Source organism: Ceratotherium simum, chromosome Y (assembly GCF_057802395.1).
Source record: "Ceratotherium simum simum isolate JZ-2026a chromosome Y, ASM5780239v1, whole genome shotgun sequence".
Lineage (NCBI taxonomy): Eukaryota > Metazoa > Chordata > Mammalia > Perissodactyla > Rhinocerotidae > Ceratotherium > Ceratotherium simum.
This window is the reverse complement of record NC_141941.1, coordinates 11,598,859-11,670,947: the sequence shown is the minus strand read 5'-3', so window position 1 is coordinate 11,670,947 and position 72,089 is coordinate 11,598,859. Positions and strand designations below refer to the sequence as shown.

The 72,089-nt window shown below is 40.7% G+C and overlaps 1 protein-coding gene and 1 pseudogene across 1 annotated transcript; one reads left to right on the top strand and one right to left on the bottom strand.

Moving 5' to 3' along the window:
- Window positions 1-13,531: 13,531 nt before the first annotated feature.
- Window positions 13,532-43,638, top strand: LOC147911659 (small ribosomal subunit protein eS4, Y-like; annotated as a pseudogene).
- A 7,038-nt stretch (window positions 43,639-50,676) lies between these two features.
- LOC147911658 (heat shock transcription factor, Y-linked-like) lies at window positions 50,677-55,852 on the bottom strand. Its single transcript, XM_087427827.1, is given in 4 exon segments — window positions 50,677-50,879; window positions 54,145-54,217; window positions 54,219-54,857; window positions 55,337-55,852. Coding segments are annotated over 4 exon segments (1,431 nt in total).
- Between the last annotated feature and the right edge of the window lie 16,237 nt (window positions 55,853-72,089).

Here is a 72,089-nt window from a genome sequence, read left to right as displayed (position 1 = left end):
GAGAAGGGTTGGTGCTAATTCTTCTTGAAATATTTGGTGAGATTTTCCAGTGAAGCCTCTGGTCCCTGGCTTTTCCTTGTTGGGAGGTTTTTGATTACTGACCCAATCTCTTTACCTGTTGTTAGGTCTATTTACTATCTCTAAGTCGTGGGTCTAAGATTTCCTAAGGATTTCTTCCTCCATCTGTTTTGGTAGTTTGTGTGTTTCTAGGAATCTATCCATTTCATCTAGCTTATGTAAGTTGTTGGAGTATAACTGCTCATGGTATTCTCTTATAATCCGTTTTATGTCTGCAAGGTTGACAGAAATGTCTCCTTCTCCACCTCCCCCACTCCCCGGTTATTTCTGATTTTAGTAAGTTGACTCTTCTCTCTTTTTTCCTGAGTCAGTCTGGCTAAAAGTTTGTCCATTTTCTTAATGTTTTGAAAGAAGCAACTTTTGCTTCACTGATTCTACGGTTTTCCTATTCTCTCTTTTGTTCATCTCCACTCTGATCTTTACTAAGTTCCTTCCTTCTGATAATGTTGACTTTAGCTCACTCTTCTTTAACTTGTTCCACAGGTGTAAAGTTAGGTTATTGATTTGAGATCCTACTTCTTTTTTAACGAGGTAATTTACACCCGTACATTTCTTTTTTTTTTTTTTTAAAGATTTTATTTATTTAATTTTTTCCCCCCAAAGCCCCAGTAGATAGTTGTATGTCATAGCTGCACATCCTTCTAGTTGCTGTATGTGGGACTCGGCCTCAGGATGGACGGAGAAGTGGTGCCTCTATGCGCACCCGGGATCCGAACCCGGGCCACCAGCATCGCAGTGCGTGCACTTAACCACCAAGCCACAGGGCCGGCCCCCACCCGTACATTTCTGTGTGAGCATTCCATCAGCTTTAGTAGGTTTTGTTTCATCCTTTGGGTTTTGACAAGTGCGTTTTCTTTTCCATTCATCTGAAAGCCTTTTTCTAATTTCCCTTGTGATTTCTTCTTTGATCCATTGGTTGCTTAAGACCGTTGTTTAGCTTCCTCCTATTTGTGAATTCCCCAGTTTTCCTTTTCTTACTGATTCGTAGTTTCATGCCATTGTAGTCATATAATCTGCTCTCTACGATTTCAAACCTTAAAACTTTATTGAGTCTTTTCTGGGGTCTTACATATGGTCTATCACGAGAACGTTCTGTGTGTACTGGAGTAGAATTTGTATCCTACTGCTGTTGGGTAGAGTGTTATATGTGTGTGTGTGTGTGCGTGTGTGTGTATGTATATGGTATATGTATATGTGACACATCTGTTAGGTCTAGGTGGTGTGTTGTGTTGCTCAAGTCCTCTATTTTCTTATCAATCTTCTGTCTAGCAGTTCTATCCATTATTGAAAGTGGAATATTGAAGTCCCCACCTATCATTTTAGAACTGCGTCCTTCAATTCTGTCACTATTTGCATCATATATTCGGGGAGTCTATTTCGGGTGCGTATATATTTATCATTGTCAACTCTTCTTAATGGCTGACCCTTTTGTCAATATATCATGTCCTTTTTTTCTCTTGAAACCATTTTTGACCAAATTCTATTTTCCCTGCTATTAGTAAAATAACTCAGCTCACTTTTGGTTTCTATTTGCATAGAACATCTTTTTCCACTCTTTTGAGCTTCAACCTATTTGTATCTTTCCATCTGAAGTGACTCTCTTGATGACTAGATTCAGCACGTGATTGGATCCCGTTTTTTTCTTTTTCTGTCTCTTTTTTAATCTCATTCTGTTATTATCTACTTTTCAATCAGAGATTTTAGTCATGTAAATTTAGTCATTACCAATAAGGGATGACTTTTCTTCAGCCATTTCATTATCTGTTTTCTCTCTGTCTTACAGCTTTCTGGTTTCTCAATTCCTCCATTACTACTTTCTTGTGTGATTCAATGATGTTTTTTCCTAGTATGCCTTTTTGATCCCCATTTGTTTATTTTTCTGCATATTTAAATTTTTTCCCTTGGTAGTTATCTTGGAGATTATAATCAACATCTCAATGTTACAACAATTAATACCAATTTAGCTTAAGTCCGTACAAGCACTCTGCTCTCTTGTAGCTCTGTACTCCCCTTTAAGTTGTGACTGACAGAAATGACATGCTTATACATTATATGCCCACTAACATACATTTATAATAACTGTTTTATGCATTTATCTTTTGTGTCCTGCAGAAATTAAAAGGAGAATTATAAAACAAAAATGCAATACTACTGGCATTTATGTTTAACCCCTGTAGCAACATTTACCAGGATTCTCTATTTCTTTGTATACACTCAATTGCTGTCTAATGTTCTTTCACGTCAGCTGGGAGTATTCTCTCTCAACCTTTCCTGTAGGTCAGGTCTAGTATTGATGGGTTCCTTCAGTTTTTGTTATCTGGGGTTGTCTTAATTGTCTTCATTCTTGAAAGTAGTTTGCTGTACATAGAGTTCTTGGTGGGCACTGTTTTTTCTTTTTTTCTTTTGCGATGACTTTAAGTGGTATTTAAATGACCTTAAACAAGTTATTCCACTGCCTACTGGTCTCCGTGGTTTCTGATGACAAATACACTGTAACCTTATTGGCAATTCCTTGTCTGTGATGTATCGCTTTCCTCTGGTTCTTTTCAAATGTTCACTTTGGCTTTGGCTTCTGGAAATTTGAATATAAAGAGTGTCAGTGTGTGGATTTCTCTGAGTTTATCCTGCATGAAGATTGCACATCCTGCTTCTCAGATATGCACAATTATGCATTTCATCATACTCAGGGAGCTTTCAGCCTTTGTTTTTAAAAATATTCTGTCTGCTCCTTTCTCTCTTGCCCCTCCTTATGGGACTTCCAATATGCATATAGCGGTACACTTGATGGTGTCCCGCAGTTCTCTCAGGATCCCTACGTTTTTCTTCGTTCTTTTCTCTTTCTGTTCCTCAGACTGTGTAAATGTCAAACAACCTGTCCTCAAGCTTCCTGACCCTTTGTTCTGCCTGCTCGAGCCTTCTGATGAACAACTCTAGTGAATTTTTCATTCCAATTATTGCACTTTTGAATGTCAGAATTTATAGCAGATTTGTTTTTATAGTTCCCATGTCATTCTTCTTCTCTCTTTGCTGAGATGTCTTTATGCTGATTTTGTTGAGTTCTTTTTCTGTGGTCTCCCATACTTCTTTGAGTATATGTAAGACAGTTGATTTAAAGTCTTTGTGTAGTAAGTCCAATGCGAGGAATTCTTGATAGAGTGTTTCTATTAGTGTTTCCTTCCTTCCTTCCTGCCTTTCTCCATGTGAATGGACCATACATTCTTCTTCCTTTGCATACTTTGTAATGTTTTGTTTGCAAGTGGACATTTTGAATATTATAAGGTGGCACCAGTGGGAAAAAGATTCTTTCCGCCATTCCACCCTACCCACAGAGGTTTTGTTGTATAAGCCTGTTGTGGGTTGTTGCTGTTTGCTTGTCTAGTGACTTTTATAAACTATTTTTTATAAAGTCTGTATGAATTGTGGTTCATGATCACTGAGGTCTGCATTCTATTCACTTATCAGCTACTGTTTCAGCTAAGTTTCCTTAAATACCTGGAGAAAACAAATCTAAAAAGGGGGAATATAACAATGAATAGAAAGATTCTCTCAGTCTTGGCAGATTGGCTCTGCATTTGGCCAATCCTTCAACCCTTGGCCAGGACATTTACATTTCTGCCTTCATCTTTGCCTTCTCTTCTTGTCTGTAGGAGACTTACAGCCAGCCAGAAGCCAAAGCTTAGGGTTCTCTTAGTTCTTTTCTGAGCATGTGTTCACCCATGGGCATCCACATGGCTTTCTCAATTCCCCAGCTTTAAAAGACTCCCTCCAGACCCTAACATCTCTTTTTCCAATGTCTTACTTCCCAGGTTTTCGATCTGTGTATTACTTGCCCAACTGTCATTTCTTGTGCCCAAATGCTGGCTCCAATACTTTTGTCTTTAAATGCTTTCAGCAACCACCTCCCCACCCCAGGAAGCTGCCCAGCCATATGCATGCTTCTGAGTCAGGTGGGGGAAAAAAAGAACCCTTGCCCCAGTTCTTCAGTGAGCGGCCACAGTGGTCACCATCCCCCATCAAAATTCTATGAGAAGAAGGTTCATACTGCTTCCTCAGGCACTAGCAACCTGCACCAGGACTGCAGATTATTTTTATCATGGCCGTGGGAGATCTAGGGGGTGGGAGATGGTGAGATGGCAACCCAAAATGCTACAGAATAGGAGTGATATCAGCGAGATGGTGGAACAGGAAGTCCCTGCCCTCGTTCCCCAACAGAAACACCAACATAACAATGACATATGGACCCAAATACCTTAGTGAGATGTCCAGAATTCAGTTAAAAGTATCAGTACCCAAGACGTGCATGAACCTGAGATAGCCCCATTGAAACATGTGAGAAGAGAAATTCCACTTTACCTCTCCCCCAAGCCAGCAGAGCTCAGCACTGAGAAAGACGACCTCAGCACACAGCTTCTCTCTCAGGGAGAAAGGGAGAGTGGAGCATGCTTCCAATGTCCCAGCCTTTCAGAGTGCCACCCAAGGGGCCAGAATCTGTCTCACTCCACACAGAGTGCTGACACATACGTTGTAGGGTATTGTTCATACACCTGGGGGCAGTGAAAAGCAAAGAACAAGGGGTAGGTGACTTGCTGTGGCCTGCAAGACTCATTGGGTGAAGGTGTACGACTTGAGGCTTCTTCCCCCGGGAAGAACAGACAGGAGTGAAATGTACCTCCAATGCCCCAGCCCATGATACAGCAGACAGACACCAAGAAGAGCAAGAGATTATAGGCTCCTGGAAAAAAGAAGCCCGTAAATCTCTCTAGTTAAGACTCTACTTACACAAGTCCAGAGAAGACATATCTACACAAAATGTTGGAGAGGCTCCCAGAATCTCTAGCTGGGCTGATTGATGAAGGTCTTTCCCCTGTCGAAGCCCGTCCGAGAGATGGCCATTTCTTCAAACGCACAGACACCAAAACAAATCTACAAAGATCCCAAAGAATCAGGGAAACATGTCACATTCAAAGGAACAAAGGAAATCTCCAGTAACCCACCCTAAAGGAATGGAGATTCATTAATCACCTGAGAAGGGACTCAAAATAATAACCTTAATGAAAGTCAGTGAATTACAGGAGAACACATACAGAGAACTAAACAAAATCAGAAAAATGATATGTGAACAAAATGAGAATATCAACAAAGAGATAGAAACTATTAAAAAAATAACCAAACAGAAATTCTGGGACTGACGAATCCAATAACTGAACTATAAAATTCACTAGAGAGTTTCAACAGCAGATTTGGTCAAGCAGATGGAAGAATTAGCAAACTCGACAAGAGGTCTTTTGAAATGATCCAGTCAGATGAGCAAAAGAAATAAAGAAAGCCTAGAGTCGTGTGGATGCAACACGAGCAGGTGAATCAATGTGCACATCATGAAAGTTCCAGAATGAGAGAGACACAAAGAGAGACAGCCAGAGGTAGAAATCTCACTTAAAAAAATAATTACTGAAATCTCCCCAAATCTGGGAAGGCAAATGGACATCCAGATCCCTGGAGCCCAAAGAAGTCTACACCCAGACACATTATATTCTAATTTTCAAAAGTCAACAACAAAGAGAATTTTGAGAGCAGCAAGAGGAAAGGAACTCGTCACATCCAAAGGAGCCCCCATAAGACTATCAGTGGATTTCTCAGCAGAAACCTTGCAGGTCAGAAGGAAGTGGGACAATACAGTCAAAGTGCTGAAAGGAACAAAAATGCCAACTAAGAATACATTACCTAGAAAAACTATCCTTCAGAAATGAAGGAGAAATAAAGACTTTCCCAGACAAACAAAAGCTGAGATACTCATAATCACTAGACCCAACCTACAAGAAATGCTAAAGAGAGTTCTTTAAGTTGAAATGAAAGCAAGACAAACAGCAACACAGCAGCGTAAGAAAATATAAAACTCACTGATAAAAGTAAATACAGAGATAAAAACAGAATACTGTAACATGGTAATGGTGGTGTGTGAATCACTTTTAATTTTAGTGCAAAAGTTAAAAGTATTAAGACTAGTTATAACTAGAAAAGTTTGCTAATGGATACACAATATAAACAGATGTAAGTTGTGACACTGATATCATTGAGTGTGGTTGGTGGAGAAGTAGTGGTGCTGAGTTTTTGTATCAGATTGAAGGTAAGTCGTTATCAGCTTAAAATAGACTGTTATAACTATAAGATGTTGTACGTAAGCCTCCTGGAAACCCAAAGAAAATACCGTAGAAGATGCACAGAATAGGAAAGAGAAAGAATTCAAAGCATATCATTATTTTAAAAATCAATGAATCACTAAGGAAGACAGCAAGAGAGAGTAGAAGAGGGGCCAAAGGACAACAAGACAGCCGACAGTGAACAAATGGCAACAGTGAGTCCTTACTTACTTTAAACATAAATGGGTTAAACTTTCCAATCAAAAGACACAGAGTGGCTAAATGGGTTTTAAAACAGCAAAGAAACATAAAACAAAAAGCAAGATCACTATAGGCTGTCTGCATATAAAGATATAAAGGCATAAATAGATTGAAAGGGCAAGGATGGAAAAAGATTTTCCATGCAAACCGTAGCCAAAAAATCAGGGGTGGCTCTAGTAATATGAGACAAAACAGATTTTAAGTCAAAAATGGTCAAAAGCAACAAAGGAGGACATTATATATTCATAAAATGTCCAATACAGCAAGACGGTGGAACAAATTAAGAACACTTAGGCACCTAATGACAGACCATCAAAATATATGAAGCAAACACCGACAGAACTGAAGGGAGAAGCAGACATTTCTATGATAACGGTTGGAGACTTCAATACACTAACTCTTTGAAATAAAGATAAATCAACCTAGATGAAAGAAAGGTATTTGTTTCTCTCCTGATCCTGATATCTCCTTTGTCCTTTCCCGACTCCTGCTTCCAGTTCAAACTACTTTGCTACTTTTCTTGTCGTTGCACCAGACAGAAGATAAGTAAAGAAACAGGGTATTTGACCTTCTCCCTCTGACTTATTTCACTTTGCATTATACCCTCAATGTCCATCCATGTTGTCACAAATGGCTGGATTTCGTCGTTTCTTATGGCTGAGTAGTATTCCATTGTGTATATATACCACAGCTTCTTTATCCATTCGTCCCTTGATGGGCACTTAGGTTGCTTCCAAGTCTTAGCTATCGTGAATAAGGCTGCAATGAACACAGGGGTGCATGTACCTTTACAAATTGGTGTTTTCAAGTTCTTTGGATAAATACCCAGCAGTGGAATAGCTGGATCATATGGTAGTTCTATCGTTGATTTTTTGAGGAATCTCCATACTGTTTTCCATAGTGGCTGCACCAGTTTGCACTCCCACCAGCAGTGTATGAGAGTTCCCTTCTCTCCACATCCTCTCCAACACATGTTGTTTCCTGTCTTGTTAATTATAGCCATTCTGACGGGTGTGAGGTGATAACTCATTGTAGTTTTGATTTGCATTTCCCTGATAGTTAGTGATTTTGAACATCTTTGAAGGTCAAATACCGTATGATTTCCTTCATTAAGTAGTAGATAATAACAACAATAAACAAACACATAGGGACAGAGATTGGATTGGTGGTTACCAGAGGGGAAGGGGGGAGGGAGGAGGGTGAAAGGGATAATTCGGTACATGTGTGTGGTGATGGGTTGTAATTAGTATTTTGGTGGTGAACATGATGTAGTCCATGCAGAAATAGAAGTACAATGATGTACACCTGAAATTTTTACAATGTTATAAACCAACGTTACCGCAATAAACAAAAAATTAAAAAAAAAAAAAAAAAAAAGAAACGGGAATTCACCAACACGATAAACCAGCTAGATCTAACAGACACTTACAGAACACCGTACCCAACAACAACAGCATACATGTTCTTCTCAAGTGCACATCGGACATTTTCTGGCATAGACCATAAATTAAAGTCCACAAATTCAGTCTCAATAGATTTAAACAGATATATGTCCTACAAAATATTGTCTACAAACACAACCGGATGAAGTTAGAAATCAATGACAGAAAGAAAACCGGAGCTTTCACAAACTTGTGGAAATTAAACAACACACTCTTAAGCAACCAATGGATCATGGAAGACACCACAAGGGAAGTTAGAAAATACTTAGAGATGAATGAAAGCAAAACCACAACACACCAGAACTCATGGGATGCGTCGAAAGCGGTGTGAAGGGGCATGTTTATAGCTGTAAATGCTTGCATTAAAAAACAAGAGAAATTGCAAAGCAGCCACCGAGCCTTACAACTTAAGGAGTTCCATTTGTTTCTATCCCCAATTAGGCGTGAGGTTTTAAAGTTGGAGCACGTGCCTTATTTATTTTTGGAAGACAGAGAATTCTATTACTCGTTGGTAAATGCCTGCCACTTTTAGCTCTATTTTGACCTCCAAAGAACTTAATTTATGTTTCAAACTGTATTCAAGTAATATCTTTAAGAAAATCAATAATGGGTGATGGTTGTATAGTTCAAATCATACTTGAGTCAGCAGTACATTAATAATTACCTTCCCGGGAGGAAGCATCATCATACTGGTTTCTCACAGTAGGGGAAGTAGGAGTCTGGGTGTTCAGTTTAGAAGATATTAAGGTGGCTATGGGAGTAGGTAAATATTCATTGCTATTGCTGACATTTTGTGACTTCATAAAAGTACTAAAATTTTGTTTCTCATCTAGAGCATAGGTAATTACGAAAAAACCTACAGTCATTAGCTGGTGGCAGAGCTAGAGTCCTCATCAAAAATCCCAAGGGCAGAGATGTGGAAGATGGTGATGTATGTTCTTGTCAGAAGGAACTCGAACACAAACTCTTGAAGATAAAGATAAATCAAACCTAGATGAAAGGAAGATGTTTGTTTTTCTCCTGCTCCTAATATCTCCTTCATCCTTTCCTGACTCTTGCTTTCAGTTCAAGCTACTTGCTACTCTTCTTGTCATTGCAACCATCCCTCAGTCTTTCTGTGTAGCACAGCAAAGAAGAATTTGCTGTAAGATCAGATTCAATCTGAATCACATTTTATAAGAATGAAACTCCAAGGTCCTTCAAATTCCATAGCCTCACCCTCTGTTTTGGAGCATCTGTGTCTATTTAATGACATTCTAACAACATTACTTCAGCATTGAGAAAGAAAAAGTCTAAAACTGTAGAGCAGAAACACCCATAACAGAAAGAAAGAACCAAAACAAACAAACACACAAACAAAAATCGGGAGGGGCTCAGTATATCACTGCGAGTATTTAGATCTAGAAGGGCTTCACGAATCTAAGTCAGACTTTCTTCTCTCACCTATGTGGGCCATTTTTTCTGAACTTAGTATTTGACTGAGCGTTCGTCATTTGAAAAAATTAACATTTCAGTTCAAGAAGTAATTTGTACCTAAAGGGATACACAATAATCTATCCCTTTTTGAGGAAGATTTTAACGTGGACCAGAGGTGCAAATGGCCATTTTCGAAACAGTTAGCCGTAAGGCAAAGGCATAATGTGGTTCCGCGCCTAAGCGTACATTCTGCGAGCGGCAAATGGAGGATAAAAAGCTATGTGTTGCTATGACTGAAAAAGCCCTCATTGTTCAGCTGTTTATTCAGTAGATGTTGACTGTGTTCCTACTACATTTTTGGTAAAATACCAGAGGCTTCTCAGAACTTCATGCAGAAATTAAAAGGATCTAGTTGTTGCTCACCTTCCTGTTACATCCTGTGACTCACCGATTCGAAAGCGCTTCACACAATTCATCCTTCCTTCAAGGTCTTGTTCTTTGCTCACTTGTCTTTCCTCCCCTCTGACACTTTTGCCAGAAATTCTTCTCTATTCAACCTCTAAATGCTGTCTTGTCCTGAGGCTCTACCCTGTCTGTCTCCCTCTCCCCCTAGGTGACATCAGCTAATCCCCACAGCTTGAAATGCTCTAAGTGCACCAAAAATTCACAACTACATGGGATGGCTCTTAAAATACTCCTCCTTTTCCAGGTACACCACGTCTTTGCCTAAGGCTGTGTTTTGTTCATGTGCTTCAACCAAGCAGTGAAGTGCAGCAGCCTGAACGAATGCTGCAGCGTATGTGAGAATCCAGCAGTCTTCTCTCAAACCAGGTGTTAAAGAGATTCTCGGAAATGTGAAACCGTGCCGCTCCTCTCACTGAACTTTTGTTGGAAAACACCTACTTTTTATTCAAAGGGGTTAAGTGTGTATGGGGTTTAGTATTGTTATTTTCAAATGAGTAACTAAATAAATATTTTTAACTGTCTCAGTTTTAATTCCCAATATGGTGAGTTTCACAAGGTATAATCTTCCAAAACAAAAGCTCTTCAGGGCCCTCCAAAATTCTTTTGAGTGTAAAGGGTCCAGAGATGAAAATGTTTGAGGGCTGTAGGCCTATGGATAAGAAATCTCAAAGACTGACACAGTAGTATGGCAGTGTTATTTAAGCTAACCTTGGTTACTGTAAGTTTGAATCTGTTTTAGATGTATCATCAGCTAAAGCAAACAATGTTACTGGAACCAAAATTTTCAGCATAAGATGAAAAGATACAAAGTACTCTATGGAAATTAAGGGGGGGGATGGCGGTTGTGGTAGTGAAGTCCTTAGTTTTTTCAGAGATGGGGGTCGGTTCTAAATGGAAGAGCCGCGCAGGGGCAGGAGAAGCGTGGGAAGTGTGACTTGGCTGGGTTGAGTCTGCAGCCTGTGGTTTTCTTGTTTGTTTGTTTGTTAACAAGCCTCCTTGTTTTTCGTAGCATTTGTAACATTAAGCAATCAGACCCATCCATCTCGTTCTTTTATGTTTTCTGCATTCTGTGAACATGTAGAAGGGCTCTTGCAACCCCAGTCTTGAAGAATATAAAAATATTCTTTTGTTGGCTTCCAGAACCTTTATACAACATTGAGGTCCTTACCTCAAGTTGAGTGAATAAATGCCGAATTCTCTCAGCCAAGCTCACAAATGGCACGTGCTGTTGGCACTCGTTTTGGGAAGGTGTTACCGAGGCTTTGTCCACCTCCAACGTGACATTTCACAAAGGCAAGAGTGTGGACTTGGGAGTACAAGAGGTCTGGCTTCAAGTAGCTCAGATAGGTACTTCTTGTGGAACTTGGACTAATTAAATTAGAATTTAATTAGTGGGGGTGGTAATTCCCATTTGTTGTAGTCGTGTCAGGAGGATTGTACATGCAAGACCGCTAAATTCAAGCCCACTCACTGGTCTTGACACACGTCAGTAGAAGGTGGAATATGAAGAACAGATGCAGCAGAGTAAAGCAAACTGGGTTTTTGTATTTTAAGTGACACAGAAGGAAGTCAGTGCAGTCAGGGCCCGTGGCAGAGATCCTCAGAACAACCTCCAAGATGGAGAGCAGGGTGCAGCTTCTCGGGCCCCAAAGCCCAGCAGGAGATGCAAGATCTCAGCCTAGCCACCCCCTCTCCTCCAGCCTTATACAAACAGGGTCAACTTTAAGTCCTGTCTGGCTAGGTGCCAGGAACCACCCCACCTGGGCCAGGAGCTGCTCGTCCATCTCAGGCCCTCATAAATCAGAATGTATTTATGTGATTCGTTATATTCAGGCGTACCCCAAGTCCTCATCCACCACCCTCAGACTTTCCGGGTGCTACAGACTGGTGGTCAGTTTTCCAAAGGTGTCTGGGAGTGGGGGGTGGGGAGAGGAGTCCGTGTTACCACACCCTTAGGCTGCTTGCCATAGGGATCTTCCAGCACCATGAAATGATGTGAACTGTGAAAATGTGTGCCTGGCACAGACAAGTGTTCCTGCTTTTCAGGAGGAAGGTCTATCACAAAGAGGGGCCAATCCCTGACTCAGGAGTTTATTTTGCCGACGTGTGAGGTTATGTTTCCAAGTTCTTTGTTATGTTACCCGACATATCGATAAATTAGGAGTCAAAGATTTTTCTAAAAAATTGGTATGATTCATGCACGTTGCATAACTCAATTAAAGGCGATACCAGCAAACTGGGTGTCTATTTTTAACTTATTCCTACCAAATGTTCCAAGTTTTCCCTTGCTCAGAAGCTCTGGCAAACAGTTGGAAACACTTCTGTTCATAGATGTGTAAACAAACATTTTTTACAATGGAGTTTGATTCAAACTCAGATGGAGAGGATCCCATCCACATGTCTTTTTAAACTCACTGTCATGTGAGACTTTTATGGCTTTTCAGATTTCCCCCATGTCCATGTATGTATTTGACTAACAGTATTCTGAAAATGGTCCAGTCAGAAAACAATGTTTCAGTCAGAAAACGATACTCAGTACTGTCCAGTTTGGAAAGGAGTGATACGGAGCAATGGGCTTGCTCTGCTCACCACGATCTGAGCCAGTTAATCACGAGTTAGAGATCGAGAAACAAAGGTTAATTACATTAGCCAGCAAATCGGAAGACAGGCGACTAATGTCTCAAAAACCCATCTTCAAGGATTACAGAGTCTGGAGGCAGTTATGTAGGGAAAATGGGCAGTGAGGAGGGGGTCCAGGGATGTTGGTCTCCAGGCATGACGGGCTCCAGGCATCACATTGTTCCATTCTTCTGTCAGCTGTGATGGATACCTTGTAGGTGTGTTTCCCATCTATGGTCAGCCTGTTCCTGGAGAGAAACACATAGGACAAAGTTTTAATTTATCAAGCTATCAGGGAGCACATATGTAAGCAGAGGCCACAAGTCAGGAGAGCATGTGAATTCTTCAGAGTACGTGCAGAACAGCGAGTAGTCACAGAGAGGAGGGGCTGGGGCCATTTAGTGTAACAAGATGGCCTCACTTATGGTCACCTACAGGAGAATACTTTCTTTGGGAGAACTATAAAAAAGGGAAATGATGGGGTGAGGGGTGGAGCAGGAAAGTGGATATGGGGGTGTCTCACTCAGAGTTTGGGAGGAGCCAGCCCAATTAAAGTTAACAGTCCTGGGAGAGCCGCCCAGGACTAGAACTGAAACCAGCCAAGGGACCTGAGAATGCCAAAAAGGTTTAGCGTGGGCTCAGAAGCCAAGAAGAGAAGAACTGAATCCTACTGCAGTGCACACAGTGTGAAGACAAGAGTCTAGATTTATTCAACCCTGCTGTGCTAAAAGCTATGCACTGTTGGCACGGAAGGAATGCATTTTTCAGACCTGAGGTATGGCTTGGCGTACCATTGAGTTCACCCTTTTAAAGCGTTTACTTCAGTAGGTTTCAAGTGCGTTCACAAATCTATGCAACCATCTCCACTATCCAATCCAGAAGGGGGAGGTTTATTTTTTCAATCGATACGCAATTCACGTGCCATGAAGTTCACACTTTCAAGGGTACAGTTCAGAGGGTTTTAATGCATTCACAAAGCTGTGTGTAACCATCTGCAATCCAGAACCAAGAATGACTTGTTTTTGAAACAAATCATGACTGTGCAGTCACAAGTCAGAGTTACAATGGATCATGTAGGTTATTCCGCACAACCTATTTGGTAGAGAAGGCCACATGTCCTGCTCGCTCATGACCTTTACCAACTATTTCCAGGATGGGCGAAAGGTGGTTCTTAACAGGTAAACTGTGTTCGCTGAGCTCAGGAGATCCAAAGGGAGGAAGACACAAAGAACAGTCCTGAGGCATTTTTCCACGTCTGAGTTAGTAAGAGAAAACCAATAATCGTAGTAATGTCAGTTCTGGGCTTGGACCTCTAGAAAGTAAAAGAAAGGAATTTTTACTTCCTTGAGGAAGTGGAAGCCGGAACTGAAGTTCCCACTCATCTGATTTCCTCCCTCTCTGGGGACCACGGACTCTGTTGTCGTGGAAGTGGAGAGGTTCTTTGCCGTCACAGTGTTTGGCCACGGTGAGGCATCTCCTTTCAGCTCGAGGTTTATCTACCTCTGTCCTCAGAAGAAGGGCTGATCCAGCTTCCCCTGTCCGATGTCATACCTGGGTGGGAATGCTTCCTGTGTGCGGCCCGGTGGAACCCGATCTTGGCAGCGTGGGTAGGAGAAGGGTGGGGCCCTGGTCCGAGCTGGCACTCAGCTCCCCCCAAGCTGGAGGTTACCACGCAGGTACGCAGGCCTTGGGTCCCTGGTGGTTGAGACACAAGTCCATCCTTCACTATGCCTCCGGGCACTGCCTTTTAGTCAGGTTAGTTCATTTGGACCCATTGAAGAGGCGTTAGATTTGCTCAGGGAGCAAGGAGGAGGCTCTCGGCAGGCACTAAGGCATCTGGGGAGCTTTGCAAAGGTTGGTGAGTTGTGCAGGGTCTCCCTTGTGCTGGGTCTGGCAGGAGGTAATATTTTCTCAGAATTAGGTGGGGTTGTAATGGGACTGAAGAGTCTGATCACCCAGCTTCGTGGTCAATGTGAGAGAGGAATTCAGACACCGACACAGCGGCAACAGCAAGCAAGCAAAGATTTATTAGAGGAAAGGTCAGATACACTCCAAGTGAGGAGCGGGCAGTGCCGGAGAACGCACCTGCCCCATGTCTTGGGTTAGTTTTATTTTTATTTGGGTTGTGCAGAAGGGAATTAGCATTATCTGGTTACCCGCCAATAATGGTCTTTCCTCCACCCACACATCAGGAGGGGGAGTTCTTGATCTTCTGGGGGAATCTCCAGAACTGTCCCGGCAGTCATCTCCAATGGAAGGGGGGCTAACGCATATGGAATTTGTATGTAAATTAAAGAAAAGTCAATGTCCTCTAGAGGTGTATAGCAGAAGGCTTTGCATGTGCTGTCTGTGCACTCGTTATTTTTGTCATCGTGGTTGATGGCCTCAGACTCTGGTGGTGGCGCCAGGTGGGTCTCAGTTCCCCTTTATCTGCATCTTGTAGGATGCCAGCAAGACTCTTCACTGATGCAGCAAGGTCTCCAGCCATGATTGCCTTCTCACGTCTGGATGCCAGTAAGATGCTCCACTGATGCAGCAAGGTCTCCAGCTATGATCCCCCACTCGCGTCTACCTCGCTACCTGTCTCAGAGTGATCCTTTCTCCTCGGAAGCAGGTGGTACCTTTCCTCGTTCCTACCAGCCGACGACTAGGGTGCATTCATTTTAAAGCCAGTGGAGTAGAATTCGTGTGAAAGAGTTTGCTGTCCTGCCCAGGCCCAGGCCCGGGGCCCAAAGAAGCACTGGAAGGAGACGCGTTACAGCACCAACGCATTGGGTGCTCAACAAACTGGTGGGTGTGTTTGCGAGTGCGATTTTATGTACTCCTTAGCCGTAAGTAAATGCCAGGGGCCTGCTGCTTGCTATCGTAGGGGTGGTGTTGCTTCATTCCTTGAGTGGGAATTCCTTTCATTTGGATGACAGCAGGTAGACTTGGCCAGAATTTCTTTTACTCTCGTTCACAAAGTACCCTCAGAAGAAAGTTCTCACTTTCTCACAAGGAAAGTGAAAACTTTCTCACAGTCCTCATCAGAAACTGTGGGTCAAACGGCCCGCTGCCTGAGCCGCCTCTGTTAGCCTCAACGTTGACCACTGCTGTGGGATCTGCCATTTCGCTGAGAATCAGGACATTCCAGAATTTAGTAGCTATGTGCTGAGAGCCTCATGCAAGCCAGGCATGTTCTACACCCTTGGGGTTATGTCCGTGAAGACAAGCACCGCCACCATCCCTCTCTTGCGAAAGCTTACATCCTGTTGGGAGGAGAGAGCAGTTTACCCTGGGTCCACAGGTAATAAAAGCTATCGGGGGAGAAGGTAGAGCAGTGGAAAGGGAGTCAGGAGTGGGGGGTTGGAGTGGTTGCAGGTTTAAAGATGGTGCAGTGGGAAAGCCTCTTTTTGGAAATCAGAAGCAGGTAAGGGAGCGAGACATCGCCGGTATTAATGTTTCCAAAGGATCTGTCTGGCTGCTGTGAAGGGGGAGTTCTTTTTGCAAATTGTATTACGCAACCTTTCCTTAGTGACTCACCTACTACATTCCTTAACGTTTGCCCTTCTCTGTAGATGGCAGAACTAAAAGCACTGGCATGTCACAAAGAAGGGCAGCATGTCACTTCTGGGGCCAGCAGGCATCAGGGATGTTGGGAGGGCCTTCTGGTGGTCTCCCTGCCTTTTGAGCTCCCCACTTTAGAGTGGGCTTGCTGGGCCCAGAGCCAAGAAGGCTAACAAATGTGGCGAGGGCCACATAAAAAAGGAGTGCGAATGACAGTCTATAAACTTACCATAAATAATTGAATGCAGTTTTAAATTAACTATCTTAAAAGTTAAAATAGCTGCTTTTCACTCTGAAGCCGTTACTGATGTAACAGTAGAGGCTACAGGAGCCCACAAAATGGGGAAGAAGTTGGGTAAGGAATCTCCCCAAGGTGGGAGCTGGGTTCCTTAAACTGAACCTTGAAGATGGGGTGCAATTTGAAGATGACGACAGTGTGCTCAGAGGTGTGGTACCTCTGAGGAACCCTACCCAGGTAATTAGACCAGAAGTTTCGCGGGTGGGACGGGCCCGAGAAGGAATAGGTGGGCAGTGCCTGGCTGGCGTGCTCCTTCTTTGCTGGGATGGTGAGACTGAGGGAGTGTGGTGAAGCCATAAGAAAGGCTTAGCTCTCTGAGAACAGAGCGGGAGCCAGTGGGCAGAGGAAGAAACTTTGTGAGAACCGAGGTGCTTGAAATGCCAAGGGTTTTAAGCAGGAATAAACGTGAGATGTTTGTAGGAGACAATATCTAGCCCTGAGGGTCCATGTGGAGGCACTTGATAACTAACTTGATGGATCATTTGGCCTCTTTGTGGCACCCTCTGAACTCCTGGGTAATAGAAATCTGTGTTCCTCGTCCTAGAATTTTCAGAGAGAGCTTGGAGAGCTTGTTGCCTGGAGTCCTGGATTTCTGACCGTCCCTATCAGTTTCTGCTTCAAGTGTTACCTCTGCAACTGCCACGTTCTACCTGACCTCTCTGGGCTGGCCACTGTTTCCTCAAGTGTTAAGAGTGAAGGAGGGAGGACTCTGTTTTGAAGAACACTTGTGACAAACCTTGTGCTGGGAACCTACTACTCAGCCTTTCCCCACGACAGTTGTGCGTTTGATGATGATAAGTCTTTAAAAAGGGGGGAGAAAAGTTAAAGACGGACTGAGTCAAAGAAGCTTCACAATGGTTTGTGTGGAAAAGCATTCCTATGTGAGCCTGAGCTTCACACGTTATTGAGGCTTAGTTCTCATGAGTGAGACACGTCTTTCAGTGGCCATGCGTGTGGTTTTAAACTCCAAGACGGTGCAGGACGGCCCCAGGCCTTGAGCAGCTGAGGATTTTATACATACCAGAAGCAAGTAGCCACAGGCCAGTATGACACAGGGGTTACGACAATGTAGGACTAGCTGCAGTGTGAACTTGACTGTACTTGAAGCGGCAAGCAATCAGGAAGGGAAGAAGGAAGCACAGTGGGTTGGGTTGCTCCAGCACAGTTCCATGGACAGTGGCAGGGCTTGTGTGGAACTCTGAAGACTGGAATCGTGAGCAGGTACTAGAATATTTCAGAGCTGACTGTGGATACAGCATCAGCCACAACCAAGATGTGGTGGCGTGTTCACGGTCTGAGGAGGTGGCAGTAGTGGCAGTGCTTGGGGTGGGGTAAAAAGGAGAGGTGCATTGTGAGGCTGGATTTGGGGGAGGGGAGCCCACAAAGTGAGATTTATTTCCATGGCTGAGGGCTCTGCACCCTCCTAATAAAACAAACCCCTCTAAATTCATCAACTAATTGCTCTCACATATTCCTCTTCCCCACAGCAAGTTAAGTTCAGCTTAACTTCTGCTGAACTAGGGCAGTTCATCTGCTAAATCTGGTTAAGGGGTGCGTCTTTACCCAGACCCATCAGACTGGCTGCTGCTTTTTTCATGTACAGGCACCTTGTCCATCTACAGGACCCCACAAGCTGAGGGACTGTCTCCCCCTCACAATCTTTCTCAGGAATAGACTCAAATACGCACTGACTGGAGATGAGGTAAAGAGGACGCGATGCAGCGCTTCATCAGAATCGACAGCGATGTTCAAACTGATACCCTGTTGGATTCACGGGTAAAGAGAGTTCTTTCTTTAAGTTGAAGAAAGAACAGGTTGAGAGAGAAAACGAGGCACGGGCATTACACGATCAGAGTTATGGCTGTGTTTTCCCACTTTGTTTGTCTGGTGGTGACATAACCATGCTCGTCAGATCTCCAAAGACACACTGGGGGTTGCTGGCAGGCGTGAGCAGAGGAGGGAGAGAAGGCTTGGATCCCTCTGGGAAGAAGCTGACCTGGGAGAGGTGGTAGGGAAGGGCACCTAAGAATTCTGCCCTAGTGTTTTTTCCACCCTTTCTTCCCATAGTGACAGGCTCAATACTTTTTAGCAGCTTTTTAGCCTGGTAGTATCAGGAAAGCTGGGAGTTCCTGCTTTATCAGGGGCATGGAGGCTAACTGGGCAACACAGTCTCAGACCAGGCCTCCCTCCGGGATCCAGCCACTTAGTTAGAAAAGACCTTTCTTTCTTCTCTTTGCTCTTTTTGTTGTTATTGTGTTCTGGCTCTTTCCTTCTCAAAACCCCAAAGCCGGAGGCAGGACTCTGGATGAGCGAGGGCACAGATGGAGTACGTGGGTCAAGCTGTGGTATGGGAAGTCTGACAAGCCTTGCCTGCTCACATGCGAGAGTTGTGCACTCATTTGTTCTCATGTGTGTGTACGCAGGAGTGTCCACGTGCGTGCGCCCACGTGGGCCTGACAGTGTGTGTGTCTCTCTTCTCCTCAGGATGTTGAGTACGTTAACCCACAGTGGTCTCAAACGCCCATTGTACAAGATCATAAGAAGTGGTAGAGCAACCGTAAATATAGTCACCTCCCTTTACAGCCTTAACCGGGACAGGTGCAGGGATTGATTGTTTCCATTCAAGCACACTCATCAGCGATCGGGGACTGCCACCCTAGTAAAATATTCTCCTGTTTGGTGTGGCATAGTGTGCCCCTGATGCCTAGGCAAAACCATCTTTGCGTTAATGGTGTCCCTTATACCCTATTTGTGATCAGACGTCACCAGCATCGAGAAGACAGGAGAGCATTTCCGCCTGGTCTGTGACAGCAGGGGCTGTTTTGCCGTTCACCCTATCACAGCAGAAGAGGCAAAGGTAAGTCATGTGGGTCAAGTTAAGTGGACTTGGTCGTTTTCCAGACAGATAAATCTATCACTAAGAGGAATGTGGGCCAGATTCCAGCGATATTTGCTACCTCTGGGCCCCAGGGTCAGATCTCCTTGTTCTGCTTTGTTGATCAGGTTAGTTAATCCAGTCATGTTGGGACCACCAAAACTGCTATAAGAAAATGAATTTTCACCCAAGGCTGCTTCTGGACAGAGTGCTAATTCAGTAACTTTCACTCCGAGAAGCGGAATGTTTCGGTGTAGGAAAAGGCTTGGAATCATGACATGACGGGTAAACACCCTGACTCTACCATTCATTAACTATGTGACCTTTGGCAAAACTATATAACCGTTCCTGAGCCTCTGTTTTCACAATGAGTGGTGACAATACACTCTCTCACCAGGTTACTCTAAGGATTCAGTGAGCATGTCAGTAACAGTGCTGCCTGGCACTTCCTGGATATGGAACAAACTCTGAATCTCAGACATCCTGCCTCCTGCCCTCCCCAAACTTAACAGCCAAAGTCATTGCCTTTCCAGGAAGCTGTCAAGGGAGTGTACTTTCTGTGTAGAGAACTGCATTCTTTCTTCTGGGTAGGGAGTGTTTTTGTGGAACCAGGATCACGCCTGGGTCACCCATTCGTCTTTTCCCTGGATTTAAGGTCTTGGGGTAGCTTATCCCTTCCTGTTTCTCACATAACCCAGTCAGCTTTACAGTGACCCGATGCCATCTAAACGTGGTCTGCATTCTGTGGGTGAATTTCAATATACTCAGTCAGAAATTGTTTTCCACTTTATGTATTTAAGTGACTTGTTTCCTCCTTCTCTGAAAGTTTATTTCTTTGGGGAGAACACACGTCGGGGTGCTTGTAGGCATTCCATATATCTTCTCTTCTGGGTAATCTCTTGACTGATTGATTGATTGAGGTTCCCCCCACCCCCACAGTCTGTTTAACTTTTTGGTAGCATCACTTGAAGCTGGATCCATTCAGATTTTGTGGATGGCTCCAGTGAGGGGCCACTTTCTTTCAGGTGGTAGGAACTAGGACTGGAGTCCTGTGGGGAGTTGAGTTGTCCAGGTTGGTGGGTCCTGTTGTGTCAACACTGGTGACTGGTGCTCTGCCTTTATAAAGAGTTCAGATCTCAAAAGACCACAAGGCTTGGCGGTCCTTGTGAATTTCTCAAGGGGGAGAGATGGAGAGGGAGAAGGAGACGTTTGGAGTATTGTGTTTACCCCCTGGTGCTACCAAGTTGGCCAGCATCACATAAAAGCTTGTGTCCCAAAGAGTGCAAGTAGTAGCAGAAGTGACAAATGGCGACTCCAGATTTGAGATCTTAACCTTGTGCCTGAGCTGAGAGATTTGGAGAGGTGACAGTTGACTTGTTTGTTTTCTGGTTGTTTCTTTGGGCTGATGGCTAGGGAGCATTCTCTGTTACTGCCCCTCCCAGCTGGGCTTAAGCCGAGGGTTTTAAGGGCACAGGACTGCAGAGTAGAGCCTTGCAGGCACCTGGGGCCTCAAGGATGGCAGGGGCATACCAGGGAGCATTCTCATACAGATTATCAGTCGCCAGGGTGGCATAGGTTGTGGAGGGACAGAACAAGCAAACAAACAAACAAACAACAACAAAAACAACAACAAAAAACTAGAAAGGGTTCGTTTGGGAGTCTCTTCAGGCAAACTAACCCTGATCATTTTAAGGCATCTTTTTCCTCTCAAAATTAATGGAAGACCAAGGAAGTAGAAGTCACTGGATTTGAGAATAGGTGGTTACATCTTTCTGTGGTTGCAGTAACTTCACGGGATTGGAGCAAAGGAGAAGTTGTGGAGGGGAACACAGCCATGATGAACCTGTTTGAGGCTAAGGGGAACCAAGGCAATGCCCATTCTTAAGCGTGGTGTGTAGGAATGGGCACGGATACCGAGCTGGGAGTTGGCCAAGAAGACAAGGTCTTTGAATGTGAGATGGGAAGAAAGAGAAAGTCGCTGAAGCAGGTGGGAGGAAATGTAGGACAGGGTGGTTGAGTATTTGGTGGTAGCGTAAGGAGACGGCAGTTTTAGATCTTGTTGAACTACATGGATGATTGAGAGAGCAGTGAGAGGACAATACCTTAACACTCTGGGTTCAGCTTGTGTGAGTGGAACGTCCAGGTGGATAGGCAGTTAAAAGGAAGTACCTGATGGTTGAAATAGGGGATAAAAACTCTGCTGAGAGGGGTTACACTAGAGGCTGTGTGTGAATAATAAGACTGTGTATGAATAAGTGAATCATCACAGACATGGGACGGCATTGTGTTCAGTGATGCTCTCAGAGATTTCATATTGTGTAGGGTTATCACCAGTGGACGCAGGCAGTGCAGGGTCTGTTTGCTGAGAACTACAACATGCTCGTTAAAGAAATCAAAAGGATGAAGTCACAGAGTATCTAACCAAGTGGAGAGGCAGATGTATTTGTGGATTACCATTCTTGAACACCAAGAAGACTCAGCATAGTAAAGGTGCCAGTTCTCTCCAGAGAACAAGACACAGCAGGGACTAGAAAGAGGCAACTAGATGAACGGGGAGGATCTTCTAAGGTAAGGGGCTATGTTTGCCCATCTCTTTTTTGAGAAACGGAGATGGTGTGAAAAGAGTGGATCAGGACCATGAGTATAGAGAGTCTATTTTGGTAGGCAAGCAGGAAAAGATAGGTGGAGGGGATAGGTAGTTGAGGTTAAGTTCCAGAAACAATGGAGCCCGGGTAGTTAGGTTTGCTTCTACGGGGGGCCGGGAAGGCAAGGTTTCTAATTTATTCAAGTAAGCATTGTACAAAGGGCAGCAGAAACTTGAGGAGAAGAGTTCCTGATCTGTGGAGTTTGAAAGGGGCAGGGTAGAGAGTTTTTGGTGGAGCCTCACGTTGGATATTCAGTTTGGACGATGAGAGAAGGGCCTCACGGGGCAGTCAAGGTGAAGGTCATTCAAGATAGGGAGAATGGTTATGATGTGTGCACAAAACGTGCTTCAGAAGAAGCCAGGATGGTACGTGGAAGGAGCCGTGGTAGTGTCATAAAGCTAGGAGATAAAAACGTGAGCAGGGAGGGTGTAAGAGTGGGTGGGCAAGGAACCGGGACTGAGCAGTATTTGGGACACGTGTCCCTCACTGGCCAGATGTTGAAGAGTGCTGATGAAGGGACGTGGGTCGGGGCTTGCTAGGCTGCCTAGCCTTGTACTTGGTATAAGATTTCAGTATGCTCTCCCAGGCTGTCCGTCCATCCGTCTGTGTGTCTCAAATGCCACAGACACTTGCAAAGGCTTTAGATGTTATCCTTTGGATGGGAAGATTGCTGTGGCGGTACTACTAGTTTGGGTCGGCAATGAGGGGGAAGGAAAGAAAGGTGACTGAGTGACCTGCCCAAGAGGCTGTAGGCTGTGGGATAGAACAGAGACATTGAAGGCAATAGAGTCAGCGAGGAGAAATGGCTTAGAGGCACGGCACTGGACTGGCTGAGAAGCCATGGGACTTGCAGGTGCGGCAGGCATGTTGCAGATGGCGATGTGACCACAAGTCAGACATCACTGCTGGCAAGATTTCTGAGCAGGCAGGTGGCAGAGTTGGGGTGCGTTTTGGTAGGATGATACTCAAGAGGAAGAGTGGAGTCTTTCTCCCAATTTGTTACCTCTGAGAGCAACATTCAAGCTGCCTTTTATTTTCCCTCACTCCTACCCCTCTCTTCAGTTTATCTCAAGATATTTTGTAAGCAGTTGGTTTGGGGTCTTCCAGCTCATGTATCTTCCCATTCATCCGTTATATCCCTGATCTTTCATGGCCTTGAGGCTGCCTGGACGCAGGACCTAATCCAATCCCCAATCTCTGATCTGGATCTTTGCCGCACCACACAGAGACTGAGCCCCACGGTGGGAACTGAGGATTGGGCATGGAGCAATCTCCTGTCCAGAGGGTTCTAAAGCCATGGTGGGGGAACAAGTGGGAGAGACACGGAAGATGTCACCTTTCTAAAATGTGGGGCAACCGAAAAGTAATTGGTTTTCTGAAGATGCTGAGGTTACTTCAGTTGTAGGAGGTTTGGTGTTTAGCCCGCCTGGCAGTCCTGCCTGTGAAAGAACCAGCCTCGCGCTCACTGAAGCTCAAGGTCTGGGTCCCAGCAAGTAGGGGCTCTCCTAAACAAGAGGACCTGAGATCTAAATACTGAGCTGTTTGGTCAGCTTAGAGTTTAGTGGGCAGTTAAAGTGATAGAGGTTGATATGAGGAATGCCTGCAGAAGTTGGCTTTTGCAGGACTACTCCTGATAAAGGTGTACTGTTAAAAAGTTTTTGCCTGTCTTGGACTTGGGTCTTCAAAGCACTGCACACCTGGTCAGCTGATTCTGCATAAAGGTTAGATTCAGAGGTATTGTCGTTAGTGTACCCAGAAGGCTTACAGGTGTTGCACTCATATGATGGATAGCTACAAAGTGTCTTCTGTGTTTCACAGCCAAGTAAGTAATCTGTGGCTGTTTCGAGGACCGAGATGCATTGTGGCACTTGGGTTAATTGTTCCAGAGCAGACCTTCTCATGGGATGGAGGGAGGCCACTTGGAACTGGAGCCACCCTTAGAGAGAGAGGGAGTTTCACGTGTGGTGCATAATGGTGACTTTTAGGCCATTAAGGCAAGCGACTTTGGGCCCAAGGATTCAAGTTTGATCCTGTGGTGGAGAAATGAAGAGATGGTAGTATTGCTGCCCATGCAGAAATGGTTGCTTAGTGAGAGGATCTGCAAAGTGTACAGGAGAAAGGAGGTTTTGTGTGTTTGTTTTAGTTTTGCTGTCACCCTTCTCCCAACCCTCAGCAGCACCTGCTAGCTGAAATGACTCCATTAGCCCTGTTTCCAAGTGAGCTGAGCGAGTACGCTATCCAAGTGATATACGGAAAGAGTGGAGAGTGGCAGGGAGCATCGAAGTGCGAACAGACGTCCCGTTAGTGAGCATCAGTAGAGTCTGGCTGGACCTGTCTCAGTCTGCGATATTTGGAGCTTATGAGTCAGGGTGGAAAGAGGGCAGGGTTAGCCTTCACTGGGGGCATGCTACAGTCACCCAAGTAGGATTAACTAGCTGATTCAGGACATCACATCCCCAAAATGTGCAAGGTGACTGGGTGATTGAATGCATTCAGAGGACAAAAAGATCTTGCATCGTGAAGTCAGAGGGGCAAACATAGAGAGGCCCAGATGTTATTCTGAGTAAGGGGCAGTCATTCTGAGAGGGATCTCAGTAACTGTGTGTTGACACATTTTAGGACTAGAGCCTGGAATTTCAGAGTTCTCCTTTCTGGCCATCCAGGACAGTGGGTTCCTTAAACTTAGCATGGAACAGAGCTGAAGGGACTGAGAATGCCCGCTAACAGTATGACACTGTTTGCCAAAACAGTACTGCATTAGTGGCCAGTGTATGGAAGCCCTGTGTTAGGCCTGTGAATGACTGGGTATGCAAAGATGAGGAGAAAGAAGAGGGAGAGGCACTCAAGAGTACCTGGGTGACGGCTGGCATTTTACGTTGCCGGGGGCTTGCTGATGATTCGATAAGAGTAAAGTGTAAGCTACCCTTCTCCTAAGTAGGGATGGGAGAGGGAAGTGGACAGATTGTTTTCAAGGCTTGCCGCACCGGTTGCTGAATCTAGGTCATGCGGTACCTTGTTTCCTGCGGTTTGTTCCCTGAGCCTCCAGGAGTACAGAAAAAGGATTTCCTTTCTCTGTCTCCTTACTCCTCAGTGGCTCGATGGCATTATATACCTGCGCTTGAACAAGCCTAAATTCTTGGCCTGCTTCTCTGGTGGCTTATAGACCATGTCTGTGCCGTGGTACTTTCCCACTTCTGAGTAGAGGGAAACGAGAAGGATGGGCCTTGATAATCCTATCACACGCTCATCCACACACATTGGCCCTGTCCTTGGACAGGTGAGTAAACCTGCCTACACTTGGTGTACCATTTATCTCCTTAAGGCATTTCTGCTTGGCTGCCTAGTGAACCTCAAAAACCTCTTTCAATACCCTGGTCACTCTGTGTCTGTGTCCATGTTCTTCCACCTCAGCAGACTTAAGTATTTTATCTACTGTAGCACCATACCCTGAGCATTTTCTGTCCCGGTACCTAATTCTGTCTGTTGAAATTGGTTGTGCATTGGGTCTTTCTCCCCTCACTGGGATTTGCATACCTGGTTTAAAGGAATGACCCAAATTGTATTCAGCATCTTAGTGACAGCACCCACCCCCCACCATCATTCCACAAAACACATCCCCAGGTTCCCTCAGGTGGCATGTCCATTCCCTGGGTGTGCACTTTGCTTTGCTCTCGTTCTGCCCCCATTCCTATGTTCATTTCTGCCCTCCCAAGACCCATCCAGACTCTTCTCCCAGGCCCTGAGCTCTCAAAGGACCTCTCTCCTGTGCCTCACCATGGCGGCCGGTAGAACAGAAGTTTTACTCGCTGTGGCTTTTGTGTGTGTGTGTGTGTGTGTGTGCGTGTGCGCGCGTGCGCGCATCTTTCTGATGCTTTGCCCATTAGCACCCCACAGAAGTCTGGACCCAGATGCGTTCCTGAAGTTGTTTATTTGGGGGTGGGCACGTGTTGGCAGGGCAGGAGGAAAGGCTGTGGTTTTCCTTTTCCTTCTGAAAGAAAAGCACTCAGTCAGCCCAGATTGCCCTTGGTGTGCCTCTGGCTTTCAAGATATTTCATTGGCACGTTTGCACGGTGTACAGGTGTTCCTCTAACTTTTACATTTGTGTAGGACCTCTGTGTTTTCTCTCAGGTTTTCCTGTGGTGGGTTGAGTAGGTAGCTCTGACCAGGGAAGCTAGGCAGGCTTCATTTCTGTGCTTAACTGGGTGTCCAGGAAAGTCGGATATGGTCATGATGTTTACTTGAATGATGGTCCATGGGAGCCTCAGGTCGGGTCTGGGGAAGGAGGGAGGGCAGAGTAAACAAAGTGAACACTCACTGAAGAGGATGGCCAGATGGGTGTGCCAACCACCGACTTTGACCTGGGGTGCAATGCCTCTCAACAGATCGACCAGGCAGGAGCCAGGCTTTGGCGTAACCAAGTGGGCTCGGATACGCCAGGTTGGCGAAGCCCAGATTTACCTTAATTGGCTAAGTTAGTAAGGCCTGAGTTCCACAAGTGTGGAACTGGGGCAGTCATTTTTGCCTTCTTGGGTTGTTGGGTTGTGTTCAGCGGGCTTACCTCTGTGTAGTGCCTTGCACAGTGTTGGATCCACAGCAGCAGAAGTAATGCTAGCTGACATTTAAACTGCCTTCCCAAGTCCTCTATGACCGTTTACCTCTTTCTGCCCTCTTATTGGCTCTTTTAGGTGGAGGAGGGTGTTGTAGTTATTCCCGTTTCGCAAATGACGCAAGACCCCACATCTCCTAGGCCAAGGGGACAGTACTTGAACCCAGTGCGTTCTTGTGCCGGAGAGAGCCCTAGCTCTGGTTACTTTGCTTAGCATGTCCTTTTATACCCATGTCCTGTGCAGATCAGAAGCAATGCTAAGCAGCAAGCTGTGAACCTCACTCACTGCTGAGAGCCTAAAGATGGAGGAGGGAGTAGAATATCCGTGGAGGAGATGTGGGAGCTGATAAAAAGAGAAGGCCCTGGAGTCCACCTGGAGTGCACCTTTAGGAGGTTTCCTGGTCATCTGGCTCTTTCTGCCTTTGTCCTTGTTACTTTCACATTTGCCCAAAATCGTGTCCTGACCTGAGACTCCAGAGGAGTTTCTGCTCGGTTCAAGGAGTGTGAAATTTATGGCAACTTTTAAATTTCTGCAAGCTTTTTATTCTAGCAAAGCTGGAAGGACAACCCGCTTTGTCACTCTTAACAGGTGACAGCCGGTGGGGAGCCTAAGTCACACAAGATGGGTATGTTCAACACAAATGGGTTATGTTTATTTGAGCTAACAGAGTGTACCATTTGAAGCTCCTAAAAATCCCTTTTGGAACACAGCAGGGCTTGGATAACCACTGGACTGATGATGCATGTACTCGATGTGAGGTGTTTTGAACAGCTCCAGGTAGATATTATTTGAGCTTGGCCAGAGTGTCACATGTGAACGAGGAGAAATAGGAAGTAGATAGTGGGGAATGCCGCTTAAAAGCAAGTTGAGAGAAAAGAGAGTTGTGTGCAGATGGCGTCTGGCTGGCCACAGACGGCTGTTTCACCTAACCTGGTCGTGCAGACATCATGTTGTTAGCAATGGTAGAGTTAAATTGGTTGCTGGGGCTCTTTGCCAGTGCCTTCTCAGAGTTGCAGGACAAGACCCGTCAGTTAGAAATAATATGTTCCTGAGAAGTGGATAATGGGCAGGTCGATCTGTGGCTCACTTAGGTGTGTCAAGCAGCAGGTTTGTAGCCTGTGCTGAAGGGCTAGAGGTTAGTTCAGATGCGTACCCTTCCAGCAGCTACCAGCAGGTTCTGAAACAAAGATTCGCTGTGGGCCAGGTTTCCCAAGTGGCTAAATTACTAATTCAGTATGGCGGATTATCAGCTCTGAGCCTGGGCAACAAAGGTTTTCCCAGCACCGCCCCTTCTCTGAGACAATGCTGAAAATAGGTGAGATGATACTTAGATGACCATTGTGGCTGCCTCTGTTTTTGTATTTTAAGTTGGTTTTCCTTGCTGTGTGTGATAGACCAAATTGTGCAAAGGGAGGAAGATAACTCTGGGTACCAAGGGGTTCCCGCTCCTGGTGATTCATGATGCTCATGCCGTCTGATACCCAGATCCTCTCACCAAGGTGAAGGACAGAGTAGAGATTCATTTAGGGACTGCCAAGATAACTGACTTCTTCAGATTTGACCCTGGTAAGGTTTTGTTTGTTTTCCTCCCTCCTTTCCTCCTCCTCTCTCTCTCTCTTCCTTCCTTTTCCCGTTGCTTTCTTCTATTCCACCCACACTCCCATCTTTGTTAGAGAGAACTGAAACACGACAGTTAGAGCGATAAGGCCTATTGCTTCGGGTGGAGATGTTCTCCTTGAGTCCAGCTATCATCCCAATCCCCACTTTTGGCTCTCTCTAATAGTAAAAGAGGTTGCCAGATGGTCTCTTGGACTTGCACTGGGTTCTTGACAGTAGAGTGTTGTGTCCTCCCTTCGGGCTGCATCTGTCAACCAAAGCAGTTTAGCTGTATAAATGAAAGCATTTACCTATATACACCACACTTTGCTGGAGGGGGTGATGGGCAGCAGGGCAGGACTTCCTGTTTCCAGTGTGATAAATTTTAAGTGTGTTCCTTGAGGCTTGATGGGCTGAAGGTGTCCAAATAACCTTAGCCTAGTGATGGAGAAAAGCTCTGTCTGCTGACTTATTGTTTCTCTTCCCCACGCCCCAGACTCCTCTGACAGAGGTTCACATCGAGTGTTTGCTGGTATCTGATGTGCTAAGGAAGTAAAATATTTTCCGCAACTTGCTTCAACAGAATTCCCCCAAATGGAGAAAAGCTGAAAAAAATAGGACAAGGACAACAAGCGATGGCAACTTAATTTCTGCCTCCTGCAGATGATAGTTAACATCTTGCTCTGTTGCTTTTGTGCCCTCTCTGCCTCTCTCATCCCTGTGTGTGTGTCCGCTCCCCCCAGCCCAACCCAGGACCAGCCAAGATTCTCACACATTGCAGTTTGTGGTAATTCCTTTGGGCCTCTTTTAACCCCAGCGGTCCCCTCACTGTTTTGAATTCAGTGCTGCACAGCCAGAGGTCGTTCAATTATTCTTTCACCACAAGGACCTTGCACCTGTGCTGCCTGAGCTCCTGGTTATTTGCTGTTGACTTCTAAATTGTAGACCAGAATACCACATTGGTGTCAAAATTTAAAAGTCTTCTTGTTACGTGAAAACCTTGAGAGGGGATGGTAAATTCTTTGGGTCATGCCTGTGACATGCTAACCCGTTGTTTGATTTGATCATGACAGCAAAAGAGATAACAAGCCTCCGAGTGGCAGTGCATGAAGTATTCTTGTCTTGAATGGAATCAAACGTGGACAAAAAGAGAGAGGAGAGCGTAGACTGCAAGAGACTCGAGAGACAAGCAATCAGATACAGTTACTTGCCTTTCAGAGAGGCATACAGGTTCAAATGATTTGAAGATCATTTGTTTCAAAATGATCCAGTGCTGGACTGCTTAGGTGAAGATGAATGAATGTTGGCCAGGGGTTGAAAAATGTTGAAGCTGGAGGCGGTGGGTACCTGAGGGCCCATTATGCTGTTATCTCAACTTTTGCAAACCTAGTCACACAAAATCCACTGAGTGAAGGCAACGTTTCGTTGTAGTTCTTTTTGACCCTGGAATTGTGTTCTGGGGATTATTTACCTGGCACTATTACATTATTAGCAGTTGAAGTGTTAGCTTGCAGTGCTCAGTACCACACCCTAATATCTGACAGCACTTGCAAATTTGGGATTCCCAAACTGCCCTTGGATTTGATAATCCTTTGGAGGCACTGGCAATACTCACTGAAAACTGTTACACTCACAGTTACAATTTATTACAGGGAAAGGATACAGATTAAGGTCAGCCAACGGAAGAGGTACAATAGAGCAAGGTCCAGGAAAGCTATACACACAGACCTGCCAGTTGTCTTCTCCCAGTGGAGTAACTGGTATTGCTCACTATTCCTGGCAGCGATGAGTGACAGTGCAAATGGAGTATTGCCAACCAGGGAGGCCCACACTAGTCTTAGCGTCCAGAGGTTTTATTGGGGATCAGTCACATAGATGTGGCTTGACCACCCTGGTGCCTGATCTTAGCCTCCAGTCCCTCCAGTGGTGGAGCAGATACCAAATGGCCCAAAGCCCAGACTGTATATTGCCAGGTTAGTCTGTTGGGTGTAGCCAGCGACCCCCAAGTAAACCAAGTCACTCTTATCATGTCTGGCTGCACATTCCGAGGACCAAGAGATCACTCTTAGTCCTCTATATGTTCTGTATATGATCCTCATCCTTAGGAGGAGGAGAAAGGCAAAGGCTAGATCTGTCTTTACTAGACACCATTTTCTCTATGCCTGGTTAAGTTTGTTAGTGGGTAGGTTTGTTTCTTTCTGTTTGTATGCAGTTTGAACTTGTGTTCCTTTCTTTTTCTTTTCTTTTTCTGTTCAACTGTATCTCTTGAATATGTAAGACCAATTTGATTGGATCAGAAGTGAAAAAAATACAATACAGAAGGATAATATTATCAGTGATAAGTCTCATCTGAGGAAGTCAATTCTTTTTTTTAATTTTTTGTTTATTTCAGTAACATTGGTTTATAACATTGTATAAATTTCAAGTGTGCATCATTATACTTCTATTTCTGTATAGATTACATCATGTTCACCACCCAAATACTAATTACAACCCATCCCCACGCACATGTGCCGAAGTATCCCTTTCGCCCTTCTCCTTCCCCGCTTCCCCTCTGGTAACTACCAATCCAATCTCTGTCTGTATGTGTTTGTTTATTGTTGTTATTATCTACTACTTACTGAAGGAAATCATATGGTATTCGACCTTCTCCCTCTGACTTGTTTCACTTGCATAATACCCTCAATGTCCACCGATGTTGTCACAAATGGCAGGACTTCATCGTTTCTTATGGCTGAGTAGTATTCCATTGTGTATACATACCACATCTTCTTTATCCATTCGTCCCTTAATGGGCACTTAGGTTCCTTCCAAGTCTTGGCTATTGTGAATAACGCTGCAATGAACACAGGGGTGCATGTATCTTTATGCATTGGTGTTTTCAAGTTCTTTGGATAAATACCCAGCGGTGGAATAGCTGGATCATATGGTAGTTCTATCCTTGATTTTGTGAGGAATCTCCATACTGTTTTCCATACTGGCTGCACCAGTTTGCACTCCCACCAGCAGTGTATCAGAGTTCCCTTCTCTCCACATCCTCTCCAACACATGTTGTTTCCTGTCTTGTTAATGATAGCCATTCTGACGGGCGTGAGGTGATATCTCATTGTAGTTTTGATTTGCATTTCCCTCATAGTTAATGATTTTGAATATCTTTTCATGTGTCTGTTGGCTATCTGTATATTTTCTTTGGAGAAACGTCTGTTCAGGTCTTTTGCCCATTTTTTAATTGGGTTGGTAGTTTTCTTGTTGTTGAGATGCATGAGTTCTTTATATATGTTGGAGATTAAGCCCTTATCAGATGTATGGTTTGCAAATATCTTCTCCCAATTGTTAGGTTGTCCTTTCGTTTTGTTGATGGTTTCCTTTGCTGTGCAGAAGCTTTTTAGTTTGATGTAGTCCCATTTGTTTATTTTTTCTATTGTTTCTCTTGCCCGGTCAGACATGGTGCTTGAAAATATGTTGCTAAGACCAATGTCGAAGAGCGTACTGCCTATGTTTTCTTCTAGAAGTTTCACAGTTTCAGGTCTTACATTCAAGCTTGTAATCCATTTGGAGTTCATTTTTGTGTATGGTGTAAGGTAAGGATCTCCATTCATTTTTTTGCGTGTGGCTATCCAGTTTTCCCAACACCATTTATTGAAGAGACTTTCTTTTCTCCATTGCATGTTCTTGGCTCCTTTGTCAAAGATTAGCTTTCCATAGATTTGTGGGTTTATTTCTGGGCTTTGGATTCTATTCTATTTATCTGTGTGTCTGTTTTTATGCCAGTACCATGCTGTTTTGGTTACTATAGCTTTGTAGTATATTTTGAAATCAGGGAGTGTGTTACCTCCAGCTCTATTCTTTTTTCTAAGGATTTCTTTAGCTATTCGGGGTCTTTGTTGTTCCATATAAATTTTACGATTCTTTGTTCCATATCTGTGAAAAATGTTGTTGGAACTTTGAGAGGGATTGCATTGACTCTATAGATGCCTTTAGGAAGTATGGACATCTTAACTATGTTAATTCTTCCAATCCAAGTGCACGGAATATCTTTCCATTTCTTTGTGTCTTCTTCAATTTCTTTCAGCAATGTTTTAGAGTTTTCCATGTTACAGCTCTTTCACCTCTTTGGTTAAGTTTATTCCTAGGTATTTTATTCTTTTTGTTGCAATTGTAAATGGGATGGTATTCTTAATTTCTCTTTCTGGTACTTCATTGTTAGTGTATAGAAATGCAACTGATTTTTGCATGTTGATTTTGTATCCTGCAACTTTACCATATTCATTTATTACTTCTAAAAGATATCTCATGGATTCTTTAGGGTTTTCTATATACAAAATCATGTCATCTGCAAATAGTGACAGTTTCACTTCTTCCTTTCCAATTTAGATCCCTTTTATTTCTTTCTCTTGCCTGATTGCTCTGGCTAGGACTTCCAGTACTATGTTAAATAGGAGTGGTGACAGTGGGCATCCTTGTCTAGTTTCTGTTCTTAGAGCAATAGCTTTCAGTTTCTCACCATTGAGGATGTGGGTTTGTCATATATGGTCTTTATTGTGTTGAGGTACTTTCCTTCTATCCCCATTTTATTCAGAGTTTTTATCATAAATGGATGCTGTATCTTGTCAAACGTTTTCTCTGCATCTATTGAGATGATCATGTGATTTTTATTCTTTATTTTATTAATGTGGTGTATCATGTTGATTGATTTGCAAATGTTAAACCATCCCTGCATACCTGGAATAAATCCCACTTGATCGTGGTGTATAATCTTTTTAACGTATCGTTGTATGTGATTTGCTAGTATTTTGTTGAGGATTTTTGCATCGATGTTCACCAGTGATATTGGCCTGTAATTTTCTTTTTTTGTGTTGTCCTTGTCTGGTTTTGGTATCAGGGTAATGTCGGCTTTGTAGAATGAGTTAGGGAGCTTCCCCTGCTCCTAAATTTTTTGGAAGAGTTTGAGAAGGATAGGTATTAAGTCTTCTTGGAATGTTTGGCAGAATTCAGCAGGTAAGCCGTCTGGTCCTGGACTTTTATTTTTGGGGAGGTTTTTGATTACTGTTTTGATCTCCTTACTGGTGATTGGTCTATTCAAATTCTCTACTTCTTCTTGATCCAGTTTTGGAAGGTTGTATGATTCTAAGAATTTATCCATTTCTTCCAGATTGTCAAATTGGTTGGCATATAGCTTTTCATAGTATTCTCTTATAATCTTTGTATTTCTGAGGTGTCTGTTGTAATTTCTCCTCTTTCCTTTCTGATTTTACTTATTTGAGCCTTCTCTCTTTTTTTCTTGGTGAGTCTAGCTAAAGGTTTGTCGATTTTGTTGATCTTTTCACAGAACTAGCTCTTGGTTTTGTTAATTTTTTCTATTGTTTTTTGGTCTCTCTTTCATTTATTTCTGCTCTGATTTTTATTATTTCCCTTCTTCTACTGATTCTGGGCTTTGTTTGTTCTTCTTTCTCCAGTTCCTTTTGGGGCACTGTTAGATTGTTTATTTGAGATTTTTCTTGTTTGTTGAGATAGGCCTGTATTGCTATAAACTTGCCTCTTAGAACCGCTTTTGCTGTATCCCATAAATTCTGGCATGTCATATTTTCATTTTCATTTGTCTCCAGGTATTTTTTGATTTCTTCTTTGATTTCTTCATTGACCCAGTCGTTGTTAGTAGCATTTTGTTTAATCTCCACGTATTTGTGCCTTTTCTGATTTTCTTCCTATGGTTGATTTCTAGTTTCATACCGTTGTGGTCAGAAAAGATGCTTGGTACTATTTCAATCTTCTTAAATTTAGGGAGACTTGTTTTGTGGCCTAATATGTGATCAGTCCTGGAGAATGTTCCATGTGCATTTGAAAAGAATGTGTATTCTTCAGTTTTTGTATGGCATGCTCTGTATATACCTACTAGGTCCATCTGTTCTAGTGTGTCGTTTAAGGCCAATGTTTCCTTACTGATCTTCTGTTTGCATGAACTATCCTTTGGTGTAAGTGGAGTGTTAAAGTCTCCTACTATTATTATGTTACTGTCTATTTCTGTTTTGATGACTGTTAATAACTGCTTTATATACTTAGGTGCACCTACATTGGGTGCATAGATATTTACAAGTGTCATATCCTCTTGTTGGATTGTTCCCTTGATCATTATGTAATGTCCTTCTTAGTCTCTTTGTACAGTTTTTGTTTTAAAGTCTATTTTGTCTTATATGAGTATTGCTACTCCAGCTTTCTTTTCATTGCCATTTGCATGGAGTATCATTTTCCATCCCTTCACTTTCGGTTTGTGAGCGTCTTTAGGTCTGAAGTGTGTCTCTTGTATGCAGCATATATATGGGTCTTGTGTTTTTATCCAGTCAGCCACCCTAGGCCTTTTAATTGGAGCATTTATTCCACTGACCTTTAAAGTAGCTATTGATAAGTATGTACTTACTGCCATTTTTTAGTAGTCCTTCTCTGTTCCTTTCTCCTTCTGTACAGAATTGATGGTCTCTTCAGTTTGACCTCTGTCTGAAAGCTGTACTCTTTAACTCCCCTCCTCCCTCCTTTTATGTTTTTGATATCACATCTAACCTCTTTTTTGTGCATTTGCATCCATTACCCTCTTATCATGGAAATAGATAATTTTTCCTATTTGTGGTCTTCTCTTTTCCCCTTAAATCAGTCCCTTTAACATTTCTTGTAACACTGGTTTCCTGGTGACAAACTCCTTTAATTTTTGCTTGTCTGGGAAATTTTTGAACTCTCCTTCCATTTTGAATGATAACCTTGCTGGGTAGAGTATTCTTAGCTGTAAGTTTTTTCCTTTTAGCACTTTAAATATATCGTGCCACTCTCTTCTAGCCTGTAAGGTTTCTGCTGAGAAGTCAGCTGATAGCCTTATGGGGTTTCCTTTGTATGTAACTTGTCTTTCTCTTGTGGCTTTTAGGATTTTCTCTTTATCTTTAATTCTGGACATTTTGATTATGATGTGTCTTGGTGTGGGCCTCTTTGGGTTTATCTTGTTTAGGGCTCTTTGTGCTTCCTGTACCAGGATGTCTGTTTCCTTCCTTAGGTTAGGGAAGTTTTCATCTATTATTCCTTGAAATAGATTCTCTGCCCCTTTGTCTTGCTCTCCTCCTTCCGGGACACCTATAACACAGATGTTAGTGCGCTTGATGTTGTCCCAGAGGTCTCTTAGACTGTCCTCACTCTTTTTAACTCCTTTCTCTTTTACCTGTTCACCTTGGGTAATTTCTTCTAGTTTTTCATCCAGCTCACAGATCCCTTCTTCTGTATCCTCTAGTCTGCTTTTGAGTCCCTCCAGTGAATTTTTCATTTCCAGTATTGTATTCTACATTTCTGATTGGCTCCTTTTTATATCTTCCATTTATTTGTTGACATTCTCACTGAGCTCATCTATTCTTCTCCCTACATCAGTGAATATCCTTAACACTCTTTGTTTGAACTCTCTGTCGGGTAGGTTGCTCATTTCTTTTTCACTTAGTTCCTTTTCTGGGGTTTTGTCCTGTTCCCTTACTTGGAATGTATTCCTTTGCCTCCTCATTTTGCCTCTTTCCCTGTGCTTGTGTCTACGTATTAGGTAGGTCAGCTACGTCTCCTGTTCTTGGATAGGTGACCTTATGTAAGTGATGGCTTAGGAGGCCTGCAGTGTGCTTGCCTCAGTTCTCAGTGTTCCAGGGCTGACCCCTATGTTAGCTACGTGTGTCCTTCTGTTGTGGCCTGTTTGCTCTCCGTGTATGCGCCCAGGGAGGCTGAGTTATGCTCCTGGCCAGCTGTTGTAATGCTCAGCTGCTTGTAGTTGTTGTGGGCCCTTCAGTCTCTTTATCAGGTGTGGGGAGCCCCAGCATAGTTGTCTGCAAGTTCTAATACCACATTTGTGTTGCAGTATTTCTTTTAAGTGAGTAGGCCCCCAGCATGGCAGGTTGTTAGGCTCAGGGCCTTACAATTGCTATAAGTCTCCAGGCTTTAGGTCTCTTGTCAGCTCTCTGAGGATTGCAGCTAGGTGGGGCTGGCCTCAGGCATGGGAGCACCCAATTGTTTCAGGCTTTGGAAGGTGAGGCAAACACCCTATGTGGGTCTTTGAGAAGCACAAGTCTTCTGAGGCTGACAAGCCCTGCCGCCCACAGGTCCACACACACAGTCAACACAGTCCTGCCCCATGTGCATGCCCCGACCACCCGAAGCAGACCCAGTCTCTCCACGGTGGGAGCTCCACACACTCCACCAGTGCCCTACATTCTCCACCCACTCCTTGTGCATGCCCTGCCCCACTGAAGTGGGCTCAGTTGCCAGGCTGCAGAGAATCCAGTCACCAATCTATATAGGCCCACAAGTTGCCTGAGGGCTTATTGTTGGGTGGAGCCAGTCTCTAGGGTGGGCTGCCTGCCCTGGCTGAGCTGGATTAAATCAGTGCTCTAGTGGGTGTGGCAGACCCTGGGCTATCAGGCCTTAGGGAGAACTCCAATGGCGTCTGTGTCAGCACGCCCACACCTGGCCACAACAATGGCCGCCGCCAATGTCCCAGTCCCTGGAGAGGGACTCACCGATATCACTCAGGGCTTATTAGGTGAGTCTCTTTTCACCAAGGCACTGTGCACCTTTCTTTCTGCTGATTTTAGGTTGCTTTCTGAAATGGGTGAGTTTGCGCATGGGCCCTTTAAGAACTAGTTTTAATTTCTTTGTGAACCAGCTCTTTTGGGGGTATTCCCCAATGTTTTAGTAGCAGGCAAAGTCAGATATTATGCCACTCGTCTCAATTGTCCTGGGTCCACAAAATGCCCCCAGCTGGGGCACTCCCCGGCTCAGGTCCCTGCTCCTCTGGGGAGGGCTGTGTACCTTTGGGCTGCTCCAGGGCAGCCGTGAGGTGCTGAGACTTGTGAAGGCGGCGTTTTTCCTCTTCAGAAGGGAGTTTCTGCGTCATCTACCTCAGTTAGGAATTTCCCTTGTTGCAGGAGTTCCTCTTATCCAGTTTTCAGTTCTGTCTCAGGGGTAATTTTTCCACGAGTAGTTGTAAATTGGCTGTGTCCGTGGGAGGAGGTGAGTTCAGAGTCTGCCTATGCTGCCTTCTTGACTTCCTCCTGAGGAAGTGAATTATTGATCCTGTTCTGCTATGCGTTCTTCCAAACTGGATTTTCAGTCATTTCTTTTGTGACAGTAGAAACTTTTGTGGCCTGATTGTATGCCTGTGTCTCAGCTACCAGATTTTTCCCTCTTCATCTTCTGCAAAACCTTGCTCTTGTGGGCAGGTACATACCCAGGAGTGGGCACAAAAGCACATATGCATAACTGCATGCAGAAACATAGCCTTCTCCACACACAAGCACACACACACACATGCACGCTCTTACCATTCTGCCTGCTTCACCTACAACACGTTCAAGATTCACACTTGCCCCACCAGAAGGTGGGCACAATGGAGACATTTTTGGTTACTAATCGAATATAGACTCCAGGAATGTGAGTGTGATGTTCTATATATGTCTGATTGCTCGCTTTTATATGCTGTCCTGTCCTGTTCTTTTGTTTTGCTGCTGCTTGTTTTAGCTGCTTGTGCTGTCAATTCCAGACCATCGTCTATTAAGTTCTCCCTCAAGGAACGCAGTTTGGGCCATTTCTCCTTTTACATTTGTCAGTTTTTGCAATTATGTATTTTGAGGCTATCAGAACATGCAAATTAAAAGTACAATATCTCCCTGGAAGTTCATCCTTTATAGCATCGTTTTGCTTAGTATTCACGTAGCTTATCAGTTTTTATTCAGTTCTTTGATATCTCCAGATCGTGGGTAAATCCCGACAACCAGATTTGTGTTCTGTTTTTCGATGCAGTTTACCTCTGGCTTTTTGTTTAGCCTATCTAAGTTTGATGTAATTTATTGACGTTTATCTCTTTTTTATGGTGCTTTCTCCTTGTCCAGCCTCTTCTTTGCACAGCGTTTTTCTCCCCTCTCTTGCAGATCTTCTCTTGGATTGGTTATCTTATAACATTCCAATTTTTTATTTCTTTTTCCTCAATGGTTTTAAATGTTAACCACTTCTGATTCTGTTATTTTACTGATAACTCTTGGAGTTAAGAGCATGCAGATTGAAGTTGCCAAAGTTCAAAATTAGTCAGCTTTTTTTATCCTCTTCTAGGGCAGAAGAAGGACTTGAGACTTGTCGCTCTCCCCGTTAACATTCTTGGGACTTGAAGGGTTTCCAGTCTTGTTCTGGAAAACTGTGTTCTCAAATATCATGTTGTGTCCCCATCTTTCCTCTCTCCTCTCTTTTTGGGGCTTGGATTTAACCTGTATTAAACCTTCTCATGGTACTCTGACTCATCCACTCGTCTCTGCTTTTCATCTTTCTGTCTTTTCCGTGGTGAGTTCTGAGCAGTTGCTTCTCAGCACCCTCCACTTTTCTAATTTTGTCTTCAACTGAGGGTAACACCATTTTGTTCAGTTCTTAATTTCAGTTACTGTATATTTCATTCCTAAAAGTTCTGCCTGATTGTTTTTCAGATCTGCCGCGTCACGTTGCCAAAACTGTTTTTTGTCCTTGCAGATACTATCAGGCTTGTTGCAAGTTCTGAAGTCTCTTTGAGCCTGACTGTTGCAAGTGGTGGTTCTTTATCATGGTGTCTTGGTTCCCTCCATGCTGGACACTGCAGGTGATGTACAGAAACACTGTGAGGGCTAAGACAATTCAGCCCTCCTTCTGACATGATGTGTATTTGCATCTGTCTGGTCTCTGGGATGTCGGTCAGGCTGAGACCTCCTTGACCAAGGTTTGAAATTCCTGTGCTGGCCAGGCAGTGTGAAAGTCATTAGGCTTTAAGTCATTAGGAACACAGGATTGTTTTTGGCTCACGTGCTTGGGGGGTATGGCTCTTTGCGGCCCAGCTAATTGTGTGCAGGGTCTCCTATGAGACCAAGCTTTCACCCTGAGACTTAGCCCTGGGCTTTTATTTCTATTCCCATGGCCCTGGGAGGGCATCAAAAAGAAAGCTGATTGGTCTCAGGACAAAAGGCAAAATCCATTTCCAGGCTCTTGAGTTCCTTTCGCTCCTTGTTTGGAGACTGGAAATTCCTTCTTCTCACTCCTTAGATCCTTTTAGAAGGGGTTTTAAGTATTTTTATGCAGTATTTGTGTTTGTTTTCAAAAGCAGGAAGGTTTGTCCAAAGTAACCTTTGCCCGCCAATACCATCAACTGGAGGTTCGAGGATGTTTTAGCTGACATATCCCTCCATACTTAATCTCTGTTGTCAAATAGAAGTACAATGATGTACACCTGAAATTTTTACAATGTTATAAACCAATGTTACTGCAATAAACAAAAAATTTAAAAAAAAAGGAGCAAAAAAAAAAAACAAAAATGGGCAGTCCCTTTCATTCTCACTGTGACTGCTATAGAAGAAAGGACTTTCTCTCTGGCCAGCAGCTGTACAGAGGTCCAAAGGGTGATGGGCACTCTAGTTTGTTGAGCAAAACTGTGTTGCAGGCCAACCTTTATACATGCAGACCACTGGCAGGGCCACTCTAGGACTTGTTGAGGTGGAAGCCCATATGGACACCTCTGTGTCTGTACAGAGTGGTCTTGAGGGCTGCCTTACAGTCAGGCACAAAGAATAGAGCTCACACATTCAAGAATTTTAAAAGCAGTGACTCTTATGCAAACTCTTAGCCCACATTTACTGACTCCTAGTGGGCACAATTCTGAATATCAGAGGCTTATTATTGGAACTTGACAAAACTTGTAAGAATTAATATTCTCATGAAGTGGTGCCATCAGTCTGTAGCCCCTCTTCACTTTCAGAAACAGTGGCAAACGAAGTGAAGGAACTGTTATCTAGAGTGTGAATTTTGTTCTGGGTAACTAAGCTCTGGTTATTATCCCACACATAGTAAATTCATGGTGTTCCCACATAAGGGCTCTAGAAAACAAACAGAAAACTTTGTGCACCTTTCAGTTGACATAGGCACTGTGAGGCATTTGTTCTACTCTTGCCAGCTAGATAAAGCCCTGCATTTTGTTACACGGCTTGAAAGGGACATGTCACACATGTTTTTTCTCAGGCCTTCCTTACCTCTGCACTCCAGGCATAGTGTAAGAAAGTGGTTCTATAATTGAGGGTGTTGGGTGCTGCTAGCTTACCTGTCTTCTCAGCGACTCCCACAGGACCTGAATGATAGGCCAGTGACACTCACCTAAGAAACACATTAAACCCTTTTAAAGGCCTTCATTACATGTTCTTAGCTTTTACATGAGGGTCTGTGGGAGTTCTCCTGACTTACCTGTACTATTTGGAACAAATGTAATAGCAAAATTTTCACAAAGTCACTTACGTATTTGTCAACAACTGGCACTTCTTTGTCTTTCAGTACACTTGCTAATGGCAAGGCAAAACCTTCAGTCCTTCTGCTTTCTGTGGCTTCTCACATACAACAACTCATATAGATTCAGCTGGTCATGGATTTCCATTACCCATCTGCATCTTGGATCAACCATTGTTTTGGTGTTAGAGTGTCAGACTGTAGACATCTGTTTTGGTCACTGTCAGGCCCAGCAGTTTTTACCTTCAAGATTGTCATATGTTTCTTCCGTCCTAGAGCCTCATTCTTAAGACGTTCAGATTGAGTTGAGGTGATTTTTCCTTCCTTTCAGTCTTCCAGAGTTTGATAAATGTATTATGATTTGCCCTTGCAAAGTGGTATATCATTTCCAATTTTTTTCTGGAGAGTCTCAGGTTGCTGATTGTTTTTTGGTATAAAAGAGGCTTCATTCTGACTTGAGGGTTGCTCTCCACTTGAAGAAGGGCACATACACGAGTTGGTGGTTGAATCTTTATTGGTGATGGTTTTGGGGGAAGTTTTTCTTCAAGCATGCTTATTCTGTGGTACCTAAAACCTTTGTATAGCCTGTCTCCTTGACAAGGTGGCCTGTGCCCTACACAGTAAATTTATATTATGTTACTGTATCCCACCCAGTCTTTCTGGATAGATTAGACTTTGACTTTCTGCATAGCCATTAAATTCTTGTTTCTGTTTTTGACTTAGCAGAAATGGGAATAAATCATGTCTTTCAATGTGATGCATATTTTCCTCCATATGCTATATGCTTTCTTAGCATAGAGAAAAACAGCAGTTGATTAGAAGAGGTTGTTTTTAAAGAACAAGAAAAATAAGCTGAGGTCGATTAAACCAGTGCGTATTAGGGTGTCTTCCACGTGCCCCTGACAGCCCTAGGAACTTTGAAAGATTCAGTCACTAAACAATCATAGGATTGCATTAGCCAGAGCCCCATTAAGGGCATTTCATTATTGTTTAATCTCTTCTTTATAACTTGAATTTCTCTTTATCCCTCTTTCCAGTTTCCCCAGCCCCAGTTCCACCTGCCTCCATTCTCTCTGTCCACCCACCACCGTACCCCACCATTTTTGTCTACCCCAAAATGATTATTTATTCAATCTTTAATGAATTGTGGTTGGACAAAGAATGCAAGGCAAGCTTGTACTTTAGAAATCTTTAATATCTCCCTTTAGATTGTGGCTGTAGTCTAACTCAAAAATAATATTTGTTTACACAGTGACAAGAGTTCGCGGAACTACGATTTTTAGAATGATGCCCCCCACATGTTTATTTATTCCTGGTGAACCCCTCTCTTTTAATTGGTTTTAAAGGTGTCACCTGTCTTGTTTTAAAATCATCTGTCTCCTTTTTATCTTCCTTTCCCTCTAGACAATGTGCATATGGTGATTGGTGGGGCCCTCCTCAGCTGTATTGGTGTGATCACCAACAGAGAAAGGCATCCCGGTTCTTTTGATGTAGTGTGTGTGAAGGATGCCAATGGTTACAGCTTCGTCACAAAGATTTCCAACATTTTTGTCAATAGCACAGTAAGATCTTTTTTTTTTTCCTTTTTTCTTTTTTTGGTGAGGAAGATTCAAGCTGAGCTAACATCTGTTGGCAATCTTCCTCTTTTTTTTTTTTCACTTGAGGAAGATTAGCCCTGAGCTGACATCCATGCCAGTCTTCCTCTGTTTTGTATGTGGGATGCCTCCACAGCATGGCTGACAAGTGGAGTATGTCCATGCCTGGGATACAAACCTGTGACCCGGGCTTCCAAAGCAGAGAGCACAAACTTGAATGACTCGGCCCTGGGGCCAGCCCCTCCAGTAAGATCTTTAATCTGTTTGTTCCTTTCTAAGAGGCCCACCGTAAAAAATAGAAAGACCATGCATTGACCTCTAGGTGTTGGTTTGTTGTTTTTCTGTGTCCTTCCCACATTAAGATGCAGAGTGCAACAAGCTCTGTCTTCGGAGATGCTGGCCAGAATGACAGATCTAGAGCACTGCCTGCTTTTTGAGGTGGTGTGTGTGAAGAACCAGCAGGGTCATGCAATAAATTAAGTTAATTCAGCCTTGCAACTTTCCCAGCACTACACCACTTTTGTTTGCTGGATTGAGTTGAGCCATAGGTTAAGGGTTCCAATCCTGGTAACACCTTGCCCTTTCCTTTACTTTTGTGATTCTGTCAGAAATCTGTGAGATTTCTGTGATTCTGCATCAGAGCCTCATGTCTCTGAGGCTCCATCATATACCTCAACAGTGAAAATGGGGTTGATGAGGATTGATGGTGAGATGATAAATGAGGTTGAGGACATTTAGAAAGCACATACTGCTTGTTACTTTCCTTCCTTCCCTCTCTCAAAACGAACTTGCTTTCATGTGTTTTGAGACATTTTCTGCGAGTGAGCACTTCTGTGGAGTCATGTGGTGTCCGCAGATGGGAGGATTACCTCAAGTGTCACTTGAATCTGAAACTGTGGATCCCTCTCCCTTCTCTGAACTGTTAACAGCCCTGGTGATTTGAGGAAGGCATGAGGGATAAAAACAAAAATAAAAGCTTTTTATCAAACTGTGTAACCTTGGGAGCTGCATCTTTCACTTGTGCGAACTGGCAGCTTTTAAGAGTACTTGGGGACGATACTGAGGTGGGAGGAAGAAGCGTCCCATTTTTGGCTTTGCCACTTGCCATCTCTACCAGCAGGCCATGATTTCTCTCCTGTTAATACTTTTGTTTGTATCTTCAGATGAAGGCTGAGGATTTGGGGAGTGAGTAAATGAACGCATGTGAAAGCCACGTAAAACTGATGACAAGGAGTTTACAGTTCTCCTCTTCAAAACTGTGAAGTTCCAAGGCTGGTGGCCTTGTCTTCTGCAACACTGTTAGTGCCTCTCAAAAAAATGGTGCTCACCATATGCTTGTTATTTATGCAAGGCCAACTATGTTCCAGAGGGATTTTTAGGAGCTTGTTGGCATATGATGTTGCTTCACACAGGGTAGAAACAGGAAGACCTGTACGCTCAGCAGCCTGGCAGTGAAAGGAGGCTGTGAGAGGCACGTGACTTCTCAAGTAATATGTATAGCGAAATTTTTGTTTGGTGGCTTCCATTAGCTGGTCTTGAGGTAAGAAGAGGTGAGAGGCTTTGGGCGGGGGGTGAAGAGTGTTTCCCTTCCTCCCTTCTTAACTCACTCCACCCTTTCCTCCTTCCTTTATTTACTTATTTTATCCCCTCCTCTGCTTCAGGGTAAGCAATGCTGGGTTTCCCTGCCCAGGGGAAATGGCGTCCCAGCTTAACACTGCTGAAGAAAGAGACACAAGGCTGACGGCTAAACAGAACAGTGGCTAACTGCAGTGGGGTCTGTTTTCTTTGCTCAAATGACCTCTGAATTCTGATTTCCTAATGTGCTTTCTTTCTTGTGGGTAATACTGGGGCTTACCTGACTTTGGATTTTGATCATGATGCAGGCACCGTCTTAAAGACTTTAGGAATACCACCTGTACTTCTTCTGACTCTCTAGACAATAAGCCTTTTCTTCTTCCTTTCCTCCTTCCCTCACACATGCACCCGTACCCTCTCCAAGGGAAGATCCCCTGCAATATCACAAAACTGAGCACAAAAAAAGCCACACATGACATGTGTGGCTGCCTAGAGAGCTAACAGTTGTTGAACCCCAGAGCCCCAAAAGAAAAAGACAAGCACTCATGGTTTAGGGAGTTAATAAGGTCATCATTTTTACTTGCTTCATCAGAGGCATTTTTAACTGAAACTTGCTTTCGTTTATTTACTTATTTCTCCGAGAATGTGAGACAGTGAAGATTTAAAATGACTACAGGAACAGTGCTGTGCTACTGTCTCGATCCATGCTTGATAGGGACCTGGGAGTCTCACAACCACCAGTGTGCTTGCACTATCAGTGGAAGCAAGCATCAGTGTGGTGAAAAGGGAAAATAGCATTTTAGTATTATTAAAATAATTATTTAAATTATTATTAAATAGGAAATGTCTCAGGGGTTAAGTAATGGCATTTTAGTAATATCCAGATGTTGATCTTCTTCCAGTAGCTGCTAATATCACAGAAAGAAAATCAACCAGACATCATGTACCTCTCAGGACACAATACCACTCATGAAGAAACTGTATATGTGTGTGTCTGTTATTACATATCTGGGTGTGTTCTGAATACTATCTATCAGGCAGATCTAATAATATACAAGAAAGAAGAGACAATTTAAAGGACAATATAGCATAGACAACACCACACAGCAACAAAAATGCATTTGAACAACATGGAAGAGTGTCGCCGAAGTGTTTTGAAGCAAAGGAAACTAAACTCAAAATTAATTCTATTTATATGATACTCAAGAATATGCAAACTAATCTGTGGTACTCAGAGGATAGAATAGAGTTGATCGTGCAGTGGGGTTGAGTAACAATATTGTGCAAGAAGACTTGGTATACTGGAAATGTTCTGGATCTTAACTTTTGGGAAGTGCCTCAGTTAGTGGCATGGCTAAAATATTCATCAATCTGTACACTTTTAAGTTTTATATTTTATTGAATACATTATGCCATCATTTAAAAAGTCAGGCTTTGGTGAAAGAAGAAATGGGGTTGCCTCGTGGGAGATGCCGTGGTGGAGGGTGGCTTATGACTAGTAACAGGCATGTGGAAATTATCTGAGCTCATATATTCCCAACTTCGTTGGAGTCCTGATTACACAGTGATGTATGCTTTTGTCACAACTGGAGCTGTGTTTTTGAAAGAAGATGCTAGTTGGTAACTTGCACAAAATTGTTGAAAGAAGCGGGCTAAATGCTACTATGGCTGGAGTAATGTCCATAACCATGACTCAGAACCAGTCTGAGATGTCTGTTTTTACTCTTGCTCCACAGAGTACAAGATGCTAGCATTTCACTTGCTGAAGTCATAATCAGTGGAACATTTTAGCTATTACAAGTGACAATGCCAAACAGCAGGTGCCCTGACGCCACCCATGTAGCACTTCCTACTCTCATGTTGAAGTCTCAAATATGTGTCTGAATGCCAGGAGTTATGTCACATGGCTTTGTCCTAACTGTAATGGAGGATTCCTAGTCTCTGATTCCTAGGTTGGTAACATCGTAGGGCAACATGACGTTGCAATTTCTCCAAATACTGAAATGATGATAAACAACTACATTTGATATTTACCATCTATACTTTTTCTTTTTTCTTTTTTAATTTTTTGTTTATTGCAGTAACATTGGTTTATAACATTGTAAAAATTTCAAAATCATTAACTATCAGGGAAATGCAAATCAAATCTACAATGAGATATCACCTGACGCCCGTCAGAATGGCTATAATTAACAAGACAGGAAACAACATGTGTTGGAGATGATGTGGAGAGAAGGGAACTCTCATACACTGCTAGTGGGAGTGCAAACTGGTGCAGCCACTATGGAAAACAGTATGGAGAGTCCTCAAAAAACCAAGGATAGAACTACCATATGATCCAGCCATCCCACTGCTGGGTATTTATCCAAAGAACTTGAAAACACCAATTTGTAAAGGTACATGCACCCATGTGTTCATTATTCAGCGTTATTCACAATAGCCAAGACTTAGAAGCAACCTAAGTGCCCATCAAGGGACGAACGGATAAAGAAGCTGTGGTATATATACACAATGGAATACTACTCAGCCATAAGAAACGATGAAATCCAGCCATTTGTGACATCATGGATGGACATTGAGGGTATAATGCAAAGCGAAATAAGTCAGAGGGAGAAGGTCAAATACCGCATGATTTCCTTCATTAAGTAGTAGATAATAACAACAATAAACAAACACATAGGGACAGAGATTGGATTGGTGGTTACCAGAGGGGAAGGGGGGAGAGAGGAGGGTGAAAGGGATAATTCGGTACATGTGTGTGGTGATGGGTTGTAATTAGTATTTTGGTGGTGAACATGATGTAATCTATGCAGAAATAGAAGTACAATGATGTATACTTTTTCTTTCTGAATTTAAATTTCTCTATTCATAAAAGAAAACTTGCTATTTTCAAGAGTGTAAATGTATATAGTTCCAGATTTTTAAACTTTTTGGGGCATATGTTAACTTTGGAACAATACTTTGGCAAAGACAAATAGAGTAGCATTATCCTTCACACAGATACATGTATGAAAAGCCATTGTTGCTTTTTTTTATTTATTTATTTTTTGATAAGGCAGACTAGGCCTGAGCTAACACCCATTGCCAGTACCTCTCTTTTTGCTGAGGAAGATTGGCCACGAGCTAACATCTGTGCCCATCTTCCTCTATTTTGTATGTGGGACACCACTGCAGCATGGCTTGATAAGCAATGTGTAGGTCCACGTCTGGGATCCAAACCTGCGAACCCCAGGCCACCGAAGTGGGAGCATATGAACTTCACTACCCCACCGAGCCGGCCACCATTGTCGCTTTTTAACATTTGTTTTATATTTTAGGCTAACCTAGGATAATAAACAGTGAAATACTGTTGAAAATTAGTTTGGGATATGAGAATAAACAACACTCTTAAAAATTTTCATGCATACTGATAAAGTGAAGTATATGGAAAATACTTTTCTAATTAGTTTAATGTGTAATTAGTGATGTTGCAACTGTTCACCAGGTTAATATTTTTGTTGAGTTAATCAAAGGTGGTAACAGAACTTCATGCTATTAGTTCTACTTATCTTTTAAAAACCAATATTAATACCTCTTGGTCTTCTTCTGGTATATAAACATATTTACATGTATTTCAATGTGAAAATCAAGTCAGAAAATTATAGATACACAGCATTAGAAAATGAATAACTCGTTTTAAGTACAAATGATTCGTGCAAACATGTTATTAGTCCTGCAAGATTTATTGAGAATGGCCACTACACAAAAATTGTTTATAAGCTGTTAGATATATAGCAGATGTAGGGAAGCACATTTGTCCCTTAACTGATTTACCGTTGAGGCTATGTGTCTATCCCTCTGCCAGTCAAATGCAGTCTTGTAGCTACCGTTGCCTTGCTGGACTTTTTATAGGGCTTTAATTAAATATGTAAATCAAGATCAAGTTTGACTTTGGAATCAATTATTTTCAAAATATGTTGAATCTTCCAATTCATAAGCATGGAATATCTGCTTCTTTTTCATCATTTTTGTAGTTTTCAGCCTATGCGTCTTGTACGTGATTTGGTAGATTTACACCTATTTCTTTTCTTTCTTTTTTTCTTAGCTTATTTTAAATAGGATATTTTTAATTTCAGTGTTTGTGTGTTCATAAATGTAACTTATTTGTGTATGTTGGTCTTGCATTCTGTGACTTTGTTGAACTCACTTGCTCTAAGAGTTTCCTGGTATTCCTTGAGATTTTGTGTGTATACAGTCACAACATCGGAAAATAAGGAAGGACAACCTTATTTCTTTCTTTCTGATCTATATGACTTTTATGCCTTGTCATAGTGCAGTCACTAGAACTTGTAAGACATTGTTGAGTAAGCGGTGATGGCAAACTGCTTTGTTCCTGTTTTTAGTGGAAAGCATTTGGTCCTTCACCATTAAGTACAATATTACTATAGATTTTTTAAAGGTTTTCGTTATTAAGTTGAGGAAGTTCACTGCTATTCATAGTTAAGCTTTTAAGTGTTCATAACAAGAGTGTGTTGAATTTTGTCGAATTTTTTCTGCATTGGTTGATGTATCATGTGATTTTTCTTTTTTACCCCGTTAACATGGTAGACTACATTGATTTTTGAATAATGAACCAGACTTACATAACTGAAACAAATTCCATTGATCATGGTGTATATTTATACGTATCACCAAGCAAATATTTTGTTTAGGACTTTTGAGTCTCTAGTCATGTTGGATATTGGGCTGTGCTTTTTTATTTTTCTTTCGCACTGTCTTTGTCTAGCCTTGGTATGAGGGTCATATTGAATTCATGAAATGAATTGAGATGTGCTTCCCCTCTTATTTCCTCAAAGAGACTGTGTACAATGGATGTTAATTCTTAAAATGTTTGGTAGATTCTTGTATTTTCTATAAGATTGTGTAGAATTTGTGTTAATTCTTTAAATGCTTGGTAAAATTCTCCAGTGTAACTATCTAGGTCTGGAGATTTGTTTTAAAAGTTGTAGGGCTGTTGAAGTGTCTGTTTCATATTGGATTAGTTGAAGAACTGCATGTTTTCCAAAGAACTTGTCCGTGTCGCCTAAGTTGTCAAATTTGTCTGTGTACAATTATTCATAGTATTCTCTTTATCTTTTTTTATATCTACAAGGCCTAGAGTAATATCCCATTTGCTTCCTGATACTAGTAATGTCTCCTTCTCTCCTTTTTTTGGTCAGTCTTGCTAGACGTTTGTCAATTTTATTGATCTTTTTTAAGAACCAGCTCTGTTTGATTTATTTTTTTTGTTGTTTTTCTCTGTTCTATTTCACTGGTTTCTTCACTTTTTTCTTTCCTTCTTTTGTCTGCTTTGGTTTATGTTTTCTCTTTACCTAGTTTCTTGAAGAGGGAGTTTAGATTACTAGCTGAAATATCTCCCTTTTTCTAATATTTGCGTTTAATGTCATAAATTTTCCTCTCAGCATTGTGTTGCCTGCATCTGATCCATGTTCTTTTTCACTTTTATTTTGTTCAGTATATTGTTTTATTTCCTTTGACACTCCTTTTACTGTTTTCTACTTTGGTTTCACTGTGGTTGGAAAACACACTGCCTACTTTTGATCCTTTCAAATTTGTTGAGGTTTGTTTTATGTCACTGGTGTATGCTCCATGTGCCCTTCAAAATAATGGGTATTCTGTGTTAGATAGTGTGTTCTAGAAATGTTGATTAGATTGTCTTGGTTGACGGTTGTGTTGAGTGCTGTACCTTTGCTGGTTTTCTATCCAGCTATTCAGTGAATTAGAGAACAGGGTTGAAGTCTTCAACTATAATCGTAGATTTGTCTATTTCAATTCTTTTAGGTTTTACTTCACATATTTATTTCTGTCCTTGCTACATGGACATTTTGGATTGCTGTGTTTTTTCTTGATGAATTGACTCATTTATTATTATGTAATAGTCTTTTCTATCTCTGGTAGTTTTCTTTTTCTGGTGTACTTTATCTGATATTAATATAAATATTCCTGCTTTCCTTTGATTAATATATAGAAGATATATTTATTCCAGTCTTTTACTTTCAATCTGTCTATATTGCTATATTGAAATGAATTTCTCATAAACAGCAGGTATGTATGCTATATTGAAATGAACTTCTCATAAACAGCATGGTTTTTAATCTACTCTCCAGTAATCTTTGTCTTTCAGTTGATTTATTTAAACTATTTACATTTAGTGTTAACTGTTGATGTGTTAAGGATTTTCATTTTTTTCTGTTTGCTATCTGTTTGTTTCATTTCTTTGTTTTATTTTGGTTTCCTTCTTGTGGGTTGCTTGAAGAGAATTTAGAAATCTGCTTTGTATGGGTGCAGAAATCTGTACCTATTTCATGTGCTTATACTGTTTTAGAGTATTTCTCTTTGTATACCTTTTTCGTGGTTATTTGAGTCATTACATAGTACAGACATGATTGATTACAGTCTACTGACATCATCTTTTTACCAATTGGAATGAAATAGGGAAAGCTTACCGTTTTTAAATCCTTTAGCACTCCCCTATCTACAATAGTCTTATATATTTCCTCTGCATACATTTAGGACCACCTCAGATGATGTTACATAATTTTTTAATTGCTTTATATTTAGTTCTAAAATGTCCACTGGTTCTTATATATTCTATTATTTTTGCTGAAATTTAAAATTTTTTTGCTTTATACTTTTTCATTAGTTTCAAGCATTGCTTTCATAATTGCTTATTTAAGCACTTTTATGATGGCAGCTTAAAACCTTAATCAGACAATCCTGATCTATGGTATTTCGGTGTTGGCATTTATCTACTATCTTTTTAATGCAGGTTGAGGGGTTTTGGTTTCTTGGCACGATAAGTGATTTTTATGGAAACTTGATCATTTAGGGTATTATGTTATGAAACTCTGGACATTATTCTGACTTTCTTTTCTTATAGCTGGCTGTTTGACACCACTCTAGAACGGCAAAGGGCTGTCCTGCCAAATGGGGACAGACTTCCAAGATTCTTCCTTAGCTTTCTTTGATACTTGAGGGGAAAGTGCTCCTCATTATTAATGAGTGTGCAGGTTCCCGCCCTCCACGTGGCCCTAGTGGTACCTCCCTGGCTAGGAGGGGAGGGGTACCTTATTACCACACGGCAGAGTGGAAAACCCCAGCTCTCTAGTCTGCCTTCTCTGATACTATCCCGGTAGATGGTTGGAGTGCTTTGTTATTACCTGGTGCAATGGGAATGTATGCTCCCACTCAGCCTTTGTCGGCCTGGGTGAGAGTGTTCCATAGTTTTTTGTAGTATTTGGCTGAAGTAGAGTAATTATTATCTAACAGTTCTCTGTCTTGGTAAGACACCCCTTTCCTGGCCCTTTGGATAGAGAAAGCTGGCTTTTTTAGGGACTTTTCTTTCTGTGCCTGTTTCCATTTCTGAGTTGCCAGCTTCTTCAGGACAAAGTCTGTGATATATAAGGCAAAAAGAAAATCCATGAACACAATCACAAACACATTTTTTCAGGCACACACAAGCACAAAGACACACATGCACAGATAACAAAACAAAGAAAATCCCGGGAACTCACTACCTCATCATTCCTTGAATCTTGTGGTGTCTCTCATTAATTTACTTATTCTATTCACCTTCCAGAGTCTTTTTAAATTTGTTTTATATTAACGCCAGAGGATTTTAGTTGTACTTAATGGAAGCATTGGGAATAGTATGTCTACTTTATCTCCTCCATAGAACACCTGTGGTATTTTGGGTATTTTGGCCCAAATGCTGAGAGTTATTTTTGCTCTTGAATGATTTTAAACTAGTGATAACCTAACTAGAAAGAATGTTTAAAAAGATATATCTTGGGGGCCAGCCCGGTGGCGCAGTGGTTGGGTGCGCTAGCTCCACTGCTGGTGGCCTGGGTTCAGATCCCGGGCACGCACTGAGGCACCGCTTGTCGGGCCATGCTGTGGTGGTGTCCCATATAAAGTTGAGGAAGATGGGCACAGATGTTGGCCTGGGGCCAGTCTTCCTCGGCAAAAAGAGGAGGATTGGCATGGATGTTAGCTCAGGGCTGATCTTCCTCACAAAAAAAAAAAAAAAAGATATATCTTTGCTCTGAATCTCAGGGGATCCTAGGATATTCCATAGGTTAGACTATTCTGTGACTGGTTTATATTAAAATCATGTGTTGGGGCCGGCCCGGTGGCGCAAGCCGTTAGGTGTGGGTGTTCCACTGCAGCAGCCCAGGGTTGGCTGGTTCGTATCTGGGGCGCACACCAACGTACCACATGTTAAGCCAAGCAGTGGCGGCATCCCATATAAAATGGAGTAAGGTAGGCACAGACGTTAGCCCAGGGACAGACTTCCTCAGCAAAAAAGAGGAGGATTGGCATTGGATGTTAGTTCAGAGCTGATCCTCCTCACAAATAAATAAATAAATAAATAAATAAATAAATAAATAAATAAATAATAAAATCATGTTGTGTTATACCTCAGAATATAATGCAGTTGGGGAGGTAGGAAAGAATATTCAGGTAATGCTGACCTCTTTATTTTCTGCCTTTCTTCTTTCAATCTTTCTACTCTTCTTTTTCTAACACCATATTTTGGCCTTACCCTTACCATATTTTATTCCATACTTTAACCATCTCATTCCATCCTCTTAGCTTCTCCCATAATTTTTCTTTCTTTTTCCCCAATATTCTCTACTTGCCCCACTTAAAACGTGTTGTGACTTTTAATTATTTTAGGTCTCAAATTTTCTTTTGAAACATTCATTTACTTACATACAACATTTAACCATGTTTATTGAGCTGCATTCTTTAAAAATACACCCTTGTGTGATACGTTAAAGACGTTAAGGTATGTGCATAGATGACCATCATATCGCTACGAAATGCCAGGGAAGGAATCATTCCTTGTGTAGAGCAATGATTCCAGGCTTTTTCTGTTTAGGCACAATTTGAAAATATATATATGTGGGATAGGATGGCAACAATACGTTGCCAGCCTTAGATCTCTGGATATCCAAATCTGCACCCCATCCCAACCCCAGCTATCTCACAGGACTAAGTGGGTGAATCTTGTCACTGTAATGCCTTTTAGCACAACATTTGGGAAACTTTGTTGTAGAAAAAGGATTGATAAGTATACAGCAAGTTCTCTAAGGGAAGGACCTGTCAGTCAAAACAGAAGAAAGAAAAGATACTGTAAGGGAGTCAGAGGAATAATCAGTATATCTGAATGAAATAGAAAGGAAAAAAGTCTTTAAGGTGGTGTTGCCCCAAGTATCCAAATTTGCATAATGGTCAGATGACTGAAAAGTAACAAGAGACCATTCCAGTTCCTGCTTGGAGTGATAACCAATGACTCTAGTTTCAATAAGTCAAAATTGTTACCTCTTTAGTGAGTACTACTGTGACCTACCCTTTAAAGAAATTCCTCCATGAAGAGTGAAGACAAACTTTGGTAATAGCGAAGAACACAGGGTATTGTTGTTGAGAACAAAAGTAGACTTTGATTTGTTTAAGTCAATATTCATTTATTGCTCATTTAATAAATACTAAAAATATTTCGTTTGACAGCCACTGTGCTAAATCTGTGCTGATGTCCAAGACAGGCAAGGAAAAGGGAGTGGAAGAGGAAACATCTAGAAGAGATGGTATCTGTGCTGACATGGGCAAAGCAGTAGTCTAAGTAGGTAAAGAGAGGGCGTTCTAACTCCAGGAAAGAGCTGGGGTGAAAGTTGTCAGATGGGAATTGGCATGGCTGAACATCGTTTGTCTGAATGTAGCTCCAGGTGGACAGTGGAAGAGAAAGATTTTAAGCTGCTAAGGTGAACAGATGCCAGATCTTCAAGGGAACTGTTAACCATGCTGAGATTCTGGGCTCAGAATCCAAAAGGCATTAAATGACAGCATAAGGATTTAAGTCTGTCTTTGGGTGACGCAAGAAAGCAACATAATAAGAGTATTTATTAGAAAAACACAAATGGTGGACTTGTAAGGGGAGGAAATAAAGGCACAAACAAGCTGGCATCCTTTGAGGACAGGAGAGCAAAAAGGGGCCCTTGATAATATGGTTTTAAAATACCACCATATGCTGACAGTGATGTAGTCTATGACTACCTCATGTGATCTTTCTTATTCCAGTGATGACATGACAGTGATCATAGTTACTGGGCTGGTAGAATATGCTATACTTTTAAGTGTGAAATATATTTTTTAATGAAGACAACCTCACCAACTAAAATCCAAATACCCTTTTAAATAATTGGTAGAATGTAGTATGTTAATAGAGAAAAGGCTAAACTAAATGCTGCTTGCCTTTTCTAGATTTGATTTGCACCTATCCCTTCTTCCACACCATCCTAATTTAGGTCCTCACTTGATTCATCCTGGACTATTTCAGAAATCACTTAACTCCAGTTTCTTCTTTTTCCTGTGCTTTCATTATTTCTTCTTTTTTAAACAGTTAATTACATACAATTTACTTAGAGAGAGACATGTCACATTTCCTGTCTAATGATAAAAAGTGCAAATATTAAAAAAAAAAAGTACAATAGCCTGCCGTTAAAATAAAGCACCACTTTACCCTTAACTATTTCAAAACACAATGAAAATGAGACCATAATTGTGAACATGTAAGTTTATTGTTCAAATAAGAGAATCGCAGGTATTTTGTTGATATTTGCCAACGTAAATTTTGACCTTTGTCATCCTGCTTACTCTGGTAGTCCTTTAGAAGATCGGTTCTAATTAGGATGAGGTATGTATAATGAAGATGGTTGATGAGTTGACTTTGAAAGAGAGGCAGCAGATGTATTAGCTATCATAGGCATTGGGAACCAGTTGCCTGCTGGTTGGAGGTTAGAAAAAGGACCCTCATTGGCTGATAGATTAGGATATCTAGTTGGAAAAGTAGAAGGCTCCACCATCAGTCCAAAATAACTGTTCTGTAAGGGAGAGATAATGTGGTACTGAGAAGTAGAAGTTGTAGTTGTAACGAAATTCACAATGTGGCCATTTGCTTGAGTGTAGCTGCTATGTGAGTGCATATGAAAAGAGGTCAACTGGTTTAAAACAGCATGTTGATCTGTTACAGTTTGTTCTGATGGTCTAATTGAAGTTGATGACGGAGAAGAAAAGTCACTTCTGATTGGAGGAGTTGTATTAGCAATTCTCTGGCTGGTAGAAGGCTTCCTTATTAGAGGCACATTTAAATTCGTAGAAGTTGAAAATAAACTTTCTCCACTAGTTTGAGCAACTAAACTAGAATTATGATTATCCACATTATCCCCTGCTGCAAAGGGCTTCCTGTTGAAATCTTGAACGAATGAAGTAGATGCTGGCGAGGAATTTTTAATCTTGACTCTTCTTTTCATTCTTACTAAAAGTTGGGGACAGCCTCGTTTAAAATTTGGATTATGATAGAACTGCAACTAAAACCAAAGGAGAAAGTTATTTAGTGATATTTTAAACCAAGGTATGAGAGAGAATAACAAACATAACCTATAAACTCTGATTTCTGTTTCATCACACAAGTTAATGTCATCAAATAATACACGTACATTGTTAATATTTTAAAGAATTTACTTACTGGTAAACAATCATTTAATTATGGTCCTCAAGTGAGAATGTGTTGTATATTTACAGTAACAGTGAATACCACTTGAAGTGGCTTTAGGACATTTAAATAGGATTCTTTGATAAGGTTCAAAATTGCTAGCAAAATTTCTTATAATCCTGATTCATGCCCAAGCTGCCCTGAATTAAAAAACAAAACAGTATTTTTAACAGTATTTCATATAATTTTTAAAATCTGGTTTTAGTCTATATATATATATGAACATATTTACTGAGGTCCAAAATTAAATCTTATACATTCCCTATGTAAGTAATAACAAAATTTTCTGAATACCTTGCTTATTAAAACAGAGACTATTTTTTCTTCTTCCAGAAAGTCAGCTAGAGAAGCAGATCTTTGAAAATTTTGTCGCCTTTTACTAAATCCATATAGGTTAAGCTGTCGAACAAAACTTTTCATACTCTCCATTTCAAATATCCTGAATGGGGCCTTTCTTTCCAAAACTTCTTTCTTAAAGAGTTCTTCATTAATCACTATAGAAGTTCCATTCTCATCCCACCAAATAGACTTAAACTGATGGCTTTCAGTTATTTTCCAAAGTTTTCTGGGAAAGGTCAGAGAAAGAAAATCATTATCTTCCTCTGATTCGGAGACACAAAATGTGTAACGTGGTCTTTTTAGCAAGTATCCCTCAGACAAAGCCTGAAAAGCATTTTCTTCGATTATAGACCTCAACTCCGAGTCCCCAGTGAATGTGTGATCACACAATGGAGATCTAGTTGAAGTTTCTTTACCAGTTGATCCATCATTAGAAGAAACATCTTGAGTTTCTGACGAAATATGTGCCATCTCAAATGAATTTTTCTTCAGCTCCTTTTCTCATCTGCATAGTTTTGAACACTGCAGCTTCAAATGCTGCTTTGGCAGGCCTACACAGATAAACTATCCAGACATCAGAATGTTTCTCAACCTGAGTAGCTGTGACATCACAAAGTGACTGGTCTCCTAGCAATTAAAGTGTAACATTCAGCCAAGTGTTTTCTTCTCATTCTATGACACTTACCCAGTTAAAATATAGGCTGGTTAGTTACGTGGTATGATCTGCCAAATCTCATCCCCACAGAGTCTTTTCAATAAATAAATGCGTACATACATAAATCCATTTGGTCCCTAAAACAAAAATGTTTTCCTTCCTTCTATATACACGCTCTTTCTAGTTGGTAACAATAGCATAAGGCCCGGTAAATGGACAATGCAAAAAATGAGTAATACAAAAGAAATAATTTAAAAAGCTCTGTCAATTTGGAACTGAAATCCGGGCAGAAGCTGTGTATAAAAAAGGCATAGCCGTAGAGACAGAAAGCACGTTAGTCACTGCCAGGGGCTGGGAGAGGGTAGAATGGCAAGTGACTGCTTAAAGGGTATGTGGTTTCCTTTTAGGGTGATAAAAAAGAACTAGAGAGGTGATGGTTGCACAACGTTATGAAGATGATAAATGCCACTGAACTGCATAATTTAAAACAGGTTTTGTATTTTTTGTGTGAGGAAGATTGACGCTGAGCTAACATCTGTTGCCAATCCTCCTCTTTTTGCTTGAGGAAGATTGTCCCTGAGCCAACACCCATGCCGATCCTTCTCCATTTTTGCTATGTGGGATAATGCCACAGCATGGCTTGTTGAGCGATGTATAGGTACATGCCTGGTATCCAAACCTGTGAACGCTGGGCCACCAAAGCAGAGTGCACAAACTCAACCATTATGCCACCGGGCCGGCCCTGAAAACAGTTATTGTTATATTATGTATATTTTACCTCAATTTTTAAAAATGGCATGGATCTGTTACCACTGTTTGAAATAGAACACATTTAAGGGGCTAGCCCCTTGGCATAGTGGTTCATTTCAGTGCTCTCCACTTCAGCAGCCTGGGTTTATGGGTTCGGTTCCCAGGCGCAGACCTACACCACTCATTGGTGGCCATGTGGCAGTGACCACAGACAAAATAAAGATTGGCCCAGTTGTTACCTCAGGGATAATCTTCCTCAAACAAAAAAAAGAGGAGAATTGGCAACAGATGTTAGCTCAGGGTGACTCTTCCTCAGCCAAAAAAAAAAAAAAAGAAAAAGAACATAGTGAGATTTCATAATATAATGTTATTTGTCTTTGTATTTTATGTAACTAGTGTGTGTGTTACAGGTATTCAAAGTGTTTTCATAGTCATATTAGCAGAATAAATATGATTTTATTTATTATGTCTATAAATATCTGACAAATATTCATGAATTAAAAAATGTTAAGAGAAAGCAGGAGGTCTACCATTAAGGAGATCCTGAAGAGTGCAAGATAAAAAGTAACAAGACAGTGTTATAAGTAAAATTTTTTATGTACGTGTAAGAGGAAATTTGTTTTTCTTGCAAGAGCCAAAGGATTTATATAAAAAGATTATCTGGAATAATCTTCACGTCCAATAACATAGTGGTATCATTATAAAACAGGAGTTATATTTGTGAAGCAATCTTAGTATTGAATAAAAAGTTTCTTCCCTATTTGAAAAATAAGAACACTTCATTTACAGTAAGAATTTCTATAGGCTCATGACTGAAAGAAGTGTATAACATTGTGACTACTCTGGGTTTGGTGAGTGTTTAATGTGTGAAGGTAATTAATAACGATTTTTATGTCTATCATATTTTAGGAGGCAGTTCTTTCACACCTAGAAAGGGATGTCAATTAAGGAGAATGTCTTAGTTTAATACAGTTTTCAAAATCAGAGTTTTGTGTATTAACAGTGATAAAAATTTTCACATCAGTAAACATTCTGTAAAGATGAAACAGTCCCACCAGGTGCAGGTTCATAAGTTTTGACTATTATTTTATTCAATAATATTTTTGCAAAATTATAGAGATTCTTATTCACTTTCCAGGGCATTTCCTTAATTTTGCACATACAGCTTTTGTGGGGGACTAGTAATTACCCCAGTAGTAAATTACTAGGGCTGCAAACAATGAGGTATAACTGTGGAGAAAACAAAGAGTAAATGGGAGAACCAGAAAGCAGAAAGCATGTTAAGTGTAGAATTCTCATCAAATTGTGGCTGAGAGTTTTGGGGAGCTAGGATGGATGGACCATATAGAGAGGAAGAGGCTTTGGGGACTTCAGGCAGAGATGTCCTCTGAACTCCAAATTACAAAAACCTACCTCCAGACATAAAGACACAAGATAATGAGCAATTTTATCTTGAAAACGTGAATATAATTTGTTGTTGTTATAAATCTACTTAGCTGTAAAAAAGAGAAAACTTTCTGTCCTTGCAATCTCTTTAGCGGATAGCACGTGATACATATCACATTCTGTCTGCTTAAATGCTTATTCTACCTTAAAACTCTTCTCTTTCTCTTCTGTCTTCGTAAAGAGGTTTTCTAGATTGGATCAAGATTTTATTTTTAATTATATTTCTCCAATATCTATAATGTTTAACCTTCAGACTAAAGGACAAAGAGCAGGCAGATGAGGGAAGGGTAGAGAGAACAGAATATGGCTGGGAAAGGGAAACTACAAGGGAGGTAGCATTAAGCACAAGTTGAAAATAGAAGACGAGAATGGTGATGCTAAAGGGAGGTGAATGAAGCCCCTCATTTCAGTAAAAGTCGTAGGAAGTTTCAGATTGAGAGTAAAATCACTTACGTTTTGAACAAGTTCCAAAAGCACAGGGCAGCAAATAAGGAAGGTGGGTCTTCCTGCAAACATACAGGAGTAGCTCCTCCACCTTTTTTGGATCACCTACTTCTACCTCCCCCACTCTCTGCCTAAAGTCATGCATTTTGCAATAGCTGAGTCTAGCGTAAGTCTGGTGATGTTAGGGTTCCTTTTCTAGAAGCTGGAAGCTAAAGATGCCCTCAATTGAGAGAAGAGAGAGGGCTGGTGAGAGTAAAGTTTGGACAATGGTTAAATGTTAATGTATTACAAGTTTCGGAGATAATCCTCAGCAGAGGAAAGCACTGGTTAATATTTAAGCTAAGTTTCATCCAAAGTGGCAGAAATGAACCATATGCTGAGTTACTCAGATGTACTGGGCCATGGGCTGTATAAGTGTAAACAAGTACACTTACTCATAACGTGCACCTGAAGTTCATTGCTCTGTAACTCTTTCCTTCTCTTTAGCTTTATACTTTAAATTTTAAACTGCTGAAGACCCACTTCTAAACTTTGAGGCTCTTCTGTGGATATTTTCACAAATGTTTTCCTCAAATATCTTTTAGAAGCCAGCTTACGTGTTCTAAGGAGAAGGGAGTGGGTGGGGTAGGCACAAAGGTATAATTTGCATTAATATCGCATTTGATTTACCAGTTGCTGGGGAGAGAATGGGTTTCATTTCTTATAATATCCAATACCCTCTCTCTTTAAGCCCAGAAAGTCAGACATCTGTAGTTATTTATTCATGCCTTCTTATATGTTCTTCACCTACTTTTGTAATATTTCTCTTTTCCTCTCTCTTTTCTGCTCTTCTCTCTCTCTGGTTTCTTCTCCTCTCTTTCCCTTCCCCTTTTTTTTTTTTTTTCTTTTTCACTTAGTCACTAGGTATTTAACAGTCATTTTAAAAAAGCATTTTAAATAAGATCCTTCTTTTGCTAACATTGTATCCCTAGAATGCCTTTTTTGGAAAGAATATTTTTTGTGTGTGTTTGTGAAGAGGACTAGCCCTGAGCTAACATCTGATGCCAATCCTCCCCCTTTTTTTTTTTTTTTTTGCTTGAGCAAGAGTGGCCTTGAGCTAACATCTGTGCCCATCTTCCTCTACTTTATATGGGACACCGCCACAGCCTGGCTTACCAAGTAGTGCGTTGGTGCATGCCCCGGATCCGAACCTGAGAACCCCGGGCCGCCGAAGCGGAGCGCACACACTTAACCGCTTGTGCCACCAGGCCAGCACCAAAAGAACATTTTTATGACATCTTTGGGTGAGGAATTACATCGTCTGCAAAAGACTGCCATATTTTCACATTTACATGTACTTTGTAGGTAGACAGGAATGTTTCATTCTCCTCTCTTCTCTACCCATAAGTGGTAAAATGTACTTTGTATCTCATCCCTTTAAGAGATTGTCTTAATTTTTTGAAATTATAATTGATTAGTTCAGATATTATCTTTCTGATCCACTCATTACAAGCTTGTCTTCCTTTCATATTTCTTGTAAATCAAGTCTGCTAGCAAGAAATTCTCTTCAGTTTTTGTATATCTGGACATATCTATCCTATCACTCCAAGAGGCAAATATTGTCTCTCGTAATTATTAAGTTGCTTCTTAGAATTCCATCCACTAGTTTTAGCCTTTGATGATGATGGTCTGGACCCAATGTTTCATCAAGAGTTGCTAAATGCTAATATTCTAATTCTGATATTCTTCTATTATTGGAATTTTTATATTAAAAAGAAGAACCTTCTTTTGTTTACTGCTTGACTACCATGTTTATTTTACAGATTGACGAGAGACTTCTTACTAATACTATCCCCATCATTTGAGAGAACAAGGCAATACTTAACTTTCTTCTTTTTGCAATCTGTATTTTCTAAATGTTCCACAGTAATTGTTTACAACTCTGTGATGATGAAAAACATCAATTTTTTTTCAGAGTAATATATATATATATATATAATTGCAGTAACATTGGTTTATAACATCGTATAAATTTCAGGTGTACATCATTATTCTTCTATATCTGCATAGATTACATCATGTTCACTACCCAAATACTAATTAAAATCCGTCACCACACATATATGTCTAATCATCCCTTTTGCCCTCCTCCCTCCCCACTTCCCCTCTGGTAACCACCAATCCAAACTCTGTCTCTATGTGTTTGTTTGTGGTTGTTTTATCTTCTATCTATAAGTGAGATTATATGATATTTGACCTTAGCCCTCTGATTTATTTCACCTAACATAGTACCCTCAATATCTATGCATGTTGTCACAAGTGGCTGGATTTCATCATTTCTTAGGGCTGAGTAGTATTCCATTGTGTATATGTACCACATCTCCTTCATCCCTTCATCCCTTGATGGGGACTTGGGTCGCTTCCAAGTTTTTGCTATTGTGAATAACACTGCAGCGAACAGAGGCGCATGTATTTTTCCACATTGGTGTTTTCACGTTCTTTGGATAAATACCCAGAAGTCTAACAGCCATATGCCAACAAATTGGACAATCTAGTTGAAATGGATAAATTCAAATATTTTTCAAAGTGAAAAAGTCCTCCTTTCTTTTTGTTCATTCCTTGCCTATTTCACAGTAGGTACTTCAAACTTATTTCAAATTTTTTTCTCCCCAAATCCTGCTTCCACAAACATTTTTCCAAGCTCCTCCAGCTGGATAGCAATTCCTTCTCCCTCACCCCATCACCCAGCACTATTAATCAATGCGTCCTATCAATTCCTTTTGACTAAGAAATGATGATGATGATGATGATGATGATGATGATGATGATAATGATGGCATCCTTTCCAATGTTCACTGACTGTAAGTTCTCATATTGTAATTATTTTACAAATGTGGAAACTGTGGCTTTGTGAGATTTGGTTAAGTAACCCAAGGAAGCAACAGAGCCAGAATTCTAACCCAGAAAGTCTGGTTCCAGAGATTGCACTCCTTACCAGAACTGCTTTGGGAATGTTAATTGATCCCTTCTCATTAGGAAGTGACCTTCTTTGTCTCCAGTTTTTTGCTCTTAAGTCTAGTTTGTCTGATACTAATATAGCCACTCAGCTCTTTTGTGACTAGGACTAGTAGAGCCCACATCTTTTTTCGATTCCTTTACTATAAAACTGTGTTTTTACTAACTAATCTTTACTAATTATCCATGCTTTTAGATTTAATGTGTGTGTTTTTGCAGGCAGCCTGTAGTTATATTTTGCTTTTTTTATAGTTATATCTTGCTTTTTAAAAAAGCTCTACTTTTTTATTGGGCATGCAGACCATTTACAGTTAATGTACTCGTTAATATAGTTTTCCCTTTTTTTCTCATTGTCTGTCTTTTATTTGATTAATCAAGTATGTTTTATTCCATTTAATCTCTTTTGTTGGCTTATTAGCTGTAACTCTTTATTATGTTAGCTGTTGCTTTGAGTTTTGTAGTATACATCTTTAACTTATCACAATCCATCTTCAAGAGATAGTACACCTCGTCTTGCACAGTATAAGGACCTCAAAATTGTGTATTTCTTTTTCTTCCCCTCTCAGCCTTTGGGTTATTGTCATTATGCACTTTACTTTTCCTTATGTTATATACCCACAAAACACTGTTATTATTTTTGCTTTAATAGTCAACTCTGAGAGATTTAGACAAAAGGAAAAAAATCTTACAAATTTACCCATGCAGTTACCATTTTCAGTTTTTGTCCTTCTGTGTAGATCTACTATATATTTGTACCACCTATAACACCCATTTAACAAACTAATTTGTATGTAGAGTAAAAATACCATATATTTATTAAAATTTTTAATAGTTTAACTTTTCAGTTTCTTATAGTATTATGCAGTAGTAGAAAAATAATGAAAATCAATAGCCAGAGTCACTGTGTTACAAAACTAAACTCTCTTGTCCTTAATGAAATATATGCACATTACAGCTATAACATATTTTATTTGACTGAGGCATACAGAAAATAAACAGCTTGAAGTCTAAAATGTTACAGCTTTTAATACCTTTTTATAGAAAATGGCAGCCCTATGTTTCCTAGATACCTGCCACCTACTAAGTTAAAATCTAATTCTCTCAATGATTACTCTTAATACAAGAACTTTTGAAATTCTAAATTCTGAAGAAGAACGTGTCAGTGAAAATCCATGCTGCTGTCTTTTGCGTTAGCACCTATGAACAGAAAAAATAGGGTAAAAATATCTATTTATCCATTCATCGTTTCTTGCTTGGTATTCATAATCAAGAACTGAGAAAATTCTTGATCTATTTCACCAGTTTTTTGTCAATATACCTGGTAAGTAAATACACTTATTTTATGAATCTGCTACTGTTTTCAGTTACTTAATTAGTCAATACCAATAATACTTACAGCTTAGGTTCATGCTATTTGAGGTACTTTATTACAGTACTCTTCACATAATGTTAGAATTGCTTTTAATATTCTTTCTATTGATATTTTTGTTTAATTCAGCTGTACTTACATAAATGGAGCTTTCTAGAAGGGAGAGAAGTAAGGTTATTTAGCAGGGTTTTTTTTGATGTATTATACCCTTCCATTTTATTTTTAAAATGAAAAAATGTTGTCCCATCATGAGATAGGAATATTCATTAGAAGGTGTAACTTATGATCCAATTGTGAAGTAATAGTTCCATTTTTAGTATTGTAGAGTTTGCTTTCTAATCCCTACCTGTGAATGACATGTCAGATGTAACATTAAATCAATTCAAAAAACATAAATGTATTATTTACTGGACATTGTTACAATCCTTTCCTGACCATTCAGTTATTTCCTGGATATTATCCAATTAAATTATTTGTTGTAAAATAAGCATAATCAGTGATTGAATAAAAGAATGTTTATTGAATGACTATTGCATAAAAGAATGGGGGCTAGGAAGTTAGGCCCTTATTTCCTCACAGAGACAGTGAGTTGACAACAATGGACCAGTATACCTTTATAAGAACTCTAGAGACCGGTTGAGAAGCTGCAGCATCTGGGCCAATGTAAAGTCAAGAAGAGATTGCAACTAAAGGGGTGGAGAATTAGCCACATTTTGTGTGCTGGTCTGAGTCCATCCCCCTAGGTGGCATAACATTGTGCAACCAAGAGGAAACCCCTCAAACCAGGGGTCTCCCATCAGAATGGAAACAACAGAGTAGACCATGCCTCCAACATTCTGGTTTATCTGGGGGGCTGCCTGTGGATTAGTTTCTGTCTCACCTGACTGGGAACACTGACAGGCTAACCAGCCAGACGGGAGTCATAGTCGAGAAGACACTGAAAATAGAGTCAAGCACCACTCCACGTCAGAGCTGCAGTTCTACAGATAGACGTCAAGAGGAGCAAGAGATTAGAAAGGTTTGAGATGCCTCTAGTTGGGGTGATTGGTGCAAGTCCTCCTCTGCACAAAGCCAGGAGAAGTTGTGGGTTTCTCCAATACCCAAATCTCAGCAAAAGATTACAATGTATATAAAGAAACAGGGAAACATGGCACAATCAGTATAACAAAATGAAACTTCAGAAACCAACCCTAAAGACTCAGATCCCAAATTACCTCCCAGAGAATTTAAAACTGCCTTAAAAATACGCAATGTGCTAAAACAGAACACAGATAGGCAACTAAATAAAATCAGAACAGTGGCACACAAAGAAAATGAGAATATCAACACAGAGAAACAATAAAACAGAAACACAGAAATTCTGGAGCTAAAAAATGTAATAACTGAAATGAAAAATTCACTAAAGGGCTCAGCATCGGATATGACCAGGTAGAAGAATCAGGGAAATTTGTATAGGTTATTTGAAATAACTGAGTCAGAGGTGCAAAAACAAAAAGGGGTAAAGAAAAATGAAGAGAATGAAAGGGCTGATGAGCCATTATCAAGTGGATCAATATATGCATTATGGGAATCCCAGAAGGATAGAAAGGACAGAGAGCTTATCTGAAGAAATAATAGCCAAAAACATGCCAAATCTGAAGAAATAAATGTATATACAAATTCAGTTGGCTTAATGAACTCCAAGTAGGATAAATCTAAACAAACTCCCACTAAAATACAGTATAATAGAACAGTTGGAAGTCAAAGAGATAATCTTAAAAGGAGCAAGAAAAAAAGTGATCCGTCATGTACAGGGGGCTTCCATAAGATTACCAGTGAATTTCTCAGCAGACACCTTGCCAGGCAAAAGGGAGTAGAATGACCTATTCAAAGTACTAAAAGAAACATTTGTCAACCAGTATACCATACAGGGCAAAAGTGTCCTTCAAAAATGAAGAAGAAAATAAGACTTTCCCATATAAACAAAACCTGATGGAGTCACTATGATATAGCTGCTTTACAAGAAATATTAAATGGAGTCATTCAAGGTGAAACGAAAGGATGGTAGACAGCAACCCAAAGACAATGAAAATATAAACTTCTCCTGTGAAGGTGAATAAACGAACAAATATGGTAACCTGTATGATTATAATTTTGGCACACAAAATAATTTAAAAAATGATTAAAATGTTCAAAAAATAATAAATGTATGTTGATGGGTATAAAATATATCATGATATAAGGTATGACATCAATAACTCAAAGAGGGGAGTCATAGAGCTGAAAGAAGTAGAGTTTTTTTATGTGATTTAAGTTGTCAGTTTAAAATAGAATGCAATAACGTAGAGGTGTTTTGTGTACTTGCTGTAATTATCACAAAGAAAATATCTATAGAATGCACACAGAAGGGAATAAGGGAATCAAAGCATGTCACAGTAAAAAAAAAATCAATGAAACACAAGGAAAAGCAGTGAGACAAAAAAAACTACAAAATACTTAGAAAACAAATAAAACGATGTCAATAATAGTCCTTCCCTATCAGCAATTACCTTAACCATTAATGGATTAAAATTCTCAATCAAAGAACTCTTGCAACGAAACAACAAAAATCAAATTACTCAATTCAAGAATGGGAAGAGGATTTGAATAGATATTTAGCCAAAGATGATATACAAATGTTCAACAAGCATATGAAGAGAGGCTCAACATCACTAATCATCAGAAAAATGCAAATGAAAGCCACAATGAGATATTACTTCACAAACATGAGGATGGCTCCTATAAAAGACAACAAAACAAAAAATGACAGCTGAGGGTGAGGATCTGCAGAAATTGGCACTTTTGTGTACTGTTGGTGGGAATCTAAAACGGTGCAACTACTGTGGAAAAGAACATGGCGATTCCTCAAAAAAACTAAAATATAACTACCTTATGATCAACATTATGTTCCTAATGAATTATATGTACATTTTTTTTCAAATTCCTAATATGCTTATCTCAGTAGTTAATGAAATCCGCAGTATTAAGGACATATTTTTAATACAAAGAACAGTGTTAGAGAATGATTTCTAATATCTTTCAGGTTATAATAAGTATTTTGATTTTGAGGATGGGTAATTTGTGATCTAATGACCTTTCTAACCTAGTAGTTCATATTTGATAGGTCAATGTAACTAAAAGTGTTTTTAATATACTGAGATTGAAGTGCTTCAAATGGCAGCTGTCATACTTCAGAGGCAAATTAGGACAAACTATCTTGCAAAGAAATTACTAGAGAAAGAGAATTCCACTTGGAATTAGAGTTAAGAGAAAAAGTTGTGAAAATTGAGTGAACTCAAAATTATTTCTTTTATTCTTAAAATAATTTTATTAAATTAAATTAATATTATTTAATTCTTAATTAATTCTTAAAATAAAATTATTTTAAGAGTGAGCCAAAAATTATTCCAAAATCATGAAGATGAATTGTTGAGGAGAATCACCTAGAAAAAACTAAAGTAGAAAATATTGTCCTCTTTGTAGGTACACCAAACAGCAACTGGCGGTAAATAATCCTCACCATAATATCTTAGGTAGAAAAATAAATTTGGTGTCAGAATTGATACTTTGGTATTAGGGTATATTTTACAGGAAAAAGTAATACATAGATGGATTTGATGAATATAAACAATATTTCTTGAGTATGGAATATAATACTTTAGAAGTATTTTTTATAAGAATGGGGGAAAATTTTCTGAAAACAGACTGGTTAACCTTTTTTGTGGGGCTTAAATAAAATGTAGATGGAAGAGGAGAAAAATTTCCAGTTTAACCAAACGAATATGTACATCTATATTCTATATCTATATTTACGCATATCTATCTATCTGCTTATATTTATCTATTTATATTTACGTGTTTATTTTTATTTTTCATCGAAAATTAATCACTTTCTTCAGGGATAACACTAATGGAGTAGAATTAATAGTAATGGTTTCAAGTGTCTGAAATCTAATATGATATAAAAGCAATGTTAAGAATAGATATTATTAAATTAGAGATTGGTTTTAAAAAGAATAGCAATACACAAGAATGGAAGGAATACAATATAAAGTATGGTATAGTATGTAACACAATATAAAGTATTGTATTTAACACAATTTACAGTATTGTATATAAACAAAAAATATAAGCCTAATGTTGAAAGCATTATAAAAACCAACTGGGGAAAAAAAGCAATTGGATAGAGACAGTAGGACAGGCAAATGCTTTAGTGCAACTGATCAGATAGGTAAAATTTATGGATAGTTTTTCACATAGTTAAAAAAATTAAGAAATTATTGTATGTTCAAATGTTGAGTCAATGAATTTTCATTGGCAGTTTTTCATTAAAATAAATCTGTCTGATGTGTTTTCAATGTTTCAGAAGAGAGATTTACCAGTTAAGAGAATTATCCTGCTACTATACAGTAACAAAAGGAGGATTTTTTGCTGCATTGGAAAAAATTTTTGTTAACAAACCCTGAAAAACCTTCAAATCTTTCATATTAGGAGTTGTTCAGTTCACTGCTAAGGAGCAGATTTATTTACGTTTTAGGTTAGAAAAGACAGAGAAGTCTCTTCCTGGAGCTAACTTGCATGGCATTCTCTTGCCTAGTCTGAAAGCTTTTGGTCTAAGATAAGCTTTTAACTTGTGTGAAGGCAAAGGAGAAAATAAAAGAAAATATACTCATTCTATATTGTCGCAATTAACACAGTTGATAAAACTTCCACAGTTTTACTGATTTGCTACAGATAGATAAATAAATAAACATTAAAAATAAGAACAGCAACACGGAAATGGCTTCAGTTTTATAGCAAAACTGAAAAATATTGGGGCTGGCCCCGTGGCCTCATGGTTAAGCTCGGTGCCCTCCACTATGGCAGCCTGGCTTTGGATCCTGGGTGCAGACCTACACAACTCATCAGCGGCCACGCTGTTGCAGTGACCCACATACAAAATAGAGGAAGATGGGCACAGATGTTAGCCCAGCGACAATCTTTCTCAGCAAAAAGGGGAGGATTGGCAACAGATGTTAGCTCAGGGCTCATCTTCCTCAGCAAAAAAACCTGATACATATTTCATACAAAATGAAAAAATAAGATTAGAAACACAAGAAAAATAAGAATAGAGAAAACAAATATGAAATTAGGAAGACCGGTGAGGAAGTTAGTTAAATAGTCTGGATAAGATACATTAATGGCTCAAGTCAAAAACAAGAGATAACGAAATTGGGAAGATTCTAGTATAAACACATTCTGAGCAATCATCATCATCTTTTCTCTGGGTTACTATAACAATCTTCTCACTATGTCACTTCTACCTTTATTTCCTTTATGATTTATTCTCCTCACAATAGCCAGAGGAATTCTGTCAAAACTTAAGTCAAATTCTACAATTCTGTCAGAATACTTTGGTCTTTTTTCCTATTTCATGCAAGTCAAATTCTTTAAAACTGGCCTAAGAAAATTATCTAAAAATTCTTCGTTAGGGGGCTGGCTCAGTGGCGTAGTGGTCAGGTTCATGCACTCTGCTTCAGTGGACCTCTTATGTTCGGTAACTGAGGCCTGTGAATTAAACTGACAAAATGCAGACTAACAGGCAAAAAGTTTATTTTGCTTGCCATGGAGGCCTCAGAGAAAAGAGGTGAAAACCCTAAAGAGGCTGATAGACCTGAGGACTTAGAGCCCAGGCATGGACCTATGCACTGCTCATCAAGCCATGCTGTGGCAGCATCCCACAAAGAAAAGAGAGGAAGGTGGGCACAGATGTTAGCTCAGGGACCACCTTCCTCAAGTAAAAAGAGGAAGATTGGCAGCAGATGTTAGCTCAAGTCCAATCTTCCTCACCAAAAAAACAAACGAACGAAAACAATGCTTCACTGATATAGGTTGAATTGTATCCCCTCAAAATAGACATATTGGAGTCCTAACCACCAGTACTTCAGAATGTGACCTTATTTGGAAGTGGTGTCTTTACAGAAAATATCATGTTAAGACGAGGTCATTAGGGTGGGGTCTCATCCAATACGACAAAAGTCGTTATAAAAGGTGGAAATTGGGACACAGAAACAGACATGCACAAAGAGAAATAATGTGAAGTCACACAGAGAGGACACCAAGTGATGACGGAGGCAGATGTTAAAGTGAGGCAGCTGCAAGCCAGAGAATGCCAACAATTGCCAGCCACCACCAGAATCCAGAAGAGTCAAGGAAGAATTCTTTCCCAGAGTCAAGGAGGAATTCTTTCCTAGAGACATCAGAGGAAGCAGGGCCCTTCTTCCTTGATTTCAGATTTCTTGTTTTCAGATTTCTAGCCTCCAGAACTGTGAGAGATTAAATTTCTGTTGTTTTAAGCCACTCAGTTTGTGATACTTTGTTGTGGCATCTTTAGGAAATTTATACATTCACCACCCTCTCTGATTTCATCTTCTAATATTCATACTGTTACATTTCCTACTATCCAAGTATAGGAGTACTCCTACTTTTACGTGTTCTGATCCTTCCAAACTGACTTGTCTTCATGTTTTGACACATGCTACACATCTCCTGCCTCAGCACCTGTATATGCCTTTCTTCTAGTGTTTCTCAAATAACATGATTTAGAGCTCTACAAAAATAGTATGTCCTGAGAAAGGTTTTTATTAAGTCTCTATACCTAAAATGCCCTTTTTCCCCACAAACCTCTTACCTGTTGCCTATTTAGAGTCACACGCAGCTTCACTTCACTCAGCTCCCCCTACCTAGCCTCTAGCAATTACTAATCTGTTTGCTATTTCTATAATTTTGTCATTTTGAGAATGTTTTAAAATGGGGTCAAACTGTATGTGCCCTTTTGAGATTGGCTTTTTTAATTCAATATAATTCCCTGGAGATTCATCCAATTATAGCCTATATGAATAGTTCCTTCCTTTTTATTGCTCAGTAGTATCTCATGGTATGGGCTACACCACAGTTTCACTATTCACAATTGAAGAACGTATAGAATGATTTCATTTTTTGTTTTTTTTTGAATGAGGAATATTAGCCCCAATCTAACATCCACTGCCAATGCCCCTCTTTTGGCTGAGGAAGATTGGCCCTGGGCTAACATCCATGCCCATCTTCCTCTACTCTATATGGGATGCCTGCCACAGCACAGCTTGACAGGTGGTGGGTCAGACCACACCCAGGATCCGAACCTGTGAAACCCGGGTTGCCGAAGCGTAGTGTGCAAACTTCACCGCCGCGCCACCAGGCCAGCCCCAGAATGATTTTACTTTTAAGTTTTAGGAATAAAGCTGCTGTAAACCTTCATGTACGTGTTTTTGTGTAAATAAATTTTCAAAAATACCCAAGAGTGCAATTGCAGGGTTTTATTATAATTGCAGTTTAGTTTTATAGGCAACTGCCAAACTGTTTTGCACAGTGAGTATACTATTTTACTTGTCCATCAGCAATGTGTGAGTGATCCAATTTTTCTGCATCTTCACCAGCATTTGGTATGGTCACTACTTTTTATTTTGGATGTTTAACATGTATGCAGTGATATGGCTAAAAACGTTGAACACTTTTTGATGTATTTATTCCCCATGTGAATACCCTCTGTGATGAAATGTCTCTTTATGTCTTTTGTCCATTTGCTTATTGGATTCTTTGTCTTTTTATTGTTGAGTTTGAAGTGTTCTTTATATATTCCAGTGTAGGAGAGGAAAAAAACTTTCCTCTGCCCTCTCATATTCAGTAACTAGGGCCTGTGAATTAAACTGAATTAAACAAAATGCAGGTGAACAGGAAAAAACCTTTATTTTGGTTGCCCATGGAGGCCTCAGAGAAAAGAGGTGAAAATCCCACAGAGGCTGCTAGACCCAGGGACTTATACCCCATTTTAACAAAGGGTGATAAAGTGTAAAGATGAGACTAGACAAAAGAAGAGGGGGTTCAGGCTTCTGAGAAGGGAGCTGAGTTGTGGGAAGGTGACTAGGAAATGTATGGTAGGTAAAGATTGTTTAGTAAGGTTTATTATTTCTATTCAAGTCATCACAGCTGATAAGAGTTGTCTTCAGGGAGAGGGGAACCCCTTTACAAATGGAAATTTCCTTTACATTTGGAAATTTGCTTTACAATAATGCCTTCCTTTGAAGCAGAAAGAGAGATGGCACCACCTTCTGTCTTTGCTCTTTCTTAATTGCTTTCAACTCAAAATAATCTTTATGCTGATATGGTATATTAGGGGATGCATATTCTGATCGCTTTCATTAGATATACTTTGTCTGTCAGGTACATGGTTGGCAAAGGTTTTCTTCTGGTCTGTAGCTTATTTTTTCACAGTGTCTTTCATAGAGCAAAAATTTTTACTTTTGATTGATCCAATTTGTCAGATTTTCGTTGTTTAGTTTATGCTTTGGTATCAAGTGTTAAGAGCTCTTCTCCTAGCTCTAAGGGCCAAGGATTGTCTCCTATAATTTTTTTCTAAAAATGTCACACTACAAGTGTCATAATTTTATAGGACGTGAAGTCTATGATCCATTCTGAGTTAATTTTTGTAAATGAACAGTTGAGGTTAGGCTTTTTTTTTCTTTTTAAAAGTATGGATGTCTGCTTATTGTAGCACCATTTATTGAAAAACTATCATTCCTCCACTGAATTGTTTTTGCAACTTTGTAAAAACTTGGGCAACTTATGTGAGTCTATTTGTGGGTTCTGTCTTTAATTCTTTAATCTATGAGTCTATCCCTATGCCAATACCACACTGTTTTGATTAGCTGTATTCTAGTGGATGATTCCTCCCACTTTATACTTTCTTTTCAAAATTGTTTTGGCTATTCTACAGCCTATGCCATTCCATGTAAATTTTACGATAAGCTTGCCCATGTCAAAAATCTTCCCGGGATTTTGGTAGGAATTGCATTAAATATACAGTTCAAGTTGGGGAGAATTGACATTTCAATGTATAGAGTCTGCCGATCCATGAACACAATATATCTTTCTTTCTTTACTACTTTGATTTCTTTCACCAGTGTTTTGTAGTTTTCAGCATACGGATTTTATACATGTTTATTAATGTATATCAA